Source organism: Pogoniulus pusillus, chromosome 35 (genome assembly GCF_015220805.1).
Source record: "Pogoniulus pusillus isolate bPogPus1 chromosome 35, bPogPus1.pri, whole genome shotgun sequence".
NCBI classification, from domain to species: domain Eukaryota; kingdom Metazoa; phylum Chordata; class Aves; order Piciformes; family Lybiidae; genus Pogoniulus; species Pogoniulus pusillus.
Window position 1 is genome coordinate 6,368,929 of NC_087298.1, and position 71,943 is coordinate 6,440,871.

Below are 71,943 nucleotides of genomic sequence, written 5' to 3' on the forward strand. Positions count from 1 at the left end.
TCTTCTATAACAGGGGCACTCCTCATGCAAGGGCTCTGCTGTTAAGAAAGGCTGGATTCCAAAGCTTTTCTTTTGCCCTCTGCTTTTGAGACCAGACAGAAGGCACAGTCTTTGCTTATACATACCCTGGGCTTTCAGACAGTGCTGTACTCAACTAGCATCTATAAAACTCACAGACCTTAAGGGATCCTTGAACCTCTAAATTAGGAAAAGAAGCATTAGCTTTGGTTTTCAGATCAAAACCTAAAATATAGGAAGATTAAAGCTCAGAATTTTATTTCACAAAGCCAGTCTAAGTATCCCACTCTGAGTGAGAGGCAATAGCTGGTTTGTGTCTAATTTCCCAAGGCTGTTCAGCAAATCCAGGCACTATGAAATCCCTCAAAGATTGAGCAGGGGTCACTCACCTCACACCTATTATCTTCTCAAAGTGGTTGCTTAGCCATTCAGCCTAGTCTTAATTAAGAGCTATTAATGAGCTGCTTGTATCAGTGAGAGGTGTATTACTGTATAAATGTGACTGTCAGGTTTTGGTTGCTATGAAATGCGAGGTTGGCTCTGTGAAAAAGGCTTCATGCTGAGATTTCAGCATTGCCATGCCAAGCAGAAAAGAGTATGTGATCTTACAAGAGGTTAATAACTTGTTAAGGAGTTACTAAAGCACTGAGACAGTCAGAAGTCTGGTGAGCAGAGGGTTAAAACTAATATGAGTTGGTGTTGGGAATCAAAGATATCCATATGTGGAAAGACTGCAGCTGGAGCAGACTATCAGGCGAGATTTAATGAAAAAACAACAACAAAACTTCTGTATCCAAATCAGCATCCCCTCCCCTGACAGCAATCTAAGAATATGGGCTCTGCCTAAGAGCAGGAGATGATTAAATAGTTACTGCAAATGGCTGGAGAGTGGAGAATCAGAGAGGTCTCTTGGAGCACATCTCCACTTTATTTCTCTCCTTCTACCTCCACAATACTGCAACTGTGGTACCTGTACCTTTATTTTACAAAATAGAGGTATTTTTACATTTATTTTTACTTCTTGTTTAGATATTTGGCCCATCTGTCAGAGTTCAGTTTCTCTTCAGCTTTCCAAAGTTGCAGATGTGGCAGGTTGTGTCTAAGAGCTGCAGGCTGCACTAGCTGGGAGTGCTCCTTGGCTGGGTGAAATCTGTACTGCTGAACCCCACCAGTTTACTGCTGGCCACAGTCAGAGTCACAGAATTGTCAGGGTTGGAAGGGACCTCATAGACCATCCAGTTCCAACCCCCCTGCCATGGGCAGGGGCACCTCACACTGGATCAGGTTGCTCAGAGCTCCATCCAGCCTGGCCTCAGAAACTTCCAATCCTCTCCTTTATTGTTGTGGCTCAGGAGAAGCTGTTGTATTTTCACTGGATCCAAGAGGAATGGCAGCATGCACAAGTCAGGAACCTTTTATAAGTCACACTTCCAGAGAGGCTTTCCAGATTTTGTCCTTTCCCATCCTTCTGAACCATCTACTGAACCAAAGTGCTTTTCAACATCTGACATAGGCAGTGGTTAAACCAGCAACTCTCACAAGTGGTCGCTGCTGTTCCTCTTCGTATTGAGATCTCCTGTCAACCCCTTCACAGAAATACTTGGGTAGTTTGACAGGATTAGGAGGATTAATATATTAATGCATTATTACAGCTTTTACAGGAGATTTTCAAAGACTTTTGAGTGAGATCCATTTGTCCTGTTCCACAAAATGTACAGTAATTGTCTTAATTGCTCCATTGTGACTAGGTATTGCTGCTCAAACAGAACTGCTTGCCTAATTGTGCCAATTGTTCCAGGAACTCGCAGCAGTACAAAACAAGAGGGTGAGCCACACATGGCACTGCTCTCCAAAGATTTCTCTCACCACAAACCAAACTCTTCTTTTATCTCTCTAAACTGGGCTCAGGGAACAGAACTGGCTTCTATATTCCTAAAAGATTCTGACCCTTCATACAAAGCAAATACCATGCAGAGGTAGTCAAGGCACAGACTTGTTTTCTTTCACCCACCAAGCACACATGAGTCCAAATGAGCAGATCAGTAAGTGAAGAACTCTCTGCTAAGAGAGGGAGGTGTCCCTTTCCCTCTGTGCTGTTCTCACAGAGGATCCAATCATTAAGCATACCCCAGGGTTCTTGATCAAGCAGCTTGCAAAAAAGACAACAAGGAGACGTACCAAGATGTGTGCTGTGCTGCTCATGCATGGCCCTTGGTCTATGGTCACTCTCTTACACAGAGACTTGTCAGTGATGAGAGTCCTTCACTGCAGGCACAGCCACATATTAATCTGCTCTTAACTTTGCATTATTGATAAGATCCAGTTCTCATAAAGACCCTAAAAGACATAGAATCTGTGTCCTTTATGCCCTAGAATGAAACATGTAAAAGTGATACCGGAGACTCAGCTTGGTGGGTCTCACTTAGAGTGACATTTGAGAGACAATGCAAATAGACAATAATTCAGGTAGTGCTCAGCAAAATAAAACAAGGCTGATTTACCATGGTGTGCAATCATTCCAGGTCCTTCAGGGAAAGTACATGTAGAGTTACTGAGAACTAACAGAGTGAGATGGCTAAAGCCAGCCTGAGTTACTGGGGGAAACAACTGGTACACCAGAACTCACAAACAGCTGGATTCTCACCTATGTGGTCCAGCTTTTTGTTTGCCTCTGAGAAACTGCTGTTACATGTTTCCAGAAATACAAACGTGTGAATAATTAGAGTAGATAAATGGGGGAGAACCTACATTTCATGAGACTTTTCTCAGCTCTCAAGTAGTGTAAGCAAGCACAGGCAAGAGCTGGTATTCTTTCCAGCTGCATATTCTGCTCTGTATTTGTCCTGGGTTAGGGTAGAATTCTACCTCCCCTGGTAGAATAAACTCACTACAACAGGGATTTCTTTTGGAAAGTCAGGAGGAAAATGAAATTGTATTTCTTACAGTTTAAATATAACAATATAAGGAGAAATAAACTACTAGAGAAATATAGTAGCCTTAATGAAGGTAGGGAAGGGGTCAAGCAGTGGTGAAGCAACAAAAGCAGCAGCAGCCAGAACAGCAGCGGGGCAAGATAGCAGTAGGTGCAGCTGAAGCAGCAGAAGCAGCAAGGGGAAGGTCCAAGCTGTGCTTCCAGCTATAAAGCTCTTGGTGCTGCAATGAAATTGTATTCACTTGTCCGTTGTTGCCATTCTATGGCCTATCCCTAGAATGTTCAGCTCTCCCCTGTGTCTGAGCTAGAAGTCTAGCTCAAACAGCCACAGTATTCTGCTCTACTCTCCCTGTGTATTCTGCTCTCCTGGGTTACTCGTTCCCTGGCCTGCACAGCAGGCAGACAGGAGACTGGCAGAGGTCCCTTGGCTGCTCGCTTTGGGAGCTACAAGCCAGCTCACAGACACCACAACACACTAGGGTTTGGATCCTGAATTGGATCTAAATTCTCTCTCACAGACGAAAACACACATTTGCTGCCTCTTCATAGCCTTTCTCATTTTAAAGCACAGAAATTCAATTATAACAGCTGTTACAATTCATCCTTTCAAAGGGCAGAGGACCTTGTTTTTCAGAGGCTTCAGAGCAGCTGGAAAAACAAACTTTATGACATGGGCACAAATAATTCACCTTGAGCCTTCTTATTCCAGTTGTATCTCAGGTTCTCTTGCATACTTGATTTCACCTGACAGAATAATCAGCTGGATTTCCAAAAGGTATCTGCAGAAAGCCAAATGAATATGCCCGTGGGGATGGTAAGAGAATAAGGGGGCGGGGGGGGGGGGGGGGGGGGGGGGAGGAATGAAGTTCGCTGTGTTGGAAGAATTTTTCAGTAAGGAAATAAAAGAGACTTAGAGTCAGGAAGAAGTCTGATCTAATCTGCTGAGGTCCTTTGTCCCACTGTGACATCCCCTTCCATAAAGAGAGCAGGTTCTCCTTTCAAAAGCACACAAGATCACTGCACAGGTAATTGATGCTGTCCCTGTGAAAGCCTTTCTGCAGTTAGGGAACAAACAGCATCACACTGATTTCTTTCCCCCCAGATTTGCTGCAATGGAAATTGTATTTCTCAGCGTGCCTTCTACATCTAAATTATTCTTCGAGTCGTTATCCATTCCGTGGGGTACATGGAAGCCGCTCACACATCTCCCTGTTTGAACTCTCTTGGATTGCTTTGGTCTTTGGAAAGCACAGGTAATATCTGCTGCAAACACAAGCCCTTCTTTTCCTTACCATTTTCTTTAGCTTTCTGTATACAGGCAGATCAGGAGAGGGGAATATGTATTTGTTTCCTGCGGTGTCTGCAGGAGCTGTGCTCGCCACTTCTCTCCACCACCTATTTAAATGTCTGCATCTGCTCTAAGCCGACAGACCCCAGCCGTGGTAATGAGTTTGCCCCCATGTGAGACTTTGTTAGCACTCAGCTTTGGAAAGAAAGGAGATGGATTTGCCCACACGTTGAGTGGGGAGAGATTTGAGGCTAAGGTTTGAATCTGTCACTAAATCATAGAAATAGAGAGGAAATATGTATATGTACATATGTACACATGCATATATATGGACTATTCACATTCCTTCTCATTGTGGGCTTCAAAAAATGCTAATTTGTGGGTTTCAAGCCTGTTAATAAGCTGTCAGGTTGAGAAGAAAAATAATACAAAGCACAGAGATTGAAAAAAGGGAGAAGAAAAGCACAGAAATTAAAGAGAAATCTTTGTACTAATTTGATTTGTGACTTGATTGTAACAGAATAAAACGTGTGGAGATATTAACAATTCATTTGCATAACCAGCTCCAATCAAGCAACTCAGATAAATGTGCATTCACTTCTGGAAAGGTGGGAGGATACATTTTAACCTATTAACATCTTTCCTTTTAGATATGCTCTTCACTGCTTTCTCCCATTACCAGATAAAGTTGTTTATTGGTGAAGAAAACAACTTACTGGATGGCAGGGCACTTAATTTGCAAAGCTTCAGGGTTCAATCAAGGCATTAATCTGGGTCTACATACATCAACAAAGAAGACAGGCTTTGGAAGTTAAAAAGGGACACGGTGAAGAAGCAGGAATGCCTGCAGTCCCCATCTGAGAGATGGGAATCTGAGGCACAGAACACACTGCCTTACCTGAGCCTTCATCAGAATGCTTTGGGAAAGAAAAGGATCCTCTGGGCTGAGATGATGTGAGGAGTCTCTACAGCCTCCTCCTGTTTCTTTTACACCCTTCATTCTTCTGTCTAGGTGCCAGATTTCTAATAAGACTTGCCACCAGTTAAAACACTTCACTCCATTTTCCACACAAGGCACAGATGCATTTCTCTTGCCTGTCACATGCAAAGAAGCAGCGATAGAGACATTTAAGTGGCTCGTGTGGAGTCAAAGGAAAAAAAACCCTCAGGCACAATAAGCCATGAGGGTCCCCAAAATCCTCTGTTTCTTCTCAACGTGCCCCCAGCACTGTGCCATGAAGGTTGTTCATTGCTTACGTTGTCCCTAGTCATAATTAAATAGAATAGTTTCATAGTTCTCCACTGAGTAATAAAACAAAAGGCAGTTGGATTCCCAGATCCTCCATTTACTGGGATAGCTAAGGCTGCCTTTGTCTACTTACATTACTCAAGTCTAATTAGAACTGTAAGGAATTTTCATGACTTTGTAGTTTTCCCTGCTCAGAAGTAAATCCATCCTTAATACCATGGAGAACATATTCTGAGAAAGTCAGAGAGAAGAGAGAATTAAAAGAAAGCCCAAGCGAAGATATGGGAGAGGATGCCAGGTACAATCACTGAAGCAAATAAAGTGAATTAGTTCAGGAGGCAGCTAACCATTCTGCTGAGAAAAGGAGTAGGGGACAGAATGGCAAAGCAGGGAGATCTGAGTGCTGATACAAAGCTAATGGAGACAACGTTGGGAAGTTCAGTAGCTGTATATTGTTGTCACATGGATATGAGGTCTAGGTGACCACTGACACGAGGGTTATTTGTGCACTGCTTGTTTCCATATAGCAAAGAGTGGAATTTAGCCTCCTTTTTGTCATGAACTCTTTGATCTCTCACAAAGTGGGGAAGAGAAGGGAGAAGTGTTCTTCTTCTGCCAGCTGTTAAGTGAGCGATGTCTTTGAGTAAAGGCTTAAGCCACAGGAAATAAATTTTCCAAAACCATTCACTTCCTATTCATTTATGCACCACAATAACAAGTGGTTTATAGCCCAGCCAGGAGCACTTTATTGCTTTGGTGGCCTGCTTTTCTCCAAAATCTTGCACTCCCTGTGCTTCCAAGTGGCCAGATACCTCTGTGGACCAGCCACTAGGACACAAGGTAGGGAGAACTTAGTTTGAGTACAGTTCCTGTGACACTTGTTACTATCGCATGTAAAAAAGTGATACCAGGGAGATTAACTTCGGATCCTGCAGTTACCTTTGTCCTTGATAAAGTCTCATAAAAAAAGGTATAATGTCATTCCATGAAGAATTTAGTAGCTCTGACCCTTAATTTTTCCATTTGAAGCTCACCTTGCAGAGGACCAAATGGATGGCAAGGCAGAACAAGGCAAGGAAGGCAAGGCAAAGGTTCACACTTTGAAAGGGGATGCCCAAGTCTTCAGCAGTAAACCAAAGCTCTTAACTGCAGAGGAGAAGTGCGAGCTTTAGAGGTCTCTTCCAACCAGAATGATTCTCTGACTGACTCTGTTCTCTGGGAATGTCACTTTGCCTCCTCCTGGGCTGACAGGGCAGGCCCTAGGAGAGAGGTGGGCACAGTGCACAGGTGCCTGGCTGGGATGAGCTGCAGTGCTCTGGAAGCATTCCAGAAACTTCCCATTTCAATCTTTATAGATATTTATACCTGTGCCCCAGCCCTGAAATGCAGGCACAGCTCACAGAGAGATTATTTCACCCACCACTGGACGACAATCATGCCTGGGGTAAAGCAGACATCTATACATACTGATGGACTGCAAAAGCAGTTGTGCATGGTGCCGGTGAGCACTTTGATTTCCCCAGACAACTGCCTAAGACCCCTGTATAGGCTATTGTCTAGGCAGAGGCTCACTGCCTGAGCTCTCTCTGAAATGTATTTTCACACTCTCTTTAATATTGCTCAGCAAATGGCTTCATTATGTTTCTCCAGACATCTTCTGACCATGTCTATCTCAGGAGGATCCAAGCTCTGGGAGAGTGTTTTATGTTTGCCTAGAAATGGGCCCTATTTATAACACTGTAGCATCAAAGTACCTTTAGCTAGACCCTCTGCCTGGCAACTCCAGGTCTCTCTCACATCCACCCAGGTACCTCCTTTTGTCTTCTCAGTTTTCTGCTTCACTGAGCCACAGATAATTATTGGGCTGGGAATGACAAAAGTCAGGGCAGTTAATAAAATAAAGGAAAACAAGAACAAAAACACATGAAATTTGTCCATCAGCCAAAATGCACCTGTGCCTTATCAGTTACAGACCAACCTGGTTGTCTTCAAGGTGCTCTTGTCTATCTTTCACAGTGGCAAGAAAGGAATAGTCCACCCAAAAATGTAAGTCTCCCTGAAGTCCTCATATTTGTGTGGACTTTTTCAATTCCTTTCCCCCACATTGCTGAGTCAACTGACTGATTTTCTTAGTTTGACTGAGGGTGTGCACGTTCTCCTTGTTTTGCATCAGACTGTCTCAAGGAGACCTGGTGCAGAAGGTGGTGAGATGTTGCATCCTCTGCCTGAGTATCGGGTTAAGGATGCTCCCTAAGAGACAGATCCTGGGATGGATTCACATGAACCAAGGACAAAGAATGGGCAAAAGAGATCTTTCAAACAGCCAGCAATTAGGTGTCAGTGGTGGATCAGATAGAATCATAGAATCAGTCAGGGTTGGAAGGGATCACAAAGATCCTCTAGTTCCAACCTCCCTGCCATGGGCAGGAACACCCTACCCTAGAGCAGGTTGGCCAGAGCTTCATCCAGCCTGGCCTTAAACACCTCGAGGGATGGGGCCTCAACCACCTCTCTGGGAAATCCAACCCATAGGACCCTGTGGATTTGAGGCCAATCCACTGGTAATTCCCAATTCAGTCAAAGCTTCCACAAATCAGAGAATGAACCAAAAAGAGCAATCTATAGCCTTAACAATCATTGAAGTGTGAATGTTGCAAGAATATTCCTTGGATTCCCAGCCATTTCTCCCAGGTTTCATGTCCAGATGGTACCAGTGCTTACAGCAGCATTGGGAGGTATCTCTTCATTCCTGAGTTTGTCCCTGTTCTTAGGATTTCCTGTCTTCCACAGTATATCCATTTTTTATTGTTAGATGCCACTTCTATCTCACTCAGCACAGTGGTGAAAGCAAAACCGTGTCTCTAGCAGGAATACTTGGAGTGACCAACTCTTCTGTCAGTGGTGGTGGTCAAAATGAAGACAGCAATAGGACAGGGACAAAGCTCTTTCCTGCAGTGCCCTATGCTTTGGACAGCAAACAGAACTTCTGCTTTCATATTTCCAGGCTCTCTATCTCAGTTTTTTTTCCCACTCAGGCTCTGCTGGGCAGCAGTCTTGTCACCTTGAAGAGACACAATCAGAAGGACACTCAGCATCAACACCACCACGGTGGACATTTTATCGGCAATTCCACTAAGCCTGCCCCTGTTTTGCAAAGACATCACTGTCCCCCAGACAGCCAATGTCTGTGGTTAGTCACTCCTGCAAGGGGGATTTCAGAGGCACGTAGCTGGTGAGTAAATCTGGACTATGTTTGAGTAAATCCTCTGGCAATGTAAAGCAGCACCACTCCACTGCAAATCCTTGTTTGCTCTGCTCATTGTTTGCTGCACGTGATTCATTGTGCTCCTAATCCATCAACAGAGAAGTGGAGTGAAAGGGAGAGGGAGAGGGAGCTTGGGAGAGGGAGAGGACAGATGAAGGGCAGTGCTGTGGATTACAACACCAAGGTGATTCTCACCCTTTATTGTTCAGTGCATTTGCCATCGACACAGATTATTATTTGGGTCTTAGTTTGCTTCCAAATCCAACCACAAATGATTCGGTGTTGTAATAGAGTATGAAGTGTTCATACCTGATAAATCCTCTTTGGCTCAAGTACCTGGCTCAGCTGACAGCATTCCAGCATGCTGAGAGTAATTAACCGAAGTCCCTTCTCTGACCAATCACTTTTGCAGGACTGGAGGAAATGTTGGTGATGTAGAAGTCATTGTAGTGATTTCTGGTCCCATCAGCTGTAGACAAGTGCATGCTGTGAGCTCTGGAATCTCCAGCATTCTCATGGCATTGCAAGTCTGGATTGAGAGAGGGAAGACTACTTGTCTGAATTGCATCACAGACTCTTGTGTACCTGAACAGCTTGAAGACACAGAAATGCCCAAATATGAGTGCAGAATGACCTGTATTCCCAGCACATCAAGTATACTCCTGCATGAGAACCAGATTTTTGATGTTTTAGTATGTATCACACAGTGAATATCATAGAACAACACTACATTGCCCAGAAGCCACAGATTCACAGTAGAAGGTCACCATTGATATGATCACCATATGGTTTGGCTTGGTCTTAAATTCCCCTGCATACTTCAAAGAGTTGGAGTAAGCTGTGTCAATAGGTGTAGTACTTCAGTGCACTGAAAAGTCATCAGGATCCCAGGGACAGATTCCTACTTCATGCTGCAGCACTTGAAAAAATAAGTGCCTGAAAAAAAGCAGAGACTGAAAAAAGTGATGAAGCTCTGTCCCCTCTGTTGTGCCAGCTCCTCCCACACCCTGCTATAGAGGGCTGAGCACTCCTTTTGCAGGCTTTGGGTAGGATCAATCTTTCTGGCTAATTCCTGTGCATGGTGTCTCCACAGTTGTCTTGTTTCCTATTTTGCAAGACTAAGGTACAGCTCCCAAAGAGAAACAAGTTTTGTTTGTACACAAATACCCACCACACACCACATGTGCATGCTGGCATTCAGGTCTTTACGCCTCCCTGGCGAGAAATGCACAGCACAGAAACACTCCTCAAGCTACAGGCACTCAGCACAAGAGTTCTCTATCCCAGCCCTGAAAAAGGCAAGTCTTTTAGGCTTTAGAGTGATCCCATAAGGGCTACATGTAGCTTGGCATGTATGTAGCTATGCTTAGGTTTACAGTCTGCTGTCATGCTGACTTCATGCTAACTTCAGCCTGGAGAAGAGGAGGTTGAGGCAAGACCTCGCTGCTGTCTACAGCTCCTTGAAAGGAGATGGTAGCAAGGTGGGGCTGACCTCTTTTCTCAGGTAACAAGTGATAGGTTGAGAGGAAATGTCCTCAAGTTGCACTAGAGGAGGTTTAGATTGGGTATCAGGAAAAATGTATTCACCAAAAGGGTCATCAGGCACTGGAACAGGCTCCCCAGTAAAGTGATGGCATCGCCATCCCTGGGGGTGCTCAGAAGATGTTTGCATGAGATGCTCGGGGACGTGGTCTGACAGTTGTGTCCAGAGAGATTTAAGTGTGGCTGGAGTTGATGATCTCAAGGTCTTTTCCAGACAGCTGATTCTATGATTCTGTAACTTGTGGTACAGATGTTTACATCACATGCATGTATGCACAGTCCATAGTGGGCCCATACCTTTCAGCCTGCTATTCCTATGGGCACAATATGCATGGGCCTGCCTCTCCATGCTGTACAGGCTGACATGCAGTCAAAAGATAACCACACACAAAATCAATTCACAAATAAACACAAGAGCATGGGACCTTTTCCTATATATCTGCAGCAGACACCAGCTTATGTGTGTAATGAAATCCATGGCACGTAGCATCCTAATTGCTTTTGTGAAGCCAGGTGCCTGCAAACTCAACATCTGCATAAAATATCCAGATCACACAGGCTTTTTCTGTCCATAACTCTCCTGATCCCCTCTGTGGAAAGCAGGACTACATTAAGAGCTCTCAGAGAGCAGAGCTGATATTGCTAACCAGATTGAAGACATGGCTTTGCAAGATGTTTAAAATCTAGCAGATCTGTAGCTGACATTCAAATATCTGGTAGGGAAAAAAAACCACATCATATTCATTTCCAGACTAGAGTTTTGAGATGGGTAGTTATTTCAAGAATAATCAGCTCCAAATGATCAGTTTAAGGCATTTTCAATCTCTGAATTACAAAGAAGCTAGATACATCAACATGAGGGGCTTGAGTCAGGGTTTAGGCTGCAGAAGAGGTCTTTTAAATGGAGCAGACAGGTGGTGGGTAGAGAAGTTGCTTCAGCTATCTTTCTTGTTAAGCCTAGAGGAAAGGTAGGGCAAGGGAAACAGAAAAGGAGAAAGAGCAGGTTAGGTGACTTCTGGGGCCAAAATGGAGAAAAGCTGAACTTGCATTGGTTTGTGTCCCCTGCCTCACACAGAGGAGAGCAGGGAGCCTGTGGATACCTTCTTTCACCATGCTCAGGTCTAGTGCCCACACAGGCAGTAAGAATCTTCCCCCAGCTCGCATTCAGCCCAAATCTTGTTTTATCGATGCTATTAGCCTGCAGCAGGGAACTCCTTGTTTTCTCCTAAACCCCCTGGAATCACTCCTTTGGTGGTTTCCCAAATGCTTTCTGCAGTGAAAGTACCACTCTCTACAGAATTAGTGCAGCAGGGGCCTGTTCAAACAGCATGGAGAAAACCAATCCCTCTCTTACTTCATTTTGGAGCCTCAGAGTGCTTTGTTCTTGCCCACTGTGGGCACACCCCTGGGCTGAACCTTTCCTTTTCACTTTGTTTTTCTAAAGTTTTCATTTGTTTGACTGGTTTGACCCAGAAGCAATTGAGTTCCCAGCATGGCTTGTAGTACTCAGCAGTGTTTTTCACTTAAGGATCACCTGCAGTATCACAGTATCACAGTATCACCAAGGTTGGAAGAGTAGCTGGGGGACTAGAAAGGTTTGGTGGATAACAGCAGCATTTGTGGCTAGCAGTGTGTCCTGGTGGCAAACTGATTGCAGGCTCACAGGATGTTAGGGGTTGGAAGGGACCCAAGGAGATCATCGAGTCCAAGCCCCCCCTGCCAGAGCAGGACAATACAATCTAACACAGATCACAGAGGAACACATCCAGACAGGCCTTGAAAGGCTCCACAGAAGGAGACTGCACAACCTCTCTGGGGAGCCTGTGCCAGTGCTCTGGGACCCTCACAGTAAAGAAGTTTCCCCTTGTATTGAGGCAGAACCTCTTTTGCTACAATTTTCACCCATTTCTCCTTGTCCCATCCCAGGGAGCAGTGAGCAGAGCCTGTCCCCCAACTCCTGGCCAGCCCTCAGATACTTATAAACATTTATCACATCCCCTCTAAGTCTTCTCTTCTCCAGACTAAAAAGTCCCAAGTCTCTCAGCCTCTCCTCATCAGCCATGCCCTCCACTCCCTAATAATCCTTGTAGCCCTCTGCTGGACCCTCTACATCAGATCCCTGTCCCTCTTCAACTGGGGAGCCCAAAACTGAATGCAGTATTCAAGATAAGTTCTCACCAGGGCAGAGCAGAGGGGGAGGAGAACCTGCCTTGATTTGCTGGACACACTCTTCCTAATACACCCCAGGATCCCATTGCCCTTCTTGGCCACTAGGGCACATTGCTGTGCCATGGGTAACTTGTTACCCGCCAGGACCCCCAGGTCCCTTCTCACAGGGCTGCTCTCCAGCAGATCACCTCCCAGCCTGCACTGATGCAGTTTATTATCCCTCCCCAGATGCAGGATTCTGCACTGGTCCTTGTTGAACTTCATCTGGTTCCTCTGTGCCCAGTTCAGTCTGTCCAGGTCTCTCTGGAGGGCCACACAGCCTTCAGCTGTATCAGCTAAGCCTCCCACATTGGTGCTGCCAGCAAACTTGCTGAGCAGACACTCTGTGCCCTCATCAGTGTTATTGATGAAGATGTTGAACAGGACTGGACCCAACACTGATCCCTGGGGGGCACCACTAGTCACAGCTCTCCAGCTAGACCTGGCACCATTGATCACCTCTCTGAACTCTATCTTGTAACCATTTCCTAACCGACCTCACTGCCTGCTCTTCCATCCCACACTTCCTCAGCTTACTCACTAAAATGTCATGGGAGACAGTGTCAAAGGCCTTGCTAAGGTCAAGGTAGACTAATGATCAGGATGCCAAAAATAAGAAAGTCTAAAGGGTATTGTAAGCTGGCAATAGTTAGCCTTAACCTGTACCAAAGCAAGAGACATCAAGGCAATAGTGGATTCCCACAGGGATAAGGAAGTAATTTCTCTCCATGAGTTGCACAATCAGTCTAGTGAAAAACAGCTTGGGGGTAGAGGTCATTTTCCTCAGAATCATCACAGGCTGGCCACTGCCAAAGGCAGGAAAGAACACAGAGCACATGGGGGATCTCAGGAGGTCTGGCAAATCCAGTGCTCTGCTTAATGCAGAAGGCTAAGCTCTCCTCGTAGCTCCCTCAAGGAGAGTGGAGTTCGGCACAGTTTCCACATATATCCGTGTTCAATAATTGATGAGCTTAGTGAGTTCCTAGCAAAGGAGCTGCTTCCAGCCATTTCCTGTATTTAAATGTAATTGTTTGTTTAAAACCGTAAAATGAACGCCCAGGGGGAGCCAGAGAGTTTGACCTACTGTGCCACTGTAAGAGATCCACAGCCACAGTGGGCAACTTGCTGCTCTGCAGTGCTGAAGCGTTCCAAAAGCTGCTGTTCAGTCCAGAACCAAAGGAGCCTTTTTCCAAAGGAGCCTCCCTGGCTTCCTGGTAAATCATGGCATATTACACCAGAGTAAGTGTTCTTCTGTTTAATAAACCCTCTATGCTCTATCTATTCACATATCCAGCCATCACATAGCAAACCTAGCTTGTCACAATCTCAGATCTCAGATAAGTGAAGGGATCAGATGCATCAGCCATTCACCTAGAAGATCCTTTGCAGATTCTTTGTTTTTTCCTTCCCCTGGTTTTGCTGGTAGAGAATTCTTGCCCAGCTGCAGGCTATTAGCAGCTTGGAGTCAGCCAGGACAGCTGACCTGAATTGGCTCAGGTATATCCCATACCACAAATGACAATATAAAAGGACATGTTTGCTGAGGGTGATGTGCTTCTGTTTGTGCTTCTCCTTGATGGATTCATCTTGCTTCTCCTGCTCTCAAGGACTGCTTTCCTGTTCAGTGTGACCACCATCCCTGTGCTGGGCTGAGTATGTCTTTATATACTTTATACTGCTGTTAGTTTGTCTGCTTTGTTATATCTCCTTTTACTTCAACCTGTGGGTCTGCTCTTTTTCTCAGTTCCTCTTTGCTGCTGGGGAGGAATCATTGGGTGATTGAGCAGCTGGGGTTTATCCCAGGTAAAGCAGGGGGGTTATCTCCAGATATGGGCTGAACGTAGACAATCCTGAAGGTGGTGTCCAATTGTAATCTGTTGTCAAGTGACAAAGGCCAGAAACTAAGGAACAGACTCTAGATACCTTCTGTGTGTAACCTCTGCACTGTTAGGAGCACACAGAAGTCTTGATGGTTGTATCTCCCAAGCTTCAGTTATTTGCAAAGTTAAGGCGAGGCATTCACAGAAAATGGGTTTCTTTGCAAGCTTCCCACTGCTCCTGCTGGCACTTCTGCAGGGGCTGGAAGTCTCATGAAAATGTCCTTGGTCAGAGACATCTCAGTCTCCTGCTGTTCTTCTGAATCCAAGCAATACAGCATCAGATAGAAACAGTGCACAGAAGGAGAGGAGTTTGGTTTCTATTTGGTGTGGGTTAGACATGCAAGTGTGCAGCAGTTTAGCCACCAAATCTCAGGTGTGCTGAGTGTATCAGCTAGCCAGGTCACAGCTGTTTGCAGCTCTGCCCTACAGCATTATCTGGTTCCTCTGCCTCCTGGGTGTCACAAAAAGATCCCCTCACCTGCAGTGGCTCTCGCAGGGAAGACCCAGTAGCAGTTATTAGCCCAACACTCTCCCATTCCTATCCCTTCCTGGAGCAGCTTCCTCACAAAACATCTCTGGATATATGAAGCTAGCTGGAGTTTTTGCCATGCAAAGCCTGTCCTCAGGAGACATGGTCTGGATGCACACAGCCATGTTTCTGGGCTCATTGCCTGCGGGTAGAGAGTAATTCAGGAGGCAGCAGCTTCCCTCAGGAACGTTTAGGCATATCTGACCAGTCCAGGAGGGTGAAGCATGCTGCTTGCATTGGCTCTGATCCTGCAAAGACTGAGAGGTGTGTTAACTTTATGCACTGCACATAGTGCCACCACAGCTGTTACAAAGGCAGGTAGTTTATCTTGCTCCTCATCCTTGCTCTGCAAAGCAGTTTGACCCTCTTTGCACTAACGCATCCTGGACTGAACCTCCACATCTATTCCTGAGCATGTCTGTAAGTGAGATAAAGCCTGGCTGGGAAGGCAGAAGCACATCTGGCTGCAGGATGCTTGCAGCACCTGAGGCAAACCCCCATGCGTTGCGTGCATGCGGTTAGAGCTGCGCTGCGTGCACTCGATAGCTGGTATCAGCTAGGTGTATGGCTGTGTAATTATGCTGCAATTAAATCTAATAGCTTTGCTAACAGCTCAACTGCAGGAGAGTTTGTCTAAGAATTTTTGTACTGGAATTGTTAACCTTTTGATGGCTTCACATGTCTATTTATGCTTCTATACTTTCCCCTGAAATGATGTTTGCATTCCAGCCTGAGGTGTATAAAAATGTTTTTGTTGTGGTTGTTCTTTTATAAGCCACTGTCGCTCAGCACAGCTAAGCAAGCAAGCTATGTTGCAGGATTAGTCCTGTATGATAAGGTCCACAACGCAAAGGTCTTGGTCCTGCAAGCTAAGTAGTCCTCTGGAAGCACAGGGCTCCCAAACTACAGCAAGGAAGGTCTGGGATCCGCTCGGGAAAAGCCATAAGGTGTCACTGAGGTGTTGTGAGGGGAGGCAGTAAAAGAAAAGACTGCCGAGGTGGAGCATAAAAGCCTAAATTTCCATCTGAAATCAGTACTTTCCCAGCGTCTGGTCTGTGCTCTCACCTAAGGAACTGGTGAGACAACTGAGCAGTTTGGTCTTGAAGTCCAGGTTTGAGGCAAATCTGTGTATTGGAACAGCCACCAGCTGGAGCAAGAGCTGCAATCAGGTTTCCATTGAACAAGTTGCTCTCCTCTGCAGATAACTTGTTGCTTCGGGAGGTCCTCCAGAAATGTGCTGCAATCTCTCTGATCTCCAGGGCTCAGGCTTGCATGCCAGTCTAGCACATGGTGAATTTCCATCCTCTTCCTTGTTCAGCTCACAGGACTCTATTGATCTCTTGATTTTAACCTTTTGCCTTGGACAAGGTCTGTGTTTAGGCATCCTCATTTCTCTCCATTTATTAAGAGGAATGATTTCTGGTTTATGGATCGAAATCTGCTGAAGCTTTCACTGTGATTTATAAAGTCCTATCTCTCCTTTCTCCTACCACACCAGGTTTTGGTTTTATGCTCTTAACTTCTTTTGAGCTTCAGAATAATTTCTAATCAGCCAATAATGTAAATAAGAGAAATGGTTGTGGATGGTTGCTACTTCTACAGTATTAGTTATTTGGAATTAAATAGTGCTGTCCTTTTTTCCCCTCCATTATCACTTAAACATTTGTGGCAACAAGACTTCAGCAGCATGTTTAATAGTTAATGTGGAAGAGCACAGTCAGTGACCATGGTATGGTCCAGTGGAGAGAGCTCTGTGCCAGAAGACATGATACATTAGCTTTTTATGCAAGTGGTGTTTATGGGCAATGAAAGATATTAACCTTTGCCCTGTCACTGCATTATACTAAACAAGAAGACAAGGGTCAGGCCTTTGGCTATGAGAAGCCTTCGAGCTACTAAGTCCCATTACAACAACCTTTATTCAAAACAGATAGAAGCTGTGGTAAATATGCTGGGAAAGAATGAGAAATTATCTCCTCACCTTAAAGCAGAGATGAGTTTTCACTTTCATGCACCATTAGTGTGACAGTTTTCAGAGAACATTAGAGTATTGGGAATTAATCTTTTCAGTGGAAGAGAGGAAGTCACTTGATGACATGACCTGCTTGACTTTAGCTGTCTCCTTAGAGAAAACACTGCTGCTCCCAAGCCATTCCTTGGCATATATGACTGCCCCAGAGTATGGCAGGTGTCCCCTCTGGTCCTTTCATTAAGGCACACTGGTAGGGAGCTCATGCAGTACTGGAGGTTTTATAACCACTGAGAAGAGGAGGCTGAGGGGGGACCTTATTGCTGTCTGCAACTACCTAAAAGGAGATTGTGGCCAGGTGGGGGTTGGTCTCTTCTCTTGGACAACAGGGAGCACAGTCTCCAGCTGTGCTGGGGAGGTGTAGGTTGGATGTTAGGAAGTTCTTCACAGAAAGAGTGATTGGTCTTGGAATGGGCTGCCCAGAGAGATGGTGCAGTCGCTGTCCCTGGAGGTGTTTAAAAAGAGACTGGATGTGACATTTGGTGCCATGGTTTAGTTGATTAGATAATGTTGGGTAATAGGCTGGACTCTCAAAGGTCTTTTCCAACCTGATTGATTCTGTGGTGATCTGTGCTTAAACTGTAAGACAGTTCCCCAGAGGGCATGGGTGAACTGGAAGGCATTGCCAGTCTTTGTAGCTGAGAGAAACCAAAGAAATGTCATGCTATCACTCTTTGAGTGCTCTCTTCTAATTGAAGCTGAGTTCTTGGAGGCTTTTCTCCCCACTGTTATCCATATAACACAGTTTCCCTTGAAATGTATAATGACGCATCCATAAATCACTAGGCAAAATTAAATATGCAGATCTTTTAGTCATGAATGTTGCAAGAAATAAACCTTTTGTAATTGATAATTAATGTCTTCAGAATCAATATCTGGCAGAGGAAGCTACAGACAGTCATCTATGACTGCTCAGAAATGACTGATGCTTTAACAACAAGCCTGAGTACCAACCAAGCGTATAAATTACAGCTTTAAGATGGGTACCCAGTGGCTGGAAATGGGATCTGCAAGGGGCAGAGGCTGGCCAATTGGTGTCCTATGAGCACTAATATGTTCTTTTGTCATGCTGAGCCAGACTTGGAGGGAAGAGCATTGCTCCAGCTTGGGACTGTACTGCACACAACTCAGAAATGGGCTTTCTTTCTTTGCCTTGTTGTTAGTAGTACTGGGAGATGCTGGCCACTTGGTGTCCTGTGAGCACTAATATGTTCTTTTGTCATGCTGAGCCAGACTTGGAGGGAAGAGCATTGCTCCAGCTTGGGACTGTACTGCACACAACTCAGAAATGGGCGTTCTTGTTTTGTCCTGTTGTTAGTAGTACTGGGAGATGCTGCAACTAAAATAATGGAGACACAAAATCCATTGAAAGACTGTGCAGGAGTGGGTCTATGGGATGCATTCCTACATGTGTGCAATTAATTCCAATAGGCCAAGTGGTGATTGCTGCAGGGCAGGCTGGAGTAGCTCTGCTTATATTGTGAATCCAGGGAAGAATTGATATACAGAGCAAGTCAAATAATTGAACTCTCTGCTCAAGCCTTGAAATTTGAAGATGAAGCTAGTCCTCAGTGCTGAGATTATCCTTCCTGTCATCTGTTTTTGATAGATGTCTGGTCTGTGTGAGTGTGGATGTAGATGTTAGATTCACTACATGTCCATTACGTGTCATCTCTGCATTGATACATGCACAGTAAGTAAAAGGACAAATGTAAACACACAACCAAATTCAGGCAGCTCAGGTTGTGTGCCGAGAGACTCAGTTATCATAAAAAGACCAATAAGGAGGAGTAGAAGGATGTTTGACTGCTGGAATGGCTCCTGCTTCCTTTTCATTATTCTTAATAAAAGGAGATGGTGCTGGAAAATTGTGTTTCCCTGCTTATTTTTCCCAGGAGATACTTTATACAACAGAGAATGTATAACAGACTCTGTTGCAAGCAAATATCTTCTTAAGTAAATATAGTTAGAAAGAAAGAGTAACACAAATGAATGGTAATATTTTTCCCCTTTAACACTTAGCAAAAAGTGCAATAGGTCTTGATGTGGATTTAGTAGCAGCTGCTGCCTGAAGAGTGGCGAGGAAAAGAATCTTACAGCCCTGGCGTGTGCAAGAACTTCTTAAATGCTGGTACTGGATCATTATCAACCAAAAGGAGATCATAAGAGTCTGAGTAGGTAGCGATAAGATTTTGTCTGTGAGGTTTGGTGGTGAATAGAGAGCAGATTCCGATCCATAAACCAGAAATCATTCCTCTTCATAAATGGAGAGAAATGAGGATGCCTAAACACAGACCTTGTCCAAGGCAAAAGGTTAAAATCAAGAGATCAATAGAGTCCTGTGAGGTGAACAAGGTCTCTAGGAAAGCAGGTAGGGCTGTGCTGAATGGTGGTACCATTGCATGAGCCATTGATTTCCAGTGTTTAAGGACCACATTCAGCAGAGTGCTTTGGTGTGGCCTTACGCTGCAGCACCAGGGCAGACAGGCAAGTACAACCCCTTGACCAAGCCATCCCCACTCTGTTCCAGACCCAAGAGTCTTTCTCCTCTCTGCTGTTGTCAGAGTGTAGGAGGGACATTGAGATGCTTGAGCATGTCCAGAGAAGGGCGACGAGGCTGGGGAGAGGCCTTGAGCACAGCCCTACGAGGAGAGGCTGAGGCAGCTGGGATTGGTTAGCCTGGAGAAGAGGAGGCTCAGGGGTGACCTTATTGCTGTCTACAACTACCTGAGGGGTGGTTGTGGCCAGGAGGAGGTTGCTCTCTTCTCTCAGGTGGCCAGCACCAGAACGAGAGGACACAGCCTCAGGCTGCGCCAGGGGAGATTTAGGCTGGAGGTGAGGAGAAAGTTCTTCCCTGAGAGAGTCATTGGACACTGGAATGGGCTGCCCGGGGAGGTGGTGGAGTCGCCGTCCCTGGAGCTGTTCAAGGCAGGACTGGACGTGGCACTTGGTGCCATGGTCTGGCCTTGAGCTCTGTGGTAAAGGGTTGGAGTTGATGATCTGTGAGGTCTCTTCCAACCCTGATGATACTGTCATACTGGGGGGACTCAAGGTGAAGCTGATCCCAAAGACCAGCTGCTGCTCTGGGATGTGGGCTGGGGCCCACCAGCAGCCCTGTGGGAGGTGCAGTTGGGAGGATTTTTCACTAGCTCCTGCTTGTGTCTGAATTCCCTGAGTCTGCAGTGCAGCCAGGCCATGGCCCGGCTCATGGCTCCTGGTGCAGGCAGTGCCATCCTGAGACACGGCCTGGAGCGCTGAGCAGAGCCAGGGCCAGACGGGTAGGCTGTGCTGCCAGGCCACGCAAAGGCCTCCGCGGCTCCGCAGGCCGCTCCGCTTCCAGCTATCTGACTGGCAAACATGCATGCTGGAGCAGCTCTGCTGTGAGCACAGACTGGGAGCTGGGGCTGTGCAGCCTGGAGCAGAGGAGGCTCCAGGTGACCTTCTTGTGGCCTTCCAACATCTGAAGGGGGCCTACAAAAAGGCTGGGCAGGGACATTTTAGGCTGTCAGGGAGTGAGAGGCCTAGGAGGAATGGAGCGAAGCTGGAGGTGGGGAGGTGCAGCCTGGAGGTGAGGAGGAAGTTGTTCAGCAGGAGAGTGCTGAGACCCTGGAATGGGTTGGCAGGGAGGCGGTGGAGGCCTCATCTCTGGAGGTATCACAGTATCATCAGGGTTGGAAGAGACCTCACAGATCATCAAGTCCAACCCTTTACCACAGAGCTCAAGGCCAGACCATGGCACCAAGTGCCACGTCCAATCCTGCCTTGAACAGCCCCAGGTGTTTAAGGCCAGGCTGGCTGAGGCTGTGGGCAGCCTGCTCTAGGGTGGGGTGTCCCTGCCCATGGCAGAGGGTTGGAACTGGCTGATCCTTGTGGTCCCTTCCAACCCTGGCTGATTCTGTGACATGCTCAGGATTTCCACTGTAGGTCAACAAAGAGGAATTGGCACACGCAGAGAGTGACTGAGACACCGGTGAGCTGCCTGCTCAGGGTGTCTGGCTCTTTGTTTAGACAGTAAAGTAGGCACATCAGGTGCCCCTAGGTATGGGATAAATGTTAAGCTTTATGTAGTAAAGAAAATCCAAACCCAGGTTCCAACTGGGGCACAGCTCATCCCCCAACATGTGCTTGTCCAGTGCTGCTCTGGGAGGGAATTTTCAGCTCGCAGGTCTGTCTGTGCTGGTTTGAGGCACATTGGAATATTTTAATGAGAGAAATTAGATGGTAGGCTGTGAAAAGGAAACAGTGGTGATGTCTACTGCACTCATAGGCTTGCTGAGAGGTGTAAAAACAAGAACACAAAACATAGATAATACAGAGCGGGAGAGTCAGCGTGTGTGGGTGTCTGTCTCCACTGCAGGGGGTGCCCTGGGCTGCTGCTGTGTAACTAATCCTTCTGCTTTCTAACCTCCCCTTGCTGATCCTCCAACCTCACCTTGCATGTAAGGCATACACTGGGATAAGGTAGAGAGGTGGAAGGGTGGTTGGGAGCCCCTTCTGGGGCTCTGGTTTCTGGGAGGGTTGTTGTGTTTCTGTATTACTTTTAACTTGCATATTTCTGTCTATAGCTGTAGATATTACAAATATCTGCTTGTATATTGTGCTAAGCTGGAAATATGAAACTTAGCTTCCAGCTTGGCTGAGTCTAGTCTGGGTGATTTCATAAGAGTGGAGGGGCAGGTAACTCCCACACCATCAGTGTCCATGAGCACAGCTGCTGACTGAATGAAATCAGGTTCAGGAAAGAAAAACATCATTTGATCCAAGCTTAGCAGCAGCAGCAATTTGCTTACATGATGCTCTTGTGATGAAAAGGTTTCTGTGTCAGAGGGCAAAAGGGACATCCTTCTCAATGAAAAGCCCACCAAAGTGGGATGCTTACTGGTGTCACAGCCTTGCTCCTCCAGGACAAGCTCCACCAGCCAGGGAACAAATCTGAACAGCAGAGATAAAGCTGTATTGTTTCTGCCAATGAGAGAGGACTTTCTGTTCCAGCAAGAGCCATCCTATTCGTTAGGTGATATGTGTAGGGTGTTTTTTCAAGGATTCAAGTTGCCTTCATGAGGAGTCCTCCCTTACCTTGCTGCTATCTTTTTTGCATCCCTCAGAAATGCCTCCAAAGATAGCAACAGTCTACAACTGCCTACAGGGAGGCTGTGGCCAGGTGGGGGTTGGTCTCTTCTCCCAGGCAACCAGCAACAGAGCAAGGGGACAGAGTCTCAAGTTGTGCCGGGGGAAGTCTAGGCTGGATGTTAGGAGGAAGTTCTTCACAGAGAGAGTGATTGGTATTGGAATGGGCTGCCCAGAGAGGTGGTGGAGTTGCCGTCCCTGGAGGTGTTCAAGCAAAGCCTGGATGAGGCACTTAGTGCCATGGTCTGGTTGATTAGGTAGGGCTGGGTGGTAGGCTGGACTGGATGATCTTGGAGGTCTCTTCCAGCCTAATTGATTCTATGAACAAAACCCGTGAAGGAAAAGAATATTTTATTTGTTTTTAAAAAACAAAACCAATAGCCAAAACCCACCAGAACTTTGATTTCTTGTTGAGTAACCATATTCCACGAGGCATGGCAAGCAGACATTAAATTGTCGCTCGACTCAAAGGCAAACCATTATTCTGTAATTTTGTATGTAAATAAGATGTATTAGGAAATCACTCAAGCAATTAATTAAACAGCTGTTACAGAATAAGTGATAAAGGAAACAGGGGATGAATATGTGGAATTTTCCTTGCACAGGCATTAGAATGCATTTGTTTGTTCATTTATGGCTGGTGGAGATGTGCATTGCAGTGCCTGCAAACCTTGGTATCAGCTCTGAAAGGCATCAAGGGGATGTTATCCTGTGTTGTCAGATCATAACTTCATTGCTACAGCAAGAAGGCTGGAGCTGATTTGGACAGGGAAGGGGGCTTGTGGTGGTTGCCGTATGAGGTTGTCCATGGCATGACTGCCAGCCTGTATGAATGGCCTATGCTTTAGCTGAAGGAGGGACTTTATTAGCTTTCAGAAGCAATCTTTCATCTTTGAGAGGTGCAGTGACCTGGCAATTGATGTGCTGACCCTAAGCCAAATGGTAACATCAGCCTTGCTGTCTTCACATGGACACTTATTTGGAGAGAAGCCCATAATTTTTTATTGCAGGCCATGCATTTCATTCATACATAGTAGAGGAAACAGTCTTGGGAGAGCAAAACTTTGCAGGCCAAGTGCCAAAGGGATTCTAGGCATAGGCCACTGCTGAGATGCAGCCAAAGCAATGAAAGGTACTCAGGAAGAGATGGCCTGGGACTGATGAGTAAATGAGACAGGACAGCTGAAAGATGTGAGGGAAAATGACACCAGAGAGGTAGTTAACTAAACACACACAAGACTTCAAGTCTGCCTTCCAGGTGAACTGTCCTTTCATTTACCTCCCTCAAAGCACTAACTGTGCTCCATCAAATGGGCAGGATCAGGCCCTCAGCAGGCTTTCCCTAGAGCTGGGACATGCAATGCATTTCTGAGGTGTAACAGGAAGAAACTGTAAAGTTGGCCAGTGTCAAGATAATCAAAGGAAGATCAGTGCATGTTTTTGCTGTGCTTGTTCTGCTGGTCTGCCTCTCCATCTTTCCTTGCATAGCTTTTGGTCTGAATCCTTATCTTGGAAGGATCCCTCTTAGCCTGAAGGTCTGTGTCACATTGAGGCTGATTGCTCCTTTCTGATAAAGACAAAGCAACTTAGAATGGTAGTTATGGTGGTCTTCTCCTATCTTATATTCCTGCTGTTCCTCACTGATGGGATTGGTCTCAAACTCATCTGTCCCACAGGTTCAGACCTTTAGGTGGAAGCCTTTTCCATTCAGCAGCAGCCTTGGCAGATGTCTCTGCAACTATTTCTGCTTGCAGCAAGAACAACCTGTACCAATGCCTGCTGCAGGTCTGTAATGGCTGAGGTCCAGCCCTAGAAAAAGTCCAAACTGAAAGAAGCCTTCCAGTTTGTGAGCTGCACTTTCAGGAAAGGAGACACAAATGCCTTAATTGCCTTAAAATGAGCAGTACCAAGGGATCCACTGACGGATATTCACCCCTGTGCACAGGTCAGGAGGTGACACTGGCTGCAGACTGAACCTTGTGTGGAGATGTCAGCATTGTGGGAAAGTGAACCTTCAGACTACCCACCACAATTTGCTTAGTTCTGGGACCATGTTGGGCCATGTTCCCAGTTGTATTAAAAAGAGCTGATTGCCTCCCCAGTGGATAGGACCAGAGCCTTGAAGAGCTGAAGGATTGCTCTGACTAGTCAAGGAAGTAATTTTCATTTGCAACATTCAGCTTCCAACTGTTCAACAATAGCAAGAGGGTAACAATGCAGAACTGGGCCTTGCTCAGAAGAGATATTTTGCCCTGTTACTGTCTACATGTCATTGTCTGCCCCCAGGCAGCTCTTTTCTCCTACTTCCCCCTCCCCAGCTGAAGAAGCTTATGCCCAGACTCCTTCCCCTTAGTGATGCCATGGACCTCTCCATGTTAGCAGTTTTGAAGGCTGTGACAAGATGAACTGGGTTTGAACTTGAAGTCAGTAGCAGTCACTCTGCTCTAGTCTTGTAGCCAAAATGTTCTTGTTTTGTTGGAAGAGCTAGCTCTTCCTCTACTCCATGAAATTTCTCTTGAGCGTAACTCTGTCTGAGGAGAGTTTTAACATCTTACCTGTCAGAATCTCCCTAAAAGAAGCACCTTGGTTATTACATCAACTAGCAGAACAAATCCTCCCACCACACCTCTGACATTTATGAACAGCTGGTGACCTCAGTGCTCTCTCTCCCCACCAACTTATGCCACCTTCACTCTTCCTCATAGAGATGTTGCACTGTTCTAATGTCACCTTTCCAGGGACTTCAGAAAGCATGAATTGAGCCTCGGGGTAGTAAACATTTTGCTGACAAGATAAGCCTCCTGTCTACCTCACATAGCAAAGCAGCTGCAGACCACCACTGATCATGAGGACTCACTCCTGCAGATAGGTGAGACTTCACTGTCAGTGTGAGGTTAGCTGCTATCAGCCTGAGGTTAATGTCTGCCTTAGTCTGGTAACCTTGGCTCTTGTAAGGGATTAACTGGAATAAGCAAAAGGAGTGCAGAAAGTGGCTTCACTCATTCTAACATAATCTGAGCTGACCCCAGCTCACTGAAATGCCCAAACTAGGGATCCAGCTGTCCTTAGCAACCTGTAAAGCTACAGAGAGGGAAAAGTGCTCTGAAGGGTGGTTCAGAGAGAAGTATTTTCTCTGGAGCTGTCTCCAGAGCCAACAAAGAAAGATCAGGTGCCACCAGTGGCCCAAACTCAAGCAATGGGGTCAAATGCCACAGTGGTCCCAAGTGATTCGAATTAGTGCCAGAAAGTAGGATAGCAGCACAGGGGCTGGCTCTGTTCCTTGCTTGGAAATGGGACTCTTTCCCCATTTTCTCCCATTCAGAAACAGGAAAAAAGGGATGCAGCATGCTCCATAACTCCAGAATTACTGGTCACTATCACGTCAGACACCTGATCTGCAATTAACAGTCCCAGAAAAGGGAAGAACATGGATATTTTCTTTTCCTATCCACACTGGACAATTATTCCAACAGCTGTCCTAGCTGTGGCAGATTTAATAGCTGTAAATGAAGGACATTTATCTCCAAAATAACTGTTTTGATAAAAAATGGCAAAATCAATGAATTCATTACTACATGCTGACAGTAACACTTGGGGGAAGGGAACAAGCGATAAACGATTGCAGTCTGGTGGCATTTCAGTGTTCAAGGAGGTGTTGGTGTGTAATGGAAATGTTTGGGGTCTTTGTCTGGAATCCAGTGGTCTGATATGCAGAGCACACCTCCTGCAAACACCACTATGAAGAGCTCCTGAAACACCTGCAATTTCTTCTTGACCCCCCATCAGCAGAGCTTGCAGGATAATATACCCAGGCAAACACTTGCTCCATATGTCTGCTGAGACAGTGAGAGCCGTGGACATGGTTTAGTGATGGATGTGGTACTGTTCTGTTGGTGCTTGGACTCAATCTTACAAATCATTTCTAGCCTGATTCCATAGGGATCTCACATCACAGCTCTTCTATGTGTTAGAAAAAGCCATTTAGTCCTTGCCTGTAGGTTTAGGTTGGACATTAGGAGGAAGTTTTTCACAGTGAGGATGGTGAAAAACTGGAACAAGTTGCCCATAAATGTGGAGACCCCATCCCTGGAGACACTTAAGGTCATAATTGATGGGGTTCTGACAAGCTGATCTAGTTGGAGATGACCCTGCTCATTGCAGGGGGTTGGACAAGATGACCTTTGAGATTCCCTTTGAACCCAAGCATTCCATGACACCTGTGACACCAAGCTCTAGCTTGGCATCTTCTCTCATTTGTTTTACTTTTGAGCCTAATATTTCTTGATGGGGACTTGCAGTGGCTGCCACCTCTGAACTGCTCACATGCAGCCACTACATGATTTGAAAACTCTAAGCCTGCGGATTTGCACAGCTCTGCTGCCATCAATGGACTGGGGCCATCGGACACCAGCTGAGGATCTGGCCCATCACCTCTAACCAGAGAACCAGCAGTGGACAGCACTTGCCTGGGCCAGCTTACAGCTGCGTGGAGGAACACAAGAGCTCAGAGATAGTCTGAGTAACTCCATGCTGCACTCAGCATTCATTTGCCCTAGAAATGGCAGCCTGGTCGGAGCATGCTGTACTGGCAAGGATGGCAAAGCAGCCGACATGATGAATAATGTTTACATCGAGAATCCAGATGTCATTTTCCATCCCGTAGCTTTAGAAATAATGGCCTGTTACTTCTTATTAAATCAAGGGTAATCCATTCACCTACAGGCCCAATGATAGCTGTCTCTGCTAATCTCCACTCAGGGAGCTATATTCATCAGCAGGGAAAGCTTGTGCTTCCAGCAACAACTGGAAGCCCAGGGATTATCAGCAGTGAAATTTCAGATATCAATTAGTAGTTTAAATGTATGAACCTGTCAGAGTCCAGCATTTACATAACGCCCAGTTTCCCATCAGCAGTGTGACCTCCTGTGTCCTCCAGTGTGCAGACCCCAGCATTATTTATCTCTACCACAAACCTTTTTATTTAGTAGCCATAAAAAAGCTCAGTGATGATTCTCCTGGTCTCATAGAGAATATCAGCCAGTTTAAGCCTGTGGATGGATCTGATTTCAAAACTAGTCCTGCTTTGAATGAGAAGATTGGATGAAATGACCTCCAGAGGTCCCTTTCAAGCCCATTTTTTCTGTAATTCTATGAGGGAAGTGGTGATATTAGCTGTGATTTAAATGTCTTGAAGTGACCTTGGAAAAGGTCATTAAAATTACTGTGAAAAACAAGGGGAAGTTCTCTTTAGGCAACCTTTATGCAGTTTGGTTTTTCCTAGTTGGGTTCAGCCACTGACATCCTTGATCTGACCTGGCAATTATGGCAATGTGCACCTTGCCTTCCTTGGTCTTTTTTAGGGAAAGGTCATTTTCTGGGGAAGGGAAAGGAAAAAAGAAAATTTAGAGAACAGTTTTTAAAAGTGTGTGACCAATTTATGATGAGATATTTGCACACAGCAAGAACTGGCCACATCTACTTTCAGATTCTAGTCCTTTGCTTTGGGGGGTTTGGACTGTAATTGTGTTCAGTCTTCTATTTATACAATGAATCTATAATGTAATTTCATGAGGTACTGAGATGCACTGAAAAACATATGAGCACTAAGTTGCTCTGCCTAATCCATATGAAACAGTGTTGGAAATCAGCCTGGTAAACATGGCAAGAGAACGAGCAAGGATTTCATCTGGGGCTCTGACACTAATCTAAAAAGGATTATCAAGGAGATAGCCTGAGATGCAGAGCACTTGAACAGAGAGGACAACGAATCCTGTTTAAATGAATGCATTGGATTGCGGCTGGCTTGTAAGCGATTAGCGCACGGACTTCATACTGGCCAAGCTGGTAGGAGTTCATCCCTCACAGCCCCTGCACCAGTTACATTCACTGCTCCGCTGGCTGAATACAAATAGAGGTTAAGAGAAACAGATGATTTTCAAACATTAGATTTTAATAGGGACAGCCTGTCTGGTGAGATGAAAAGAACGAAAAGCCCTTGCTGTTCACAGTTGTAATCCACCCCCAGTTGTCTCGCTGTCATTTCTCCACAGGCTCCACCACTTGTTGCTTTAGGGAACCCACATAAACATGAATCGATTTTAAGACCGCCAAGGCTCTGTGCCTGGGGACTTAGCAGAAGGTGTTTCTTCCACTGAAGCTCATGCTGTGTGCTAAAGGTGGTAGTGCTATAACCTCACTCCCCTGGCATCCCTGCTCTCTTTGCTTGTCCCGTCTGCTCTCTAAATTGTGTGTTGTTCCTATGCCAGATCTGTGAGCAACTGCCCACTTGGGAGGATGAACATCAAAGGTCAGACCAGCGAAATATTTAATTGTAGGTTTAACTTAAACCACTAGAATTTTAAAAGAGTGAACTCATTCCCTCCTTTTGTGGCCAAAAACTAAGAGTCTGCTACTTTGTAGAATCAGCCAGGTTGGAAGAGACCCCCAAGGTCATCCAATCTAACCTATTACCCAGCCCTGTCCAATCAAGCAGACCATGGCACTAAGTGCCTCATCCAGCCTTGTCTTGAACACTTCCAGGGACAGCCACTCCACCGTCTCTCTGGGCAGCTCATTCCAATGCCAGACACTCTCTCTGGCAACAACTTTCTCCTAACATCCAGCTTAGACCTCTTGTGGCACAGCTTTTGTCCCCTTGTTCTGTTGCTGGTTGCCTGGGAGAAGAGGCCAAAGCCTTTGGTCTTGTCTGCTTGTCTTCCTCTAGCAAACTGAAGGCCTTTTGGAGTCTGGGATTTAGTTTCCAAACACTAGAAGACATCTGTGCATTATACCATGTGCACTGTTGGTTTACTCTGTCCCACATTCCTGAAGCCAAGCATCTAGCCAAGATCAAGAATCTATGAGATGCTTCACTAAAACCTGGCCAAATCCATGCTAATTCCATAAAAGAGAAGACATCTATCCTCTTATTCTTCTCTTTGGGTTTGGGCAACAAATAAATTATACATACCCTAAAGTCGTCTGGAATCTTCCTAGGCTGGTGAGATGTCATAGAATGAATGAACAAGTTAAATCCTGACAACTGTCTTCATGTCATGGTGCTCCTAACATCCCTGTGTATGGTACCTGGAGCACAACCACAGGGATGTGGTGAGTCCCTGGACTTGTGCATAGGAAGATGGAGGACATAAAGGCATTCTTACTAATGCTTTCCATTCCAACTTTTTTGTTCTCTTTTTGGTTTTGGTGGATTTTGTTTGTTGGGTGATAAAACTCATTGGATGGGAAAGGTATTAACTGTACTAATACTTCCTTGCCTGCCACAAGCCTGGTCAGGTTCTTTTCCCAGTTTTGCTGTGAAGTGCCTGGAACACAAACCCTATGAGGGAGAGGCTGAGGGAGATGGGGGTGTGCAGCCTGGAAAAGAGAAGGCTCAGGGGTGACCTCATTGCTGTCTACAACTATCTGAAGAGAGGCTGTAGCCAGGTGGGGGTTGGTCTCTTCTGCCAGACAACCAGCAATAGAACAAGGGGACACAGTCTCAAGTTGTGCTGGGGGAAGTATAGGGTGGATGTTAGGAGGAAGTTCTTCACAGAGAGAGTGATTTGCCATTGGAATGGGCTGCCCAGGGAGGTGGAGTCACCATCCCTGGGGATGTTCAGGAAAAGACTGGATGAGGCACTTGGTGCCATGGTCTAGTTGACTGGATAGGGCTGGGTGCTAGGTTGGACTGGATGATCTTGGAGGTCTCTTCCAACCTGGTTGATTCTATGAGTATTTCCTATGTAAATGTATGATTGAACTGGAACTTGTCCTGGGTGATAGAAAGCATTTTCTGTTTGAAGCAGAGCTGTCACAAATGTATCAATAGAAGCTTTTCCTTGTTTTGCATGCTGTACAACAGAAGCTCTTATGTGCGCTGCAAGCATTTATCCATTATAGAGTCATATTTGATTCAGTAAGACTGGAATGAGTTCCAGTAGGTTAACTATCTGAAAAGCCAGGGTTCTCTCTTTCTGGAGCTCATGTGCTTAGTTCACTTAGCTTCCCAAACATAAAAAACAATCATAACATACCCAGGGGATCTGAAAGCCTCACTGGGTGGTTCATGGGATGTATTAAGCCATCTTCCATGCACTTCATCCACTGGAAGGTTTGTGCAAGGGAGAGAATGTGGTTATAAAAGAAGACAGACCATAAACCAGAGGGCCAAGCCTTGACTTTGTGTAGCATCCCAATGAAGCCAGTGACACTGCACTGATTCCTGCCAGCAGTGAATCTGGCTCTTTGGATTTAAAACAGACGTAAATACCTCCAAGCAATAAAAGTGAAATATGCTTTAGTCTGTACTTTAAGGAGAGATTTCAGCAAACTTTATGTTTAAATTTCTTGCTTGATTAGCCCACAATGGCTTCTAATCGCCTGGGAGAGGTTTTGAAAATCAATCTTGGATATACTCAATGCATAGGAGCTGAGAAAGTTGTCTGCAGTTCATGGGAACTAACTTTTATAAAGGGGGGGAAAAAAACCCTTTCAGCTGATTTGCAAATAGTTGTTGCATCCAATATCAAGGATCTGAAACCAATGAAGCCTGTTGTTTGAATGAAAGCTCAGCCCCTCATTTTCCACTCATCTTGCAAAGGATGTGCAGGCCTGTAGAAAATGATGGAATAACATTGTCATCAAAATGGAGGGATAGATAAATGGGATAAATGTTTCATTTTTTTGGGCCAAAGTATTTTGTGTGTGTTTGAAGGCTGTTCTAGTTTGAGCCTAGCTGGGATATTTTGGTGAGAATAATTAGATGGTAGGCTGTGAAAAGGGAGTAATGGTGATGGCTACTGCACTCATAGGCTTGCTGAGATGCATAAGAACAAGAACACAAACATAGATAACAGAGATGCTCTGGGGCTGCATGAACTTCTCTCTCTCACTTGCTGCCTAACTAATCCATCTGCTTCCTAACCCCCCTTTCCAACCCTCCAAACTCACCTTAAGCATGAAGCAAAGTCTGGGGTAAGGTAGAGGGGTGGGAAGAAGGTGGAAGGGTGGTTGGGAGCCTCTCCTGGGGACTCTGGTTTCTGGGAGGGCTGTTGTGTTCCTGTATTACCTTTTAACTTGTCTATTTCTGTCAGTAGCTGCCTGTACTGTAAATATCTGCTTGTATATTGTGCTAAGCTGTACATATAGCTTCATTTCTTTAATTTCCAGCTTGGCTGAGTCTAGACTGGGTGATTGTTCTTAAGTGTGGGGGTCAGGTAACACCCAAACCATCACAAAGGTGGAACATGGATGCATCCTATCAGCCCTCACAGAAGACTAACCAGAACTACTTCCTCAAACTCAAACTGGTGTTGGGTGTTCTTTTTTTTTTCCATGGTGCTCCAGTTCCATTCCCCTCCCTGACTTCTGCTGCAGCTGAAGGTGCTCAGTACCTCTGCAGCCCAAACTATTCATGAGGCACGTCAGGTTTTCGGTAGAGGAGAGATAATGCAGACATCGCTGGGGAAGCTGCCTGCACCCCTGACTGCCCATCTGTAAAATGTAACTAATTTCATTCACTGGGGAGTGCTGGGAGGATTAATTGGATTTAGTGGCCACAATGTACTTTTACATTGGTTGGGTGGAAGGAGACTGATAAGAGTTGAGGTGCAAATTTCTCAGAGGTGCGGGGGGAAAAAAAAAACTGACCAAGAAGGAGGGCAATTATTTAAAGAGTCAGTGAAGCAAGGAGAAGACAATTAGCATTGGTATCACCCTAATTCACAACAATTTACAACAATGAGGCTGAACCACTCTTCCCATCAAGGCCAGAATGCATAATTCCTTGACCTTATTATAAAACATAATTAAAAAAAAACATGAGCAAAAGGCTGCTTGTCCACACAGGCAAACAGAATGCTGAAGGACACATGAAGGAGCTGAAGGACAACGTTTCTTAGGAGCCCTGGGTCTGAAAGAAAACAACTGGCCTGCAAAGCCCAGGGCAACTGGATGGAGCTGTGGCAAAGGGGACAAAAATGTGTCACACAGACATCATCCTGGGTTTTATCCATCAGGATCATCTTATCTGGACCTTGCTTGCAGAGAATCCCAGTGCATCCAAGTGAGCAAAGAGCCAGATAGCTGGTCTGTTCTCCTCTCTTGGATGAGGCTGGGATTCTTTTATCCTGTACCCTTGCAGGTTATCTTAGATGTTAGTCTCGAGTATCTGTGGCAATGCAGCATGGAACAAACATCAGAGGAGCAGATGGAATACCAGGAGCAACAGTATCAATACCTTCTGAGTAGATTAGAGGCTAGAGTACAGCTGCCACTTTATTAATCTTTTATTAAGATATAATATTATTAATTACAGAGTTAAAGGAAAGACATTTGGAAAGGGGCAAGAGAATTGGCCTCTAATGGAATTGTGTCTGTTTTCTACCATGGCCTTTCTGTTTCCTTCTCTGTCTTGGTTTTCTTACATAGAGTGTCTGTTTGATATGGGAGGATGGATTTCAAAGGAGCATGTGGATCTAGGGACTTAGGCCAGATCAGTTTGCAATAAGAAAAGTACACCTACCTGACCTCACCACCTTTAAAAGGCTCCTCTAGGAGGAGGTTGTTTGTAGTGCTTGTATTTGAGAATCTTGTCTGCCCAGGAAGCAGTGGGTGAATGAGTGGTAGATCTTAACCGTGACTGCCTTCCTCTCCTTGATTGGGGTGAAAAAAACTCAGCCTGCTCCAAACAAGTCCTTAGCTCTGTTAAAAAGAACAGGTTTGTTGTTTTTTTTTTTCATCTGTGGCATGTCCCATTCTCAAATAGAAACACATCCAGAAGATTTCTTGTTATGCTGAGGAGGAAAAGGTTCCCTGGTTCTAAAGGGCAAGAGGTCTTTGCTAACACCAGCTTTATACAGAGCTTTTCAGACTTGCATCTGAAAGTCCTTTATAGACTATAGTAGCATTTTCAAAGTTTATCCCAAAGGCCATTTTGAGTGACCCTACTGTGATGGTTTGGGTGTTAGCCATCCCCCCATGCTTAAGAAAATCACCCAGCCTAGACTCAGCCAAGCTGGAAATTTAAAGAAATGAAGCTATGTTTACAGCTTAGCACAATATACATGCAGATATTTTCATTATCTACAGCTATAGACAGACATATGAGAGTTAAAAAAGTAATACAGAAACACAACAGCCCTCCCAGAAACCAGAGTCTCCAGGAGGGGCTCCCAACCACCCTTCCACCTTCTCCCTACCCCTCTACCATACCCCAGACTTTGCCTTATGTTCAAGGTGAGTTTGGAGTATCAGGGTTAGGAAGCAGATGGGTTAGTTAGGCAGCAAGTGAGAGAAAAATGCATGCAGCCCAGAACCCAAGAGCAACTCTGTTATCTATGTACTTGTTTTTATGCATCTCAGCAAGCCTATGAGTGCAGTAGACATCACCATTGTTTCCTTCTCATAGCCTATATTTAGTTCTTCTTACCAAAGTATCCCAGCTATGCTCAAAGCTAGCACACATACCCAGCCATATCTAAAAACTTGGCAATAGCCCCCCCCCCCCCCCCAGCCAACCTAACTGGGGTACAGATCAGTTTATACTGGTTTTGGTGTATATAAAAAATGTATGGATGAAGCATGTCAACCTCCTCGCTTAGAGTTGTGTTGATTGGAAGAGACCTTGGAGATCACTGATTTCTGGCAGTTGTTTGCAAAACCCCTGGTGCACTGCAGAGGTTATTTCTAAAACTTAATTTTTATTATTCATCTTTATGCCTGACCTGGTCTCTGTCTACTGACTGTCAGATGTGCTGGACTGGACTCATGGATTGGACTGGAGTTGATGGGATTAACTGGTTTGATTACATTGAGTGAAATCAGTGGATTTCCTACCAGGTAGAATCAACAATCTGAATTACAGTAGACAGATGAACAAACACTAGTCAGCATCATTGCTTTGGTTTCCATGGGCTGTTACAGTGGTTGAGATCAGTGGATTGAATTCATCTGTGTGAGATACAGCGGCCGGTTCCATTTGCGTCGCACTGGTGGGCTCAATAACTCCAATTCCTTTTTAACTTGAGTTTTTACTGATCTTTATTATAATAATTATACCTAGCAGCAATCACCCTCTCTGGTACACACAGAAAAAGTACATTATATGACACAGAGATGGAGTGGCTCATTTTCCCCCTGTTCTAATTTCATAAATGGTGATTACAGAGGTAGGAGCTTAGCGAAACCCAATGAGCCTTGGTACTTTAGTTAGATTTTTAGCAAGTCATCTTTACTGAGACCTAACTGCATGTAGCCAAGTAAGATGACAAGTCCAAAACTCTTGCCTGCTGCTAGTGTTGTTATTCTCTTGATTATCCTCCAGCATGTTGAACACTTCTGTGTTAGAAGGGCAGCACAAATGGCTATGGCATCGCACATGGCCATCTTCCTCTCAATCAGAAACGTTGAGCTGTTCTCTGATGCCTGAGAGGATAAAGATTTCATTAGATTCCATCTTATTTTTCACTCCTGAATGCTAAGTGTCATTCCCTTTTTCTCTCACATCCTGGGGGAAATGTGTGAGGAGCCAATGTTTAGGAAAAAAATATTATCTTTTGCAATTCCCACGTGATGCTGAATTCCATCTTCTGCATGAAACTGCAGCCAAATGTCACTGGAACAGAGGAGCAGGATGTTAGCAGCATTTCCTTTCAATCCAGTGAGCAAAAATAGAAGATTAGCTGCCTTTTCTTGATCTTAGCAACATAACAACCATGGGATTGGTTTGTGAAAGCAAAAGACAGACGGTGTTGACAATGACAAGAAAGTTCAGTGGGTCATGACCGAAGCTGTCATTTGAAAACAAAAGTTCATTCATATTTTCACATCCATAACACTTCCAGATTAGGGTGCACAAGACTGAAGTTTTGACAGGAAATAAGGAAGGGTTAGAAGAAAGGATTAGAACCAGAGTCTGGCTTCACCTGCAAAACCCCATCAAGGTTAGCTCGAGTCTTCTGTATTTGTCACACGTTTGTGTCCAGCAAGCATTTCTTGTTAAACTGGTTGAAGTTTGTACTGAAAAATTTACATTGTTGCTGGAAGAGGCTCAGACTTTTGCATCTTTTCCTCTTTTGCTTCTTAGATTTTCTTTCTGCCTAAATGAGGCCAGAGACTGAATCCACAACCAGCATCCCCGCAGCTAAGCAGATTTCTACCATCCCAGACGAGGATTGGGTATGAAAGAGACCCCAGGGCCACGCATCAGGACACCTCTTTCTCTTCTGATCCTGCCTGACTGCATGGGTGAGTTGTCTAATTTCTCCACATTCTCTTGCACAAGTACACCTATAACAAAGGACATTGTGACAAAAGATGGAAGCAAAATAATATTATTTAGAAATACAGACCATGTCAGGGGCTGCCCTTGCATCTTGACTTAAACTGTGAACTCTTTATTTGCAGCTCTAATTTGCAGTTGTAACTTCCTGTTTATTTACAGAACACTGGCTTCATTTTAACTTGGTGAGTCTGGCACTGTTATTATGGAAAGTGGTTGCCTGTTGTACTTAGGAAGAACTGGACAAGGACATTTCCTGGCCTTTCTCCTGAAGGGCAGACTGGATTGGGCTATGACAGAGCAGGGAATAAATCTAGTTCAGAATCTGAAGCCCAGAGCAGTGCCCCACTATTTATACAGTGCTCTCCAACCCTTCTGAATACTCAGGAACTGGCTTACTTGAAAACACATTAATGCAGAAAATCAAATTCTGGTGTTATGCATAAGAAATAGAAAAGCTGTAGCATTCCTGCATGCATTCAGAAGATGATTGGATGGCCACAGTGATGTTAGGTCCCTGGCTGGATTCGATGGTCTTAAAGGCGTTAGGTCCCTGGCTGGATTCGATGGTCTTAGAGGCGTTAGGTCCCTGGCTGGATTCGATGGTCTTAAAGGCGTTAGGTCCCTGGCTGGATTCGATGGTCTTAAAGGCGTTAGGTCCCTGGCTGGATTCAATGGTCTTAGAGGCGTTAGGTCCCTGGCTGGATTCAATGGTCTTAGAGGCGTTAGGTCCCTGGCTGGATTCAATGGTCTTAAAGGCGTTAGGTCCCTGGCTGGATTCGATGGTCTTAGAGGTCTTCTCCACCTGAAACAATTCTATGTTTTCCTGATTCAGCTAAAGAATGTCTCAAAGTCCAGCTTGCAGCTCAACAAGGTTTCTAGCTATTGAGACTTGGTGTCTCATCCCCTTTGTCCTGCTCCATGTGGCCCTCCCTCTCTCCCTGTCTCCCTGAGAAAGCTGAGTCTCATCTGTCTGCAGTCAGCAGAAACCCAAGCAACTGGACTTGCTGCTGGAACAGAAGAAATATGTGATGTTAACAGTTCATTGAGCTGTGAGATGAACAAGCTGTGTGTTGAAAAGGAAATCCAAGTTAAGAGTACATTTCCAGTGTTAATAAAGCTTCCTCCCCCACCCCCCTTTTTTTTCTGTTGTATATTTCCAAACATTGCTTCTAGAATGGCTGACATCTGTTTTCTTCCAGAATTGGACAATAGGACAAAGTTAAGGTATCTTGGACTAATTCATCCTTGCTAAACTACAGCTCTCATTGCTGCATTAGGAGATCTGTTTCCTCCTCCACCTTTCTTAAAAATTCTATCATGTCTACAACTGTTGATGCCCTTAACAACAAAATCTACAACAGTTTTTAGTCTGTCTTGCCTACCTTCCCCTTTAAACATGAAGCAATAAGCTAGAAAGCAAGATGTGAATTTATTAGAGATAAAAGGAAGACTTTCTTGTTGGAGGAAGTTGAAGCAATATCTCTTGTGATACATGAAGTACTTAGCTCTCTTTCGTGATGACAGTGGGTTTGGGACCTGGATGTGTTGTTAATGATGGAGGAAACTCCATGCAAGAGCAACCATGAAGAGAAGTGGAAAAGACACAAGTAGCAGAATGTGAGATAGTCACAGAGAACAACCCACAAGTTTTCCTTGAGAGCCCTGGGTTTCTTCAGAACCTGGTGCCTTGGAGAAAATATTTTCTTCTTTATTCCCCTTTAGTTGGAAAAGGAGGCTGAGGGGAGACCTCATTGCTGTGTACAACTACCTGAAAACTGATGATTAAAATAATAACAAGTGGTTTATATTTTGAAATGGCTAAAGCTGCTTCTGATTGATGATAGTTTTATGGTCTCTTTTTATTCCTCCTGACTGTCTTTGCAGGGCAGTCACAGGTGTGGCTTGGGATTTTACTGTGAATTAAGATTGTGTAAAGCATGAACAAATACTGTGTAAAGAGAGATGAAAAGAGTTGAAAATCTGGTCCCATTAAAACAATGGTGTGAGTGGCCTCAAACTGAGACTGGGGAGGTTTAGATTGGACATTAGGAAAAAGTTTTTCATGGAGAGAGTGATCAGGCACTGGAATGAGCTGCCCAGGAAGGTGGTGGAATCACCAATCCTGGATGTGTTTAAGGGTGGTTTGGATGTGGTGCTTAAGGATATGGTTTAAGGTGAATCTTGTAGAGTAGGGTTATAGGTTGGACTTGGTGATCCTGAGAGTCTTCTCCAACCTGGATGTTTCTGTGAATCCAGCTACCATCCCTATAAAAAGCATGTTAATTCCACCTTTTTAGAGACTTTGCATAGCTAAGGCAGGTAAGGGTGGGAGCTGCTGTGACCAGATGTTTTTGCTCTCATACTGTATGAGCAGATGTTGCACACAGGCTGCTCTCTGCTATTCCTGGCAGGAGCTAACTCAAAACTTTGCACTACACTTTTAGTTTTGACTGCTTTGGGTTTGTTTTTTTCAGGAGCATTATGTGTAGCAATTGCATAGCCTGAAATGATTTAGAGATCATCTCTGTTACTGTAAGACCATTTGGCATTTACTTTCATGAGCCACAATGGAGACCTCATGCTGCAGGGAGGTTTGTCTTGAATTCATGTTTCGCTGTCTCAAAGCCATCATCATCTGCTTTTGCTTCTGAGCTGTGTCTTTTGCTCAAGAGAGGAGAGCCATATATTATTCACATCACATTAGTGTTCCACAACATGTGAGGTGCTGGACAAATGCTTTATAAGAAAACAGTCCCTGCTGTGAAGAGTTTACAACCCAGGCAGAAAAAGCAGATGGAATTTAGAGGGAAAGAGATGTAACATAAAAACCAAAAGAAAACATTCAAGGTGTCATGATTAACAGATGTGCTGTAATTATTTTTCTTTCTAACATTTCTTTTTATTGGCAGAGATAGTTGAGAATTTCTCAAAACTCACCCTCCTGCTGCTAAAAATTTTTACTGTGAAAACACAAAATCAGTTTTTGCTCTGTCTTTTGAATTGAGTTCTCATTTGTTCAAAGTGGTTTTCATCTTTTGAAAACTCAACTGCAGAGTGCTTTATGAAACTCTACTTTCAAAAAAATCACATTAGATTTGTCTATAAGAATATTAAATACTCACCCAGAATTATACTTCCCATTAAAGCCCTCACTTTCCTTCTCTTGCAGTAATTCACGTTTGGTCCAGCATTGACACTAGGTACCATGTTGCATGCTCATACCTATCAACTTGTGTGCTTTATTTCCTTGTGCTCCTCCCTGGGCACCTCTACCAGGTGTCTCTGTGTTGTAATTTGGCTATTTTCTGTCCCCATCACCACACTTAGAGCAGCTTTTGCCTGTGAAAACTAATTCACATGTAGTAAATGAGCTGCTTTCATTCCTGGTTTTACTACTCTCCAAGCTGTGCTTTCCATTTCCCAGGAAGGCAAAAAATACCCTTCTTCCTGCAGAATCACTGGCTGCCACTTTGTGTGCAGATCAAATCCCTGGCATGTCACCTAACCTGCCATGGGATGTCCTAGGCAAAGGGAAGGTTTGGCAGGAGTAACGTGGAGGACACCAGAGATTCACACTCAGCAAAACTCTCCTTTGTCCCTAGGGACCTTAGTCCCTAATTCCACAGAGAACGCCAAGAATTCTGCTGTGACCTTGTGGCTCATCCTGTCCCCTCAATTCTGCTTTAACAGGCTTTGTTAAACCCCTTCCAACTTCCTGAAGGGATGTTGTAGCCAAGTGGGGTTGGTCTCTTCTCCCAGGCAACCAGAAACAGAACAAGGAGACACAGTTGTGCCAGGGCAGGTCTAGGCTGGATGTTAGGAGGAAATTGTTGGCAGAGAGAGTGATTGGCATTGGAATGGGCTGCCCAGGGAAGTGGTGGAGTTGCTGTTCCTAGAAGTGTTCAAGACAAGGCTGGATGAGGCACTTAGTGCCATAGCCTAGTTGATTGGACAAGACTGGGAGATAGTTTGGACTGGATGATCTTGGAGGTTTCTTCCAACCTGGTTGATTCCCAGAGAGCCTTCCTCCCCTTTCTCCTCCTTCCAAACATGCCTTGAAATTAGACATCAGCCCTGTTTTGAGGTTGGTTGGGGTGATCACTCCAAGACTTTGGGTTTAACTCCTTTCTAATCCTAGTCTCATCCCCAGCACAGCTCAAGACTGCCCTAACCAAGAGGTGCTGTACCAATTAGTACCCATAAACCTGACCAGAGCTGCCCATCCTCCAGTGGTTGCCCACAGCAAACTTTTTGTTGTGTCTTTGCTTACCAGCCCTGAGGGGGTTGGTGGCTCCTCTGCTGGTTGTGCTCTACACTGTGCTTCTGTCTACAGAAATATAAAGTCTACCTGCCACTGCCTCTTGGATGATCTCCTATCTCATGAAGGCTACAAACATGTCTCTCTTATCGTAAAGCCTGCACGTTTATCACAAGAAGTCCAGAGCAGGTTGGTAGCTTTGGAGGTGGCAAATTGACCATTTAACTACAGGACTTTAGTTGGCTTTTCCTAACAGATCTTTTTTTATAGCAGCCATCTTCAGTGAGTCCTTGAATCATGCAATTGCCTTTGTGAAACTGCAGCTGGGAACAACCTGATTTTCCTCGCTGCCTTTCAGTTCAGCAGCAACATCCTTGACGTGTCCTGTGAAATCCTGAAGCATGGAAGCTAAAGCCTCTGTTTGCAGGCACACAGGAGATGACAAGTCCAAGTGCACATTTGCTTTGATGAGATTTTTAGGAGCAGAGATTACATTGCTGGCTGCACCACTGCAAGAAATAGAGGAGAACTGCTGTTGTGAGTCACATCACAGAACTGAGTACAGCAGACAGAGAGACAGACATGAGGTATTCCTTCCCATAGCAAACTCCTTTTGGAGGAAAACAAACATGTTCAGGAGCAGGTGAGGTTCTCAGGTGTTAGTTCCCTTCCAATGAGATGTCAGAGACAAAATGTTTTCAGTTGTCCAGGATGTTTTTGAACAAAGAGGGGTAACTTTTTCTGAATTTAATGCTAATCTTTTGCATAGAATCATTTAGTTTGGAAAAGACCTCTAAGGTCAGGTCCAATGATCACCCCAACACCACCATTAAGCCATCTCCAAAAGTGTTATGTGTACCCATTTTTGTTACACTTTCAAGGACAGTGACCCAGCACCTCCAATGCCTGACCACACTTTCAGGGAAGACATTTTCCCTTCTATCCAACCTAAACCCCCCCTGGTGCAACCTGAGGCCCTTTCCTCTCATTTTCATGTGAAAACTGATTTATCCATAAGGGCCAGGGACCTTGCCATGTGTGAGAAGGGCCTGAATGCTGCAAGGACACTTCTTAGTGAGAGGAGCAGCATGACTGGAGTTAGCTTTTGAAGAAAATCCCAATAGTGAGACTTCTGCTCAAGGAAACCCATTCCCAACCTATTTCTGTTCACTCCATTTCAAACAAATGGGCTCAAATAAAATATAGCTCTGGTATTTCAAAGTCTTTTTGGCTATCTGGGTGGGTTCCCACCAAGAAAAAGCTTCTTTCTAGTCTGCTCTAGAATCTGGCAATCTTCAGTCCCACCACGGGCAAGCTCCATGTCCCTTCTCTACCCTCACTGCTCTCACTGTGACTTTTTTGCTAGTTATATTTCTCATCTGTTTGGGTTTGACCACAGATACAGCAGTAAAACTGGAGTCTGGTTAAATGACTGCTCTGTTTTGTCCTCTCCAAAGGAGCGTGGTAGAGGAGTTTTGCATTGTCAGGTTGCTGGGTGTCACAGCAGGTCATTGCTCAGGTGCTAGTTTCCTATTTGTTATCAATAGCTCAATTTTCTGCTTCAGCTGAGGTATGTTTGCAGGGCAGCCTGGTTGGTCTTTCTTTGCTTTGTTTTCCATCCAACTATTCAACATTTCTTGGCCTTAACTCTCCTCCAGCTCACTGAATTCCTGTTGATATGCAACAGACTTCACCATCTTAGTTGGTTTTGTCTTTTCACTGTCTCCACTGTCACTCTGGTTTTGGCTCTCAGACTTCCTTCTCGAGGCTATTTTCAGAAGTTACTCTTGATTATTGTTGACACTTTTACTGTAATGTTTGCTTTCAGAGAGAAACTCAGGTTTCACATTCAGAAAAGGTCTCTGCTGGAAAAAATGAAAACCTTATTGAAAAGTAAAACCTGCTGAAATATTAATCATGTCATTACTTTCAAAAGAGGTTTTGGAGATGCAGCAGTAGGACAGGGGGCAATGGTTTGAAATGAGAGAAGGGTTAGATTTAGATTGGACATAAAGATATTCTTTACTGTGAGGGTGGTGGAACACTGAAACACATGGCACAGGGAGGTGGTGAAGATATTCAAGGTCAGGCTTGATGGGGCTCTGAGCAACCTTGGGGATGTCCCTGCTCACTGCAGGGGCTTTGGACTAGGTGGCATTTAAAGGTCTCTTCCAAACCAGTGCATTCTGTGATTCTGTGTTCTCCTTCATTTATATTAATATCCTTAAAGGAACTGCTGACAATCCAGGGAACTATCAGCAGATGGCAACTCCATCAGCAGCAAGCTCAGAGGGAGCAAGCTCTGCTGCTTTAAGAATGAGGTAGCTATTTTCTCTGGTGCATGAATCTATAGATTATAGTTACTGCTTGACAATCTGCCACTAATTAAATTATAAATGACATGACAAGAGAGAAACACTTTTAAATCACTGAATAACTTTTTGGGACACTTTTAGTACATTCCAGCTATGTTCCATTTTCTGAAGCAGAGTGACATCTCCTAGTGTTTATATTTAAAGCAAACTGAACCAGAGAGGAGTCTGACACAATATCCCTTCATGGGAAACTAGGGTGAGCTGCAGGAGTCTCTGCTAACAGCCTGACCTCATTCCTCATTTCCCTGTTGAACATCTCTGCCTGGGCTGGCCTTCCATGAGTTGCAGCTGACTAATCAGGTGAGGGAACCTTCTGCAAGTTGGAAGTTAGTGCCCTTCATCATTCATGGGTTGATTTGGAAAAACTTATAAAGGTGATCTAGTCCAGCGCCCCTCCAGTAAGCAGGGGCATCTCCAACTACATCAGGTTGCTCAGAGTCCCATCAAGCCTAGGATGTGTCCAAGAATGAGGCATCCACTGCCTCTTCCAGCATTCCACCACCCTTATAGCAAAGAATTTCTTTCTAATGTCCTAAAGTCTAAATCTATCTTTCTCTAGTTTTTTATGGAGGAGAAACAGCTCTGTGCCTAACAAGTAGATCACCCAATACAGGGCTTGCAGTCCCATAATGTTAACCACTGCACATACCAGAGACCCTAACAAATGAAGCCTTAGGTTCACTTAAAACAGGTTAAGCCTATAAAGGTTTCTTTTTCTCAGGTCCACCAATGAGGTCTGTTGCCTTTGGCAAAGCTGATCTCCATTCACACCAGTTTTGAAAAGTTGTGTTCATCTCCTTGCTACCCATCCCAGTGAGTCCAAAAGATGTTCAAAAAACATATGGACATGGAACTTCAGGACACAGTTTGATGGCTGTGGTGGTGTTAGGTCACCAGCTGGACTTAATGTGATCTGGAGGTCTTTTCCAACCAAAATGATTCTGTGAGTTCCATGCCCTGCTATGCTTTGTTGATGTTTACTTCCTAGTTCTGTGCTCCAGGTCATCTGAAGCTTCGTTGATGCCACTGCACTCAAGGAAATAACATAGCTTTTATGTGCTTGGTACTTCACCAGAATCCATGTGCCATCTCTGGGTGCTTGCAGAGCCATGTGTCACTCTGCAGATAATTAGCTGATAAAGCAGATTCATTGCCTCTCTTTTTTCACCAGAAAAAGGCATAAATCATTGCAGATTTTTTTCTTCCTTGATAACTTAATGCTGCAGATGTGAAGTGTTTGGGATGAATAGGACTCAGTGTTTGTTAATGAGAGTTTAATGTCTTCATCTTCTGTATTAAACTCCAGTTAATTAATATTCAGTCAATTAGAAAATGTAAAAATAAATTATACAAAATTAAGCTTTACACAGGAAGCAAGTGACCTCATTTGAGCTGTTTTCAGGTGCTAATTAGATTAGCCTCTTCCTCATAAAGGGGGAGGCACCAAGCCCTGCCAGCTCTGAAATGCAGATTTGCAGTTGGCTATCGAGACCTTCTCACCTGAGAGTGATTGGTTGCAGTCTGCCCTGAGCTAGTGGAGACAAAAAACTACAACCACAGTTACAATCTGTCTGGAAAGCCTGCTGGTAAGTGAAAATATGCTCTCTGATGGAATATTGACGTTTTTGTGGAGCTGAGTGTTGCTAGGAGAGGATACATGCTCAACTGGTGGCAAACTAGGAGGAGCTATGTGAAGTTTTGGTTCTAGACTGGTTCTGTTTTCTGGCTTAGGGTGAGAGAATTTTCCTCTATTTGTTGCCTTTTTTTTTCCCTCCCCCTTTTTTTCCCTTTCTGGTCTGCAAGGATTATCTAAAGTTGGAGTCCTTTAGGAAATGCAATAAGTGATGCTCTTTTGGAGTTGCGTGTCTGTGGCTTAGAGAGAAGATGTGGTCTCTGGGATAAAGAGGTGAACTGACTTTAGCAGGGCTAAAGACCAGACAAAGCAAATCAGCTTGAGCTCTCTTCATACAGGCAGACCCCAGGGGGTCTAAATAATCACTATTATCAGCTTACCTAATATGACTTTGAAGTTGTCCTTGCTTTGAGTCAGGGGTCGTACCAGATGACCTGTAGAGGTCCTTCCAGCTTCAATCACTCTGCAATACTAAATTCTTTCTACCTACCTAGGTCCTGAAGGCATTTTTGTCTTCTGATGCAGAAATGCTGTAAAAGGCAGGGAGAGCCAACAGAAAATTCACACTGCTGAAATACCTGCTGTGGGTTACTGCATACTGTGCTAGGGTGGGGAGGGTGCATGCAGGTTTTATACTGTTACCTGTTTTATAGTACAACATCCATCACTCTCTTAATCTGGTATTTTCCAGCAGCCTTGAATAGCAATTCCCTTTAAAAAAGGTGTGTGGGGGGAGTGGATCTGTGTGACTAAAACTCAGAGGTTACATCTTATCTTTGGAGATTGTCAGGAGGAGAAAGCATCATTGGGCAAGGATGGCTCATTTACTAAGGATTTGGGGAATTGGTTTTGTGTGTGCTTTTAAGAAGAGTCAAAAGTAGTCAGACTGTCAGTGACACTGCAGTAGGATTGGCCCAGATGCTAATTATTCCTTTCAAAGGAGGAAGATGTAATAAAGTGATAGATACTTCAGAGCAGTTTAAAAAAAACTGAAGTGGCAACACTACTGCCAGAAAGAGAAGTGGGACTCCATTGTGTTTCATTATGTCATCTCATCCTGGAGAGAAATGGGATTGCTCTTAGTGTGAGACTTATTGACTCAGGTCATCACCAAGACATAATGATTTGAGGGGACATACAAATGGACTGTGCTGTTACAGCCACAGGCACCTTGGCAGAAAGGATATTTCGTGGAAAGGAGGTCAATGGTGCTACAAAAGACATCTTTTTCTTCTCTGTCTGGTCTTGCTGTGGCCTTTTACAATAGAGCACAATGACTCCACCATAGTTTTCCCCATCATGAGTTCCTGCAAGGACTGCCATCCCACTGTCCTTTTTTTCCTCTTCTACTGCTTCTCATTCTAATTCTCTCAGCTATACCTGCTCATTAGCTAAAATATCTTAATCTTCAGAACCTGTGCTTGGTTTCAAGCCAGATTCCTGCTTTCCTTGGCTCATTCCAGCTATCACAATAGTTGGCACTGACCGTTAGGGCTCTGCTTAAGGCCCCAATTCAGGATATTGCTTATGAGAGATGTTGAGGTATTTATTGTCTGGTGCAGGCAGTGCTGAGAGGCATGGGCTGCTGCAGTGATTCACTGGAGTGCTTGGTATTCCTCAGTGTCACTCAGACTTTTAATTTACTGTGTCCTGCTAAGCTGCAGAGGGAGGAGGGAAGTCCCCAAGCATCAGTTTTATAGAGTTGTTTGGGCCGTGCGATATTCCCCTGCTCACAGCAGTGCTGTGCAGCAAGGGAAAGCACTCCTGCACATCTTTAACTCCTAATGCATGCTTCAGGTCTATCGAAGTCAATGAGGTCTGGCTCTGTGTTCAAGTGCTGGTCTGAATTCATGTGCTTGTTTGGAGTCTTGAAGTTACTCATCTCTCTGGACTTGGCAATGTTGGCAATTAGTCCTGCTCCCGGCTTGGAGATGGGCTCCAAGCACTTGGGAGATTAGCAAGGCTGTAACAAGACTGATGGCATTAAAGGGTCAAATAGAGCACACCTCCCAAGGTTATTTGGTTATCCTTGGTTGGAGTCTGCAGGCAAAGGACAGGATGTTCTCCATCAATTGTATTGAGTATGATTGTCCTTATATATCCCCCACAAAACCTCCCTGCTGAGAGGCTTTTGGGAAGTCTGAGGCAATGCCCTGCATGCTTTGTTTTCCAGGAAAGCTTTTTATTACTGAAGTGATATCTGCTTGAGTAGGGAGCTAACACACACACTGGGCACCTCAACAGCACTGCTCCCCAGGTCAGGTTTCTCCCTACCATTACAGGTTTTCCTTCTGTATCATCCAGACTGTTTCTCCTCTTCTGTGGCAAAAGTGGCAGTTGTGGGTCTTCCAGAAAAGGAGCCCAGCCTCATATTTCCTACCCCCAACCCACTGCTGAGCCAAGAAGTGTTTACACTTGACAAGATTAATCTCACCAGCTATTTGAAGACTTCAGTAAAGTCTTTCATTTCACTGCTCACTCAGGCTGCTCAGGAAGATTAGAGTGATTGCTGATGGCTTTACAATCTGCTCCAGTGGATACTGAGTAAATATTTTAGGAAGCACAGCTGCAAAACACTCCAAATCCTGCCCTTTTGATGACAAGCCTTACCTAACAGGTCCAGTCAGAAGAGGAAACACCAAACCCTTGACCATAAATCCTCCTTGTTATCCTTTTAAGAAGGACTAGAGTCAAGCTCAGACAGCTCACGGCAGCATGCCCTGATTTGCTGGTGTTTTCTGTACTGTTCTTCTAGGCGAACTTGGCAAACATGAGGTCAGAAGCTGATCTCCACCCACATGCTTGGTGTTAGCTTGGGATTGATCCTCCTGGCATGGTGAAGACTTTCACTTAATTCTGAGGAAATATTTGGAGATAGATAGCTGTGCTTCTTGTCCTGATTACTAGCAATTTATTAATGAGTGGTTAGACTTGTGAGTTAATCATGCCCACATTAAATCAGCTACTGGACAGCCAGCTGCCTGCTTCTGCCCAGCAGCCCCAGATTTGAGGGCTGGAAGGGACCACAAGGATCATCTAGTTCCAACCCCCCTGCCATGGGCAGGGACACCCTACCCTAGATCAGGCTGTCTAGAGCCTCATCCAGCCTGGCCTTAAACACCTCCAGAGATGAGGCTTCCACCACCACCCTGGGCAACCTGTGAGTTGCCCGGCACAGGGTCTCGCCACCCTCATGGTGAAGAACTTCTTCTTAACATCCAATCTGAATCTACCCATTTCTAGCTTTGTTTTATTCCTCCCAGTCCTATCACTACCTGACATCCTACAGAATTGCTCTCCAGCTTTCTTGTAGCCCCCTTAAGATACTAAAAGGCCACAATAAGGTCACCTTGGAGCTTTCTCATCTCCAGACTGAACAGCCCCAACTCCCTCAGTCTCCCCTTGCAGGAGAAGTGCTCCAGCCCTCTGATCATCCTTGTGGCCCTTCTCTGAACACCTTCCAGCACATCCATATCCCTCTTGTAATAGGAGCTCCACAACTGGACACAGTAGACCAGAAGGGATGTGTATCCTGATTCCATTCTAGGGTTTCTCCAGAGTCTGAGTTGCAAGTAGGGAAAGGTTCCTGAGAATTGCCCCAGTTGTTAACTGGGGCTCCAGCTGAGTTTGAGTTTTGTACTCAAACCTTTCAAAGCTTAATTTAGTATGAGGTCTCTAAACAGCAATTTAGGAGAAATTGGTGTTGGAGCCAAAGCCCTGTGCAGGAATTCAGAGGAGGCAGCCCTCAAGCATAGCAGGCAGTTGCTAGGCTTTGGGAAATGAATATAGCATTGCCTGGTAGCCTAGGGGAGATCCCATCCCTGTGTCACTTCCACTCTTTCTCGATGGGATTCAGATATGGCAGAGATCTCATTTTGAACCCTCTGAAGGAAATCTAACTGCATTGCAAAGTCTGGTAGCGTCAACAAAGCTAGCTGGCTTCTGTGACATCCAGACAGATCTAGGCTTTGTCCAAAAGTCAATCATGATCATTGGTTTATATTTTTATTTCCCCCACAAATTTTGGACTGCATTGCAAATTAAAGTTACTCCTGCTCAAACTGTCAGAACTTTGTATCATCTCCATACATTTAAAAGGGTGATACCACCCTCAGTTAAGGTATTCTCTCCCCTCTCTGCATCTCACAGCTGAAAGGAGATGAGGTTTATAGTCTAGGGCTGAAGAAGAGGGAGCACTGCTGAGTACAGTGTCCTGACTGCTGGTGTGCTGCATTTCCTCATCGCCTCTGCTTGCTTTTTTCCACATCTATCACTTCCTCAAGCACACACACAAAGACATACATACACACACTAATGATACTGCTAGAGGCAAGAATTTTATGCTCATTTTATATGTGTCTGTTTCTCTGGGATTTTGTCCAGTCTGAAAAGTCCCCCTCTGAAAAAAAAGAAAGAGAAGCTGTTGTGTCTGAAGTGATTATAGAGCACCAGACTTGATGTGCCTTTCAAATTATGACCAGTCTGCAGAGAATGGACAGATCTGTGCTCCTGTCTGAAGCTGTTGGGTCATGCATTCCTGCAAGGGAAAGCAGGGCAGGCTCTGGAGCTTGCCTTTTTCCTTGGGTGAAGGGGACATTTTCTAAATGGGATTTTATTACAGGGAGAGTTCTGAGAGTGAATCACCCCATTTATGTGATATTTCCAGAGGCTCCACCACTTATGGCCACCTTTGCCATGAAGAACAAGGAAATTAACAGCAGCTAATGGACTGACAGAGCTTTCAGTGCCAAGTCACCAGCATATGACAAGGCAGATCAGTCCCCGCCTGCCTCTTTTCTTATTTTCTTCACTGTCATATATTTATTGTAATAGTTGAAAGGCAGCATTTAGCCAGCAGAGCACTTTCTATTTAAGGTGCTGCACAGAACAGGCCATTCCACAGATAAAGGGAAAAGTATGTTTGAGGATGATATTGGGACTGAAATGGAAATTGCCTTAAATTGGGTTGGTGAGCATCCTTATTATTCAGTGGGATGATTTAAGTACCTGGTTTAGAAAAGAGGGGGAGAAAAGTAGAAATGTGTGTGGGGAAATGGTCTAAAAATGAAACTGTTCTCTGCTCACTCACGAAATTCATAACCCAGCAATGCCTCAGGGAGGCTGCTCACAGCAAACTCTGGCCCAGACAGGCTGCAGAAGGACTCTAGGGGTGGTCAGTCTGTGAGCATGTCCAGTTGGATCAGCTTCTCAGACAGCTTCTGCAGAGCATCCTTACAGGGGATAGTGGCTGAACGGCAATGGCCAAGGACGAGACTCTATCCTTTGCCTTAACCTCTGTGTGCAAGTGCTCCAAGAGGCAGGGGAAATGTCTGGTGCAGTCTTAGAATAGAATGGAATCAATTAGGTTGGAAGAGATCTCCAAGATCATCCAGTCCAACCTAGCACCCGGCCCTGTCCAATCAACTAGACCATGGCACTAAGTGCCTTATCCAATCTTTTCTTGAACACCTGCAGGGATGGTGACTCCATCACCTCCCTGGGCAGCCCATTCCAATGCCAATCACTCTCTCTGGCAACAACTTCCTCCTAACATCCAGCCTAGACCTTCCCCGCCACAACTTGAGACTGTGTCCCCTTGTTCTGTTGCTGGTTGCCTAGGAGAAGAGCCCAACTCCACCTGGCTACAGCCTCCCTTCAGGTAGTTGTAGACAGCAATGAGCTCTGCCCTGAGCCTCCTCTTCTGCAGGCTGCACACCCCTAGCTCCCTCAGCCTCTCCTCAGAGGGCTGTGCTCCAGGCCTCTCACCAGCTTTGTTGCCCTACAACTTCATGTGGGACTGTCCTGTGTTTCTAGAGGATGTAGCAGACTGTGTAGTATATGTTATGTGATTCACTTTTGTGGAACACTTTGTAAGCTGCATAGGAAGCTACTGATAATTAAATCACTCCAAGATATCTCATTCTATAAGGTGAATCTTGTAGAGTAGGGTTATAAGTTGGACTTGGTGATCCTGAGAGTCTTTTCTAACCTGGATATTTCTGGGGTTCTGTGCTGCTCAGTCCTGGTTTGCTGCAGGGTTCCCAAGAGCTGAACTGAACCTTTGCCTTTTTGGCCATTGCTGCTGCTTCCATGGTGTATGCTCCAGGATTTTCATGACAATACCCAAAAGAGCTATCAGCAGGTACTGGCTCCTTCCTTGGCCTGGACTGTAGCCTCTTTCCTGATGAGCCCACAACAAGCCTTTGCTAGTACCAGACTTCTGAAAACTGACACCTCATGCCTTTGTTTAAACTTAAGCTTCCTAAAGCTCTTTTCCAGGTGTAGGTGCCAGAATTACATGTCATACCTTTGAATTGCAACCAGCTTGGAGAAGTATATTACTGCAGGTGCTCTGGGGCAATGATGCTGTCTCAATATTCAGAGCAGAAAATGAGGAGCCACAGTATCTAACTGCAAATGAGCATGGGCTGTGCTTATCAGAGTGTAATTACCCTGATCTGTGACCTTGAGGGAGCTGAGGCTCTGATAAGAAACCCCTGGGAAGGGTACTCTCCTGTCAGACTGAGAACATGCACAGAGATTAGCTTCTGCTGTTATCCCACTTTCTCCTTTATTTCTTCCTTCCTTTTTTATTCTTCTTCTTCCTAGTGAAAAGCTTTGGTAGGTTTGTACTTTTTGATCTTCCTGGGCATTAGTCTGAAGAAAATCAGTCACATCCTTTTTCTGGCAGGATTTTGGGTGTTTCTGGGTTCCTTCTGGTGAACTTTGGGCAGCTGTAGTGTCTTAGTGTCACCTGTGGTGGTCTGCTCTTAACAAAACATTAGCATTCCATATACTCCTACTCCAGGCAGCCATTAGCTCTGCAGCCTCAGCACCATTTGAATTGCTGACAGAGTTTAGGGGTCTGAACACACAGCACACAAATAACACCAAAGGCAAAACTAAAATTATATTCTTCCCCTTGGGCATGTGGATCCTTCACAACTGAAAGCCCTTAAATGGTTTAGTTCAAACCTGGGTTTAACTCTGCCCTCTCCATATGCAAGGAAAATGTGGCAAAACATTTACACCTCAGGCTGTACAATACAAGATGCTTCCTCAGCTGCCCAGCTTCTCCATAACAAACTGGAGCTGCATCCCACCTGTCCTGTAACATTTTACACTTCAGATATTCCCTTTCCTCTCAAAGGATGCTTACCAACAATATCCCATCGGTCCCACCTGGAAGGACTGAACAAAGCAGAGGAGAGTGTGCTCCTATAGCATCACCTGTGGAGAACAAGAGTTGATCCAAAGGACCAGTGTCCATGCTATGATTATATAGAGAGAATCATTTTAGGCTTCCTCTGGTCTGGCTGCAAAGTCTGACTGTTCGTTAGTGCATTAGGAATGTCTGTCCAAATCAAATCAGCTCATTCACACCCAACCTGCTTCACCATGTGAGCTGAAGTGCAGTAAAGAGGGAGATTTGATATTCAAGAGTATACCAAAATGCTGGTGTAGGTGCACACCCACAGCATGCAATGCTCTGAGCCACTTTAGGCACAGCTATGAACAGGACTGGGCAGCCTGCTTGTCCTGGGTTCAGCTGGGATAGGGTTAACTTTCAGCAGAAGTTGGGAGAGGACACAGCCAGGAGAGCCTGACAGAAACAGCCCAGGGGTTATTCAGATCATTCTGATGTCATGCCCTGTATATGAGGAGGGAGCTGGCCAGGGAAAAGCAAGCATAGCTTAGGTGGGTCCCAGATGGTGAGCGGTTGCACTGTACATCACTAGTTTAGTTTCTTCTCTCCGTGTGTCTTCTGCTCTTCTCTATCAACTGGTAGAGAGTACTCAGTGCATCCTCAGACTGGATGGTACTTTGTGCTTCACATATGGCCCCTTCCAATAGGGTCTAAACTATTTAAACCTCTGTGAGTCTAAACAAAATTAACTGTGTGGTATGGAGCCATGGTGGGGTGCTAGAGAGGAGCTAGGAAAAAGCAGCTGGGATTTCACATGCATAAATATATGCACCACATCAAAAGGAAATGGGAACGCTTCCATTGCAGCTTGTGGTGGAGCTGTCCCATTTGTCAGGGGATTGCTTTTTAGTTTGGAAACTGCTCATTATATCTATATATTAAAATAAACCTGGATGCTATAAAAACTACTGGACCTGAGCTGGACCCAGACACCTCTGAAAATGAGTAAAATTCAAGTCTATGGTTTCAGTTTTGAAATGAGAGTGTATGGATGGGGTCCTGAATCTTCCCATCCTTGTAACATATGGTGTTGTCCAAAAATAAACCCCTCAAGTTACTTGGAAAAGAATTAGTAAGTATATCACAAGATGTTGTGCAGAGCTGCTTTTTGTGTGTATTTCTTCTAGCATCTTTGGCTGTGTGGAAGCCACATGGGTACAATTCACTTTCAAATAAGCCTGCCTGCTAACCATATAGAAACCAGCAGAGCCTGGGTACAGATGCACACTGCTCTAAGTTGGCTTCTCTGGTAGGGAACAGATGTGCTCTTCCTAGGTTATTTAAATATCCAGTGTTGCTCTGCTGCCTGTAGTCCTGGTGTGGTTACTTTACCTACAGCCCTGGCATGGTTATCTTACACTGTTCCTTCTCTGAAATGCTGAGTGGTGCTGTGCCCTCTCACAACAAGATCAGTGTGAACTGATAGGTATATTCTTTTCATCAGGGTAACTAATTTAGTATCTCAGTGGAGCAGTTCAAGAAGGGCTTTGCTAGGAAAAGAGAAGGTGGAAGTTTGCTGTTCCCACCTGCATCACCTTATGTGTGGGGTTTTGGTTACATTTGGCTGCCTGTAATTCCCAAAGGCTGGCACAGATTTGTGCCAGGGATCCTGCCTTCGTTTATAGAAAACTTCAGAAAGCTGATGCCAGAGAAGGACCTGTCCACAAATTTTCTTCTTGCATTTGGGGTCCTCAACTGAGGACCCTTCCTTTCTGTGGGATCATGCTCACAGCAAACAAGCTGAGAGCTGCTTCCTTGAGAGTTATTGGTCTCAAGAGATTCCCTCTCATGAGGGCATTTGGGAACATCTCTCCTTTCTCTGGGGCTTGCATGCAGAGCTTTAGGGATGTAGCAAGCCAACACATACCCTGAGGGTCCTAAGCTCATCCTGGCTCCTGCCATGATGAGAATATTGCCTCAAGTGGTGTGCTGGCTGCTCTGGAATCCAATGTCAGCAATATGAACTGTCAACATCCTGGTAAATCTCAAACTCAAACGGCAACTTTCATTTTGCCGCTAATTGTTTGGAGTTCTTTGAACTCACGTCTGTGGATGGCACTTAAAACTGCCTCTGCCTGGTACACCTCATAAACAGATGGAGCGTTTGTTGACGTTTCTGTGACAGCTTGAAAACTTGTCTCCTACCTCTGAGCTGAGCCCTTTCTGCCTTGTCCTCCATCTGCCATCTCATTTTAAAACTAGCAGAACAACTCGAGTGAAGCAGTTCCGACTTTTTCCATCTGTGCACAGTTAATTAAGAGGGTAATGAGAGCTCCGAATGAACAAGCCCTGCATTAATTCAAGCTATGATTAAGGGAAACATCCAAAAATGAAAAATATATATGTGCCTACGTACATACATTTAAAAAAAGCCCGAGTCCCTTTTGTCTGTCCCTGTGCTTGGCAGCATTATGCCTAAGGATGATTAAAGAAACCTAGGAAGGATGACTATGGAAAACCGAGTCTGTATTCTGAACATGAAATCTGTACCAAAGCAGCTCAAAGGTGTAGGAACTTGAAGCTGAGGATCTGAATGTTGAGGTCTCTTCTTGTAAGACCTATGTGGGAGATAGCTGCTTGATAATGGAGAAGAAACTTGTTTGCTGTGGCCGTGGGCCTGAAAGGTGAGCTACAGAACCGAAGGCATGGAGAGATGAGCGAGCCAGAGAGTTGTCCCGACTGGAATGGGTTTAAACTGTGTGGCGCTCTGTGGTATTTGCTTTTGCAGCCATCACTCTGCATGTTTTCAGCCAGGCAATATGTGATCACTTGAATCTACCTTGGGAAATTTTACAACAAGCCAAGGCTGCCTTGGCAGTTACTCAATTAGCAATTGTAGCTTAGGCTGTAAAAGGGGGAATATATCCTAATTTTGCTCTATCTGAAGTGGCATCAAGAAGCCCAGCCAGGGAGCCAGGAGTATGAATTGTGTGGGGAGTGAAGTAATCTCCACTCCTGCAGTTTGCAATCAGGAGGAGCTCAGTGGCTGTGGAAGGATGAGGCTGTGATAAAGCAGGAGATGACAGAGGCAAGAAAAGAGGGCATGGAGACTTCAGGGTGAAAAAGAGATGGTCATAGAGTAAAGCAGCAGCCAATGAAGACCTCTTGGTCTTGTCCTCTGCTTTGTGGCTTGCTCTGGTTTTACAGCTTGAATTTTGTTTTGCTAGGAGTGGAAAAATGAGTGGCACTGAAGAGACTGAGTGAGTTCCTGTTTAGGTGTGTTTTTTTTTTCCTTTCTTGGTTTCTTACAGCAGCAGGAAACACAGAAAATATTTCTAAACAAAGCCTGAAATTGGCTGTTTGCATTTTGCCTGTGAAATTTCCTGCAGCTCACAAATTGGGCTCTTGTCCCTTCACTGCCAGGGGAGGCAGAGGCACTAGCAGCAGCTCAGCAGAAGTCTCCAATGCAGCCAGCAGAAAGGGCTCAGTTTCACCTGCTAGAGGCTTTAGTAATTTAAAGAGGAAAAAAAAGTTTTCCATGGCTCCTGATGCTCGCTCATTGTGCAGCCTCTTGCCTGACAGATGCCTCTGAGGATAACCCTCTAAAGGCTGCCCTGTGTGCTTGCCTGCCACGGGAGGGTTTGCACAGCAGCCTTGGGAGCTGGGAGGTTTGAAGAGCTGATGGCATTTACACATGGATCCCGAGGAGACAGCCGCAGCCTAGTGTCCCAGACGGGATGATTACACGGAGGGATGAAGGGTAGGATGTAAGCCATCAAAATGTGTTCGTTCTTACTTCTGAAGGATTTCCAGAGCGCTGTAGAAAATGGGGCTGGAAGGGAAATCAAGATACAATCCCCTGCCCCAAAGGGACATCAAAATTGTCACTCCTGTCAGGCATTTGTCTAATCTGCACTCAAAACCTCCCAGAGTGGGGATTTCACACCCTCCTGGGCCACCTTTTCTGGTGTTTAACTACCCTTGCTGTTAGAAAGTTTATCTTAATGTCTTGTCTGAATCTCCCTGGCTGTAATTTAAGTCCATTACTCCTTGTTCGATGTGACTCAGAGACCAAATTTATTCCTCTTCCTGCACAACTGTTTCTGAAAACGATATCTTCCAAAAGATAGGTGCAGGGTTCAGCCTGCGAGGAAGAGCAGAGACACAAACAGTTGGGCCAGAGTACACTGCTGACACTCCTGTGTGTGAGGACTCTCCTCCTTCCATACTTGCACTCCTACATCAGAGCTAGGCTGACTTTTGCACCACCTTGGTGAGGCTGACTGACACTGCAAAACCAGAACTGGGAAGTGAATTGCCCAGAGAAGTGAGATGTCAGCCCAGGGCTATGTTATGAAGGGGAAATTAATTAGTGCAAGGTGGTATTTTTCCCCAAAATTTAATACTGTTTATTAATTTTTATATTCAGATCTTTCACCACCCCTGACCTCTAATTTTAACAATAACCAGTTTTTCACACTGTCATAGAATCATAGAATCAACCAGGTTAGAAGAGGCCTCCAAGATCATCCAGTCCAACCTAGCACCCAGCCCTCTCCAGTCAACCAGACCATGGCACTAAGTGCCTCATCCAGGCTTGGCTTCAACACCTACAGGAATGGTGACTCCACCTCCCTGGGCAGCCCATTCCAATGCCAATCACTCTCTCTGCCAACAACTTCCTCCTAACATCCAGCCTAGACCTCCCCTGCCACAGCTTGAGACTGTGTCCCCTTCTTCTGTTGCTGGTTGCCTGGCAGAAGAGACCAATCCCAGCTGGCTGCAACCTCCCTTCAGGTAGTTGTAGACAGCAATGAGCTCTGCCCTGAGCCTCTTCTTCAGGCTGCACACCCCCAGCTCCCTCAGCCTCTCCTCATAGGGTTTGTGTTCCAGGCCTTTCACCATCTTTGTTACACAGTACATGCGATGGGGACAGGCTTTTTAGCAGGGTTCATTGTGACAGGACAAGGGGTGATGGTTTTAAACTAAAAGAGCGAGCTTTAGACTGGATTGAAGGAAGACATTTTGGACACAGGGTGGTGAGAGACTGGACCAGGCTGCCCAGAGAGGTGGAAGATGCTAAATCCCTGGAAATATTCGAGGTCAGGTTGGATGGGGCTCTGAGCAACCTGCTCTATTTGTGGATGTTCCTGTTGACTGCAAGGAGTTGGACTAAATGATCTTTCAAAGTCCCTCCAAGCCAGAGCAACCTATGATTACATATCTATACTGCCTGCCATGTGTCTTGAGTTTTCCAGGCTGGTCTTTGGGAGCTCCTGACAGTTAGGACTATTTACAGTGAGACCTTCAGCAGTTGCCTCAGAGAACACTGACCTGCTTTCTGCTGGTACCCAGAGCTGTCACCTTACCCTAGTGACCTAAACACCATTTCTGAGAAGATGCCAAATGCAAGAGTAGCCTGAGCTAGCTGCATGTATGCAAACTGAATTCCTAGTCTGTGCCTTTGTTGTACAAGCCTTCAATGACAAGTCTCTTCTAGGACGACAGACTGAAAGAGTTGGGACTCTTCAGTCTGGAGAAGAGTAGGCTCTGAGGTGACCTTATTGTGTCCTTCCAGTCTCTGAAGGGGGCCTACAAAAAAGCTGGGAAGGGACTTCTTTAGGCTCTCAGGGAATGACAGGACTAGGGGGAATGGAGCAAAGCTGGAGGTAGGGAGATTCAGACTGGATGTGAGGAGGAAATTCTTCACCATGAGAGTGGTGAGAGCCTGGAATGGGTTGCCCAGGAGGGTGGTTGAGGCCCCATCCCTGGAGGTGTTTAGGGCCAGGCTGGCTGAGGCTGTGTGCAGCCTGCTCTAGGGTAGGGTGTCCCTGGCCATGGCAGGGGAGTTGGAGCTGGGTGATTCTCGTGGTCCCTTCCAACCCTGCCTGATTCTATGTTTCTATAATAACACTGCATAATTGCATCGTGATCGCTGTGTGTGCACTTAGACCACACACGTGCATCATGTAGGCCAAGTAATGGAAATATCATAGCTCTACCAAGAAGTCCTAGACAAAAATCTCTGCTTAGGCAGATCTCACCCAGGAAAGTGTGATGAGCCTGTCCTGCCTCAGGAGGTTTATAAACACACAGTTACAAGTAAACACTGTTCCAAACACAGCTAATTGCAGGGGTGCCTGAACTCCCAATACATGAGACAATCTGTCCCACTGATCAGGGCTTCACTCAGACTTCAATTAGTCTAATTTAATGGAAAATAAATTGTTCTAAATGGATTTCTTCTTCCACTTCAGCATGTGCCCTGCTCTGTGATCTAAACCTCTACCACAAACTGCTCCAGTGAAACATCCCAGCTGAGTTTTCAACACCTGAGTTATATCTTCCGTAAGGTTTCTGCTTAATCTTCAAACTTTTGGAGGGTTGATTTTTTTTGGTTTGTTTTTTTTCTTCTCTTTCTCTCATTGCATTCGAGCAATAAACTGAACTAACAGGTTTTGCTCAGATCTGAAGAAAATCAAGTTAAAGTAAAATCACAGCATCAACCAAGCTGGAAGTGACCTCCATGACCATCCAGTCCATCCCATCACCCAGCCCTATCCAGTCATCTAGACCATGGCACTAAGTGCCTCATCCAGGCTTTGCTTGAATGCTTCCAGGGATGGTGACTCCACCACCTCCCTGGGCAGCCCGTTCCAATGCCAATCACTCTCTCTGACAAGAGCTTCCTCCTAACATCCAGCCTAGACCTGCCCTGGCACAACTTGAGACTGTGTCCCCTTCTTCTGTTGCTGGTTGCCTGGCAAAAGGGACCAACCCCCAGCTGGCTGCAACCTCCCTTCAGGTAGTTGTAGACAGCAATGAGCTCTGCCCTGAGCCTCTTCTTCTGCAGGCTGCACACCCCCAGCTCCCTCAGCCTCTCCTCATAGGGTTTGTGTTCCAGGCCTTCCACCAGCTTCATCGCCCTTCTCTGGGCACCTTCCAGCACCTCAACATCTCTCTTGAGTTTCTTCTCTAGGCTGGGACTCTGTTACAATTTTAAAAGCAAACAAATAAATAAATAATCCACACACACACCTTTGTACCAACTGAGTCTGAAACTCCTTGAAATAAGGACTAGTAATGGAAGTGCTGACAGCATCTTAACTAGAGCAGCGTGAAAGGAGTGATATAATAGTTTATTTCAGGTAATGCCATGGTGATTTTTAATTTACATAATGTCAAAAATGCAATATGTGAACTTTCTGAAAGCAAAAAAAAAAACCAGAAGTGGTGATAAAAACATCTATTTATTCCTCCTGCCTCCTTGCAGAAATGAAAGAATGAACAAAGCCACAAGGAAAAACCTCAAGGCCGTGGTATTTGCATGAAGCATGCTACACATAATGTACCCTGGAAGAGTTTGAAAGAGAAGCTGACCCTGTATACTTTTGTCTCAAACCATTTGCTGGTTTAATAGCTTAACATTTGCAAAATGATTGTTTAAATTCTTTTTTCCTTCCTAGCATTTCAATAGGACTGGTACATAGTGAATGTGAGTGATCTGTGGAAGACTTCCAGGACCCCAAAGTCAATTCTCTAACTGTGGGGCATGTCCCAGCTGTGGGTGCCCAGCATGTTGCAAATGGAGAGGACTGTGGGGTCTGAGAGCTCTGCTAGACTCATAGAATTGTCAGGGCTGGAAAGGACCTCAAGGATCATTTCATTCCAATGCCCCTGCCATGGGCAAGGACACTTCACACTGGATCAGGCTGCTCAGAGCCCCACCCAGCCTAGCCTTAAAGATCTCCAGGGATGGGTCTTCCACCACCTCCTTATGCTAGTATACAGGGTAGTGGTTTGGAATTAAGAGCAAGCTTGAGGGTTTATAGATTTGGGGGATTGCTGTAGGGATCAAAGGGAAGCCAGATATCTGCTTTTTTGAGGATACATGCTCACTCCTGGATCAAGGCATGGAATTGTTGAAAGGGACCTTCAAAGGTCATCCAGTCCAACTCCCTCTTCACTCAGCAAGGGCATCCTCAGCTAGATCAGGTTGCCCAGAACCCTGTCAAGCCTCACCTTGAATGTCTTCAGGGATGGGCCATCAACTGAGTAACCTGTTCCAGTGTTCCACTACCCTCATGGTAAAGAGCTTGTTCCTAACATCCAACTGATGTCCTTCAGTTCCCAGATGTACAAGCGTTGCTAGAGTGAGTGGCAAGGGGACATATAACCTGCTTTCTTGCCCCACTCCCTTAAGTCAATGGCTCTTTGGAGGACCTCAGCTACCCTGATCACAGCCTTATTCTGAGGTGATCCTGGAGGTTAGTAATAAGCCTGATATCCATCTCAGACTTTGAAATAACTGCACTGGAGTTACTAAAAGGTTGCTGGGAACAGGGAAGGACCAGCCAGCTCTCTCCTGAAGTCATTAAACAGCTGTTCTAAAGAACATTTACTGCTCAAAGAAATGCCACAGTAACACTTCACCCATTATTCTAGGAAAAAAATGCAGTTGGTATAAGCAGTCCACTGAAATCTCAGTTCAGAGTTCCTAGTACTGAACCAGTTTATGTATCTTGACAGAACAAGGGGACACAGTCTCAAGCTGCACCAGGGCACTGTTTCTTCACAGAAACAGTGATTGGAATTGGAATGGACTGTCTGGGAAGGTGGTGGAGTCACCATCCCTGGAGATGTTTAAAAGGAGGCTGCATGAGGCACTTAGTGCCATGGTTTGGTTAATTAGAAGGGTTAGGTGATAGGTTGGACTCAATGATCTCAGAGGTCTTTTCCAACCTGGTTGCTTCTGTGATCTTTGGGGGCTGAAGTTAGCTTCTATGGCCTCTCTTAGTAGCACCCTGTCAGGTACTGCTTGCTTATAGATTATGGCCCTGTACTACCAGAAGAAGGACTATGTCCTCTGCCAAGGACTTTTTATGGGGGGAAAAAACCCAGGAAATGTGGGGAAATAGAGGTGATGTCACCAGCCTCTCACTGGGGCAACACAGAAGTCTTCCAGTTGGTATCAAGTTCTCAAGATTGAACTGCAGCAGATTTCTGACATCTTGAGTCCCCTTACAAGCCCTCCACACGAAGGGGTAAACTCCAGCTTGAGCTGTTAACACAACCCAGTGTGACACAATAGAGCTTGCAGCCACTAAGGCAACCTAGTGTGACAACAAAAAAAGACTGAGAGAAGTTAATAGAAATCCTGCATGGTGAAAGGATCCACAGAGTAAGAGAATCCCTTCTGACAATATTATCCTTTGGATATCATTCATAAAAACAAAACAAATGAAAGGCAATTGCAAGGTCCAGGATACCATAAAATATTAGTTTGGATAGAAGCACTTAAAAGGAAAATTTGCTTTGACTCTGTGTAAGCACCTTGAAGCCTCACACAGTTACAGTTTTAATCTAGCACATTAGTGAGATTAGTACATGGCTTTTTTTGCAATTAAACTGCATATTTTATCACTTCTTCTCCTTTCATGCTATATAAACTTCCAGGAAATTACAGACCTATAAATGTTGCCAGAGCACTGCCACTGTGGGAGACAGAAGAACAGAGACAGAAGCAGTGTGGGTGGCTGCTTCCTCTTTTTTTCCTCTAATTGTGCCATTAGTCAATAAACCCAGACCTTTGTGGAGGCAGCTGTAGGATTTGCACACAGGGGAACTGGGAGCTGGGATTCCTGCAGAGAGCTCCGTACCTGCTCTCACAAATGCTTTCCAAATCAGGGGCAAAATGACTCTCCTGTTTCACTGGAGAGGAAGCAGAGATGGCAATGGTGGCATTGACACAGCGTTCCATGGACAACCTATTGGTTAAACCCTCTCCTTTGATGTTAGGTTAGGCCACCGAGAAAGGAAAACTTTCAGTTCCTCAGCCCTTATGCTCTCTAAGCACAAAGATTGTCTTCCCCTCTCTGCCTCTGTTCTCAGATGACTGTTACCCTCTTCTGTGTTGAGCATCCGTTGATCCAAAATGTTTTCTGTTATCACCTTTTACATTACCTGTGGGTTTTCTGTCTTCTTAGTTAAATCAAAGATGGGCCATTCTGAAGTGCAATAGCATCAGTGCTTGCAGTTCTTACAGGGCTTGAGAAAGTGGTGCTCAGCCATATCAACTGCAGTGCAGCCTTTCCTGCTGGGACTGCAGAGCAAGCCAACGTGCTTGTTTCCTGAGCTGCAGCAAACACCAATGTGTTGGAGGGTGCAGGGGCTCAGGCATATCCCCACATCAGCCTTTTTCTAGTCTTTGTCTCTACTCACTGCAGAGGGGTCGGACTAGGTGACCTTCAAAGGTCCCTTCCAACCCAAAGCACTCTGATTCTGATTATTGTAGCGGACCACATCTCTGTGTGTTCTGGAGAGGAACTCATCCACTGTGTTGATCCGTGGGTCTTAAACCCCAGACGCTGTCTCAGAGGTGCTTCTACCTCATCCAAAGTGCTTTCAGGCATGTCAGGGGGTTGGGGCAGTTCTCCCAAGCTGCACACTGCAAAAAGACAGATAATGCTCAGCAGAAAGGGATGCAAACAAGAAAAGGGCAGATGCCAGGATTTCAGGAGATCAAGGTACCTCTGTTGTAGGAAAACAAATAAATAAGAGCTGAGCTTTAGGCAAGGTTTGAGTAGCTTTAGAGTCAGTCTAGAATCTGATCCACTCAATCCACTGCTGCTGTTGCCTCTGGCATCATAAACTAAGCTCCCCTAAATGTCACTTTGGAAGGTGAACAGATGGGAAGTGGAGTTAGAAATATATAATCATGTTAGATTTCTTGTAAGAAAAAAATATTCTTTTTTTCATCCTCTTTACTTTTGTTTTAAAAAAAGAAAGAAAGAAAGAAAGAAAGAACATAATAATTAAGAAAAAGGCTTGCTTCCTTGCAAGCCATTAGCTGCCCTCTGCTCTCTTCCTCTTCCAGGCTCACAGGTGACCTTATTGTGGCCTTCCAGTCTCTGAAGGGGGCCTACAAAAAAGCTGGGAAGGGTCTTCTTTAGGCTTTCAGGGAATGACAGGACTAGGGGGAATGGAGCAAAGCTGGAGGTGGAGAGATTCAGACTGGATGTGAGGAGGAAGTTGTTGAGCATGAGAGTGGTGAGAGCCTGGAATGGCTTGCCCAGGAGGGTGGTTGAGGCCCCATCCCTGGAGGTGTTTAGGGCCAGGCTGGCTGAGGCTGTGTGCAGGCTGCTCTAGGGTAGGGTGTCTCTGGCCATGGCAGGGGGGTTGGAGCTTGTGGTCCCTTCCAACCCTGATCAGTTCTATGATTCCTTCCACTCTTTAACTGGATTCTAATCTGATGCACTTAAGTAGATCTTTGTCACTCCCAGACAACAGCTGAAAGCAAATGCAAGCTGGGGGAACGCTGTGTGTTTTACTGAGACAACAGGAACACTTCACCAGGCTCAGCCACTGCAGCTCTGAGTACCTTCCTGAGTACACCTTTTGCGGCTGACTCTGTAGTAACTAGACTTCAAATGCAGTCATGTCTCTGACACAATCTGCAGCCTGGGAAGTGAGAAAGCAGCAAGAGTTGAAAGCAGGGATTCCTCAGGATCCAAAGATTTACTGAAGCATCTTCAAATCATGTGCAAAATTCTCTCTGTGCATTTGTGTATGTAGCCAGGGGGTGGTTTGCTTTCAAAACTCCTGGCAAAGCCTTGGCATACAAATGTGTTCAGTTCTGGGCTCCCCAGTTTAGGAGGGACATTGAGATGCTTGAGTGTGTCCAGAAAAGGGCAACGAGGCTGGGGAGAGGCCTTGAGCACAGCCCTACAAGGAGAGGCTGAAAGAGCTGGGATTGGTTAGCCTGGAGAAGAGGAGGCTCAGGGGTGATCTTATTGCTGTCTACAACTACCTGAGGGGTGGTTGTGGCCAGGAGGAGGTTGCTCTCTTCTCTCAGGTGGCCAGCACCAGAACGAGAGGACACAGCCTCAGGCTGCACCAGGGGAGATTTAGGCTGGAGGTGAGGAGAAAGTTCTTCCCTGAGAGAGTCATTGGACACTGGAATGGGCTGCCTGGGGAGGTGGTGGAGTCGCTGTCCCTGGAGCTGTTCAAGGCAGGGTTGGACGTGGCACTTGGTGCCATGGTCTGGCCTTGAGCTCTGTGGTAAAGGGTTGGACTTGATGATCTGTGAGGTCTCTTCCAACCCTGATGATACTGTGATACTGTGAAATGATGAGCCTGCAGATTTTGGGAATAATGGTAGAGCAGAGATTCTTGCTCTCCAACAGAGGCAACAACCAAATTCCTTCATCTTATTGATCTACCTTTTTATAACTGACAGGTGATTTGGGATGCTAATGCTTCAGCAAACCCACACCTCTGTAGTCTAAAGAGAGTAGTTTCCAAAAGCCAAACCTTTTAAACACATTGCACAGGAGTCCTTCCTTCCATATTCCTTCCTAGTAGCAGGTGTGGCTCCTCCACAGCTTCCTGCAGATCTGAGATGAGGCCCACCTCCTGCATTAGATGTCTCTGTGACAGAGAGAGGAAAGGACTGGGGAAATAGTGTTTAGTAGCCAGCAGGTCATTACCCAGAGGTCTCATCCTGGCTCTGACTCTCACAGTTGCTCTGCTACAGCAAGATTTGCCATGCAAGTGCAGACCTATCAGATAGGTCATACCCACCAAAACCTCACACATACCAGATACATGCTCCTTCCTGCAAACAGCAGAGCTGTGCCAGACCCTTGAAGCAGGGAAGAACAAATGTCTGTTGAGTCCACATCTTCCTGTGTAACAACCTCCATCAGACTCAGCTTGCTGGCACTGCTAGTGTGAGCACACACCAGGAGGATGTAAAGCAAACCTTCTCAAGTATTTTTCTAGGTATCTAACTCCTACTGCTTCATCAGGGACAAGTCAATCTTGCATACCAGATGCCAGCCAGCACTGCAGACCCCTGCTCTGTATGGGTGTCTGTGCTGGCAGTGCTGCAGGACACCAGTGAGTTACCAGTGGTGATAAACTCCATAGCTCTGCAGTGACACTTGTGATGTTTATTTCCCTTCTACTTTATGACTAGAAGCTGGTGGGCACACCAGAGGATCTGCTGGGAACACAAACTTCCCATTGCCTATTTGAATAGACAACAAAAATCCTTCCACTCCATCACAGATTCACCCTCTTGTGATTCCAAGCTCCTCAGATTCTCCCATCTCATGTCAGCAAAGCTACTTGGGGAGGAGAATGAATAAACACTGATTTATGCAACCAAATCTCATTTTCAGACTGAACAGCACTCTCATCTCCCGTGGACCTGTTCAGAAAGCTTGGCTCTGTGGAGGGGTTGGTTGTGGGGGAAAGTTTGGGTTGGATTTTTTTTCTCCTTTCTTTATTTTTCTCCCCACTGATTTGTGTCTCCAGAGAAATGAGTAAAGCATTACAGAGGAATGTGGCATAGAAGAAAGAACATATGCTCTACATGCATTTAAATAGCATTTATCTTACTTTTCACTGACGTAGTGGTGAAATATGTTCTCTTTGCTTTCAAATTTTAGGGACGAACAGATGGTAGAAAGCTTAGTTTGGGGTATTATGTCCATCAAAATAACCTGTACCACAAGTACCTTTTACTATAATTGGGGATTTCAGCTGCAGTAGAATCTGGACTCTAGGAAAAATCTCTCCTGAAGAAGCAGTATGTTAAAAAAAGAAGGGCTAAACACTGTCACAGAATTGTTAGGGTTGGAAGGGACCCCAAAGATCATCCAATTCCAACCCCCCTGCTGTGGGCAGGGACACCTCACACTAGATCAGGTTGCCCAGAGCCACATCCAGCCTGGCCTTAAAAACTTTCAGGGATGAGGCTTCCACCACCTCCCCAGGCAACCCATTTCAGGCTCTCACCACCCTCATGCTGAAGAACTTTTTCCTAACATCCAACCTGAATCTATTCCCCTCAGTCCTATCACTACCTGACACCCTAAAAAGTCCCTCCCTGGCTTTCTTGTAGGTTCCCTTCAGATACTGGAAGGCCACAAAAAGGTCTCCTTGGTTGCCCTATCTCTATTTTGTTTTTTTGGTTATGTTTTGGTTTTTTTTTCCTGGAAAATACAGTTTTTCAATGGTATGTTAAAAAACACACTTATTTTGTTTGGCCCTGCTTTTGGTATGGATGAAATAAAGCCCTGGGGACACGGCTCCAGATCTGACCTCTACCTCGTCCCACCCTCATACACACCTCCAAATGCATTTAGTTTACACTGTAGGGATGCATGAAAAGGGAAAAAGGAAAGATTTGCCAAAACTTCTCTTTCAAGAGGAAAAGCCCAACAGGTTCAAAGTGGCTCACTTATTTTATCCCTATTTCAACATTGCTAGTAATTCTGCAGTTATTTGGGTGCATGTTGTGCCCCAGCTGCCCTGCTCTGAATTGCTCTAAGAAGTGATGGATTCTGGCACCATGTGAAGAGCTGCATTCAAACACCTTACAGTGAGCCCAATCCTTTCCTTAACACACTGCAGCAAGGGAAAACTTGGCCTTGGAATTAAATAAGCTTCTGGGGAAGAGGACCACTTAAAAATCTGTGTTTATACCATAAGCAGCACAATAGGAACCTCGTCTGTGTGCCTCCAGGATGGCAATGCTTCTGTGCTGCTGTGTTTGGATAGACATATGAATGAGCTCATTACAGGCTTATATATAGACAGGAATGTCTGAAACACTCCAAAGCTGTCTTGCACAATTAGAGAGGATTTTAGTTTGGGGATATTTCTTTTTCAGGGCTTTTGTTTCGGTTCTCCTCTTCAGCCTGGAGAAGAGAAGGCTTCAAGGAGACCTTAGAGTAGCCTTCCAGTATCTGAAGGGGACTACAGGAAGGATGGGGATGGCCTCCTTACAAGGTCTTGTAATGACAGGATGAAGGGCAATGGGTTTAAACTGGCAGAGGGGAGATTCAAACTAGATGTTAGGAAAAGGTTCTTTACAATGAGGGTGGTAAGACACTGGCACAGGTTGCCCAGGGAGGTTGTTGCTGCTCCCTCCCTGGAGGCGTTCAAGGCCAGGTTGGATGAGTCCTTGAGCGACCTGTTCTAGTGGGAGGTGTCCCTGCCTATGGCAGGGGGTTGGAACTGGATGAGCTTTGATGTCATTTCCAAACGAAACCATTCTATGATTCTGTAATTGAACACTAAAACTGTTTTGAGAGGGATTTACCTTTGTTTGGTTTGGGATTTTGTTGGTTGGGTTGGGTTTTCTGGGGGGAGAATGACTTAGTATTTTTGTTGGTGGTGAGTGTTTTGGTTTGGTTTTAGCACTGATCTGCCTGTTCTACTCCTCAGTTCATGCCCTGGTTCAGTGACTCACTTTCTGATCTCTTTGGTCGGGGTGTGTTTGGTAGGAATGGAACACCTGGTCAGCACTCTGCTGGCTCTGTGGAGCAGGGGCTTTTATGCTGCCATTCTATCCCTGCAGCTTAGATTCAAGTCAATTGCAGGAGGGGGTCTTCTAGCAGTGTGGTTAGGGAATTGTTTTGTTTAGTTTTCTAAGAGGGAAATGTGTCATTCCAGCCACCTTGCTGGAAGGGTGCCCAACACAGCATCAGCATTAAAAAGTCACCAGTAATAGCTGCAGACTGGCAACAGTGGTTTGGTCTTCTCTCCCTATCCTTAGACAAAGAAATAACTGCCTCAAGGATAGTGAAAAAATAATTATGGGCAACATACTTCAGACATATCTTTCATTTTTAGGGATGCCAATCATTTCGGTCCCAAAATTACAATGTGCAATCAATGTCCCTCCTGTTATTCTTCCTGCAGGATTTTTTTTTTACTTCAGAACAACAAAAAAAAATCATTATTAAAAAAAAAACAAACAACAGCAACTGATGGATAGAATTATCTGCATAGAGAGAAGGAACCCAGCCATATTTTATTTACCTACATAAATAATTCTTGCATTTAGTGTAGCCTGCGTCTCAGATGTGGGCACTGTCAGACTGAGAGCTATCGTTGTGATTTTATTTATCTACATACACTGAAGTGTGTTTTTGTTTAAATTAAAAACTGGGGGCTCAGAGACCCATAAAATGTTTAAAGATGAGCATGGTTACAAATTGTCTGGTGTGTATTTACCACGACCCCCTGCTGCTTGATCTGAAGTTACTTAATTGTGCTTGTTTGCATCATCTGCTCTATAATGCCAACAGCAGTTTATTCATGGAGTGGGAGCCTGTGTTTTTGCATAAGGAGGAGGTGATTTTTTTTTTGTCTTTGTTGGAGCAGGTTAATAATCCTGGCTTTGATTTTCATTTTTTTACTTATTTTCAAAAGAAGGAAACATTTGTTCAACTCTAGGAGTTGTTCAATTCATATGGTTGAGATGAACTTGTATAGCTGAGCTATGAGTTCCACTCATACGTGAGTTGAACTCATATAGTTGAGCTGTGAGGAACAGGCTAGAAGAGTTGGGGCTCTTCAGCCTGGAGAAGGCAAGGCTTTGAGGAGCCATTATAATGGCCTTCCAGTATCTGAAGTGGACTACAGGAAGGCTGGGCATGGACTATTAGGTCCTGTAATGACAGGACAAGGGCAATGGGTTTAAACTGTCAGAGGGGAGGTTCAAACTAGATGTTAGGAAAGAGTTCTTTGCAATGAGGGGGCTGAGACACTGGCACAGGTTGCCCAGGGAGGTTGTTGCTGCTCCCTCTCTGGAGGTGTTCAAGGCCAGGTTGGATGAGTCCTTGAGCGACCTGTTCTAGTGGGAGGTGTCCCTGCCTATGGCAGGGGGTTGGAACTGGATGAGCTTTGAGGTCCCTTCCAACCCGAACCATTCTGTGATTCTATAATTAAATACTAAAACTGTTTTGAGAGGGATTTAAATTTGCTTAGTTCGGGTTGGTTTGGGATTTTGTTGTTTGGTCTGGGATTTCCTTGTTTGGTTTAGGGTTTTAGGGGGAGATTTGTTTGGGGTTTTTTGTTTGGGGTTTGGTTTGGAGTTTGGTTTGTTTTGTTGGTGCTGTTTTGGGGATTTTTAGAGGGATGTTTTTATCCCAGGGGGAAAAAAAAGCAGATATTTTTGAAACCAAATGGAGAATTGTCAAATCTTCTTACACCAAAACATAGCATCAGGTTTAATCCATTTTCTTTTTCTTTCCACTGTGGTTCTGACATTATGAATAGCTGTTTCAATTCAGAGTGATGCTTCTTTGTGGTGTTTTGGGTAGCTATAAATGATATTGCATCAGATTGAATCTGCTTTAAAGATAACACATTTAAGGGAGAGAGAACAGAAACTTCAGGATTTAGCTTCTCTAAGTAAAGAGGGTGTTATATGGATCTCTGATTTATTTTAAGCAAGCCTGGCCCAGTGGCACAGATGCCAGCTTCTGGTGCTTTCCAGAGCCAGGAGGTCTCATTAATTGGACCAAGGAGGAGTTCTTCACTGAGAGAGTCATTAGATACTGGAATGGGCTGCCAGGGGAGGTGGTGGAGTCGCCGTCCCTGGGGCTGTTCAAGGCAAGATTGGACGTGGCACTTGGTGCCATGGTCTAGCCTTGAGCTCTGTGGTAAAGGGTTGGACTTGATGATCTGTGAGGTCTCTTCCAACCCTGATAATACTGTGATACTGTGATGTCTTTCCGCTTTGTGTGATGTACAGATGTATGTATGACACCCACCAAATATTGTGGTTACTCTACTCTCCAAGCCATGAAATTCAGCAGATTGGCTCAGATTTGGCTGCATGCCCCTGCTCCAGCACAGGCTCTCCCCAAGCACACCACCTCTTTTAAAAACACACAGGTCAAGCACGCTGTGATGTATGTTCAAAGGATAGAAGGATAAAAGATGAAGCTGTTTACAGAAATCTTTGGCAGTAAGGCTCAAAATTCAGGGAAACTGTAATGTGCTTCCAAGTTCTAATCCCCATCCACACTGGATTTGCTGGTTTGGAGTGCATGTAGCTAGGCTTGTGTTCCAGCATATCCACGCTCCCTCTGTGGGTGGAAAAAGGGTACTCTGCTCCTTCATGATAGGGGAACACATTTCTTAACTGAGCTTCTTCCTTTGCAAACATACAGTGTAGGATCTAAACAGGAGCAGCAACACTGGGGAATGTGAGGTCACCAGGAGAGCCAAACCAAGAGCCTCATTGCTGGGTGGTCGTCTCAGATGCAGAGACAAGGGCCAAGCAGGGCTTCTTCCCTCCCACAATCTCCAAGAAATCTGCATTAAAGCCTCTCTCTGTGTTTATTAGTCTTCAAATTTGGTTTCTCCTTTGTTGCACCTGTCTGCCTCCACATGTCCTAGAGAACAACTGCAAGCTGGTCCCAGCAAATGCAGTGGTCACAGTCCAAACATGCCTTTATATTCCCAGGTACACATCTACAGATGGCTGCAAAAGACTTCCCATGTACCTGGAGATCTTTACCTGCTCCCAGATGATAGCCAGACCTCTGCTGCCTCTCAAAACCCTCATCTCTATCCCTCCTTTGCACAAGGGTGGTTTGGGTATTCGGTGTCTTTATTCTGCAGCTCCTCTTAAACTCAAGCTCCAGTATGACCCTTTGACCTGCAAGTTTTGGAAGTGATTCAGTCTCTTTCTTTCCAATCTCTAGAGGTTAAAGGTGGAGGTTAGGGCTGTAAAGGGCTTTATACCAAACACATCTTTGTGTAGTCTTTGTAACCACACATTGCTCATCTTAGCAGAAATAGTTTGAGGGAAGAATTCAGATGTGAAAGCCACAGAGCCTAAGCTGCACATATTCCCTTGTAGTTCACAGGGAGCCAGTGTAAATCCAGCCTGCTCCACAGCAATTATACTGTTTCCCATTTTCTGAGAATAAAAGAGCACTGGGAACAGGAGTTCTTGCTGTCACCTGTGCCCAAGTGTGTGCTGTGTTACCCCATTATTGCCACCCTGTCCAGTCTTCAGTATGAGCAGAATTTTGTCCAAATACTTTTGGCTGGGTTTTGGAAGAAGCACAAGAGCTAGCAGTTATGTCTGGCAGAAAGGGCAGTGAGAACACACCTATCAAAAGCTCACAGGTGAAACAAATCCTTCCAAGAGCTGTTGCTAACACTTCCTTACTGGTAGACCAGATTTTAAGCCTAAACACAGTGGCATTGTTCCATTAAAGAACTCTTACCACTTTCCTGCCTTGAAACATCTTAAAAACCTCTCTCCTTAACAATTCCAACTGCATAACTTACAACATGTCAAGGTTATCTATAATTTCTTCATTTCCTTTCAGAAGAGCTTCCTACCTACACACTACATCATGCATCTTTTATCAGCACCTTAACGCCTTTATGAAATATTGATAGGCCATTCCAAATGGCTTTGCAAATGAAGCCCTGTGCCATGGTGTTCCCTTCAATTAGCAACTTGTTTGTCTGTTTGCTGCAGTGACCCCACATTCAAGAGCTGGCCCTGAAAATGATCTCTCTTTGAGTACCTTCAGTTCTGGTGCCGATTTTATTTTGCCTCTGGTTGTATTCAATGTACACCCTAAGTAAATTCTGCTTGTTGTTCTCTGAAGTAGCTCTCAAATTAGACTGCACTAACTGGGGACAGAATGAGGTTAGTAGAGCTCCTCTGGTTTTTGGTGGGTTTTTTTTTTTCCTGCAGGAGCAGAGTGCAGGGTAGGCTTAGCTGAAAGCAGCAGAGAGTTGTTCAGAAGGAACAATAAGGTTGGTCTCCACCGACACCAGTAGAATCAAGTTGTGAACTGAGCACCCAAAGTGTAAATTAACACCTGGAATTAATTTAGCCTCACATTTGCTAATGAGAAAATAGAAATGCTGCTTTGTAAAAGAAAATAAAACAAAGAAACACAATTGGGGGGGGGGGGGGAAGAAGAGCGATAAGGAGAGCCTGTGGAAAGACTCAGCTGCATCCTCCTTTGTGAGGCAAGTTTGTTGTTAGATTTAATGGGCTATAGGTGTTGATTGGTAGAGTCATAAAATGAACTGTTAATTTGCTATTCTAAGAGTGGAGAAGCTAAATTATGCAAATTGCTTTTAAAACTAGTCTGTTCCCAGCACACAGTGCAACAAGGTAACATGGCCCTTTCCACACCATTATTTTTAGGACTTTTCCCCATTGCCATCAGTGGCAAATCTAAAAGCTTTGAAGTGCTGCAAGGCTTTGGTTGCTGCTGATCTGCACTCTCACTAGTGCCACTGTGCTGTGTCACCTCAGAAAGTGACTTCCTTTTCTCACCCCTGTCTGTGTGCCTACCTGAGTGAGATTTTAAACTTGACAGCCCAAAAGAGACAGCCAATCTTGTTGCTCTCAGGATGACATGCAGGGAGAGAGGCTGTGCTGGGAAGCTGAGTGCACACCTTGGTGGATATGCAGACTTCATTTGCATCACAGCTGCAACCACATCGCTCAAAGATTAGGGTGGGAGGGTGTCAGCATTTACACTTTACAAAGAATGAGGTGTTTTCTGCCAGATCTGGTGTTTCCAAAGCAGCTATGAAACGTTAGTTCAAAATGAGCACCTGAGCAGGTGAAACACAGCCCATTAGCATCAGCATTTAGGGGGCAATGGGTAGAGCATTTGAGTACATAGTGATAACCAGCATGTGCTGCAGATGCACAAAGAGCTGTCCTCCAGGGTAATGCTGAGGCACATCAGATCTGATGTGTGAGGTGTTGTGGGCTTTTTGTGCCACAAACATGCTGTTGGCACCAACCACAGTACCACAACTACTTTGGAGCACACACAGTGCTTTAAAACTCTGCCCACTGCATTGTCAAACCCACTCCAGCTCTGAGAGGAGATCACAGAATCATAGAATGGTTTTGCTTGGGAAAGACCTCCAAGATCACCAAGTCCAATTATTGACCAAACACCACTATGGATGTTAAACTGTGTGCCATGTCTACACAGGTTTTTGAGCACCTCCTGGGACAGTGACTCCACCACCTCCCTGGGCATCCTGTTCCAATGCCTGACCACTCTTTCAATAAAGATTTGTTTTCCTAATATCTAACCTAAACCTGCCTCAGTGCAACTGGACACCATTTCCTCTCTTTCTATCACCTGATACTAGGGGCAAGAGGCCACCCCCCAACTCACGACAACCGCCCTTGAGGGAGTTGTAGAAAGCAATCTGCCCTCACTCTCCTCTTCTCTAGACTAAGCAACCAGAGTCTCCTCAGCACCTCACACATCCTGGTCTCCAGACCCTTCACCAGCTTTGTTGCACTTCTATCATTCTAAGATCAGTGGAACAAATTTCTGTTGAGTCAGAGTTCATCCTGAAATCTTCT

The 71,943-nt window shown here is 45.1% G+C and overlaps 1 long non-coding RNA gene across 2 annotated transcripts; it reads left to right on the top strand.

The window, feature by feature from the left end:
* Positions 1 to 14,068: 14,068 nt before the first annotated feature.
* LOC135190164 (uncharacterized) lies at positions 14,069 to 58,162 on the top strand. 2 transcript variants are annotated; one of them, XR_010308438.1, is made up of 4 exons: positions 14,069 to 14,155; positions 35,155 to 35,315; positions 39,686 to 39,799; positions 39,881 to 40,838. It is a non-coding gene; the product is annotated as an uncharacterized LOC135190164 (long non-coding RNA). The 2 variants fall into 2 exon arrangements; XR_010308437.1 differs by lacking the exons at positions 39,686 to 39,799; positions 39,881 to 40,838 and adding an exon at positions 58,039 to 58,162.
* The last annotated feature ends 13,781 nt before the right edge of the window (positions 58,163 to 71,943 follow it).